This window comes from Lolium perenne, chromosome 4 (genome assembly GCF_019359855.2).
Source record: "Lolium perenne isolate Kyuss_39 chromosome 4, Kyuss_2.0, whole genome shotgun sequence".
In the NCBI taxonomy this organism is placed as follows: Eukaryota; Viridiplantae; Streptophyta; class Magnoliopsida; order Poales; family Poaceae; genus Lolium; species Lolium perenne.
The window spans coordinates 303,750,572-303,822,660 of NC_067247.2; the positions used below are offsets into that span (position 1 = coordinate 303,750,572).

The 72,089-nt window shown below is 41.2% G+C and overlaps 1 protein-coding gene and 1 long non-coding RNA gene across 9 annotated transcripts; both read left to right on the forward strand.

Annotated features, from left to right (window-relative positions):
• Nucleotides 1–30,137: 30,137 nt before the first annotated feature.
• Nucleotides 30,138–31,772, forward strand: LOC127295997 (uncharacterized). 3 transcript variants are annotated; one of them, XR_011756872.1, is made up of 4 exons: nucleotides 30,150–30,274; nucleotides 30,480–30,493; nucleotides 30,981–31,112; nucleotides 31,566–31,772. It is a non-coding gene; the product is annotated as an uncharacterized lncRNA (long non-coding RNA). The 3 variants fall into 3 exon arrangements; XR_011756874.1 differs by lacking the exon at nucleotides 30,480–30,493 and having other exon boundaries at nucleotides 30,138–30,216; XR_007848212.2 differs by lacking the exon at nucleotides 30,480–30,493.
• A 688-nt stretch (nucleotides 31,773–32,460) lies between these two features.
• LOC127295999 (uncharacterized) lies at nucleotides 32,461–35,716 on the forward strand. 6 transcript variants are annotated; one of them, XM_071819298.1, is made up of 7 exons: nucleotides 32,461–32,846; nucleotides 33,499–33,543; nucleotides 33,663–33,750; nucleotides 34,091–34,153; nucleotides 34,404–34,457; nucleotides 35,242–35,388; nucleotides 35,506–35,716. In XM_071819298.1, exons 1-3 carry the CDS (start codon nucleotides 32,586–32,588, stop codon nucleotides 33,702–33,704), a joined length of 348 nt encoding a protein of 115 aa, XP_071675399.1. In that variant the 5' UTR covers nucleotides 32,461–32,585; the 3' UTR covers nucleotides 33,705–33,750; nucleotides 34,091–34,153; nucleotides 34,404–34,457; nucleotides 35,242–35,388; nucleotides 35,506–35,716. The 6 variants fall into 6 exon arrangements, with proteins under 6 accessions (XP_071675399.1, XP_071675400.1, XP_071675402.1 ...); XM_071819299.1 differs by having other exon boundaries at nucleotides 34,408–34,457; XM_071819301.1 differs by lacking the exon at nucleotides 34,404–34,457.
• Nucleotides 35,717–72,089: the final 36,373 nt, after the last annotated feature.

The window sequence follows — 72,089 nt, forward strand, 5'->3', positions numbered from 1 at the left end:
AACACTTCTGGACATTGCATAATGCTACTGGACATTAGTGGATCAAAGAAATTCATCCAACATAGCAAAAAAGGCAATGCAAAATAAAAGGCAGAATCTGTCAAAACAGAACAGTTCGTATTGACGAATTTTAAAATGGCACCAGACTTGCTCAAATGAAAATGCTCAAATTTAATGAAAGTTGCGTACATATCTGAGGATCATGCACGTAAATTGGCTTAATTTTCTGAGCTACCTACAGGGAGGTGGACCCAGATTCGTGACAGCAAAGAAATCTGGAACTGCGCAGTAATCCAAATCTAGTACTTACTTTTCTATCAACGGCTTTACTTGGCACAACAAAACACAAAACTAAGATAAGGAGAGGTTGCTACAGTAGTAAACAACTTCCAAGACACAAAATAAAAACAAAGTACTGTAGGTAAAAACATGGGTTGTCTCCCATAAGCGCTTTTCTTTAACGCCTTTCAGCTAGGCGCAGAAAGTGTGTATCAAGTATTATCAAGAGACGAAGTGTCAACATCATAATTTGTTCTCATAATAGAATCAAAAGGTACCTTCATTCTCTTTCTAGGGAAGTGTTCCATACCTTTCTTGAGAGGAAATTGATATTTTATATTACCTTCCTTCATATCAATAATAGCACCAACAGTTCGAAGAAAAGGTCTTCCCAATATAATGGGACAAGATGCATTGCATTCAATATCCAAGACAACAAAATCAACGGGAACAAGGTTATTGTTAACGGTAATGCGAACATTATCAACTTTACCCAAAGGTTTCTTTGTAGAATGATCAACAAGATTAACATCCAAATAACAATTTTTCAGCGGTGGCAAGTCAAGCATATCATAAATTTTCTTAGGCATAACAGAAATACTTGCACCAAGATCACATAAAGCATTACAATCAAAATATTTAACCTTCATCTTAATGATGGGCTCCCAACCATCCTATAGCTTTTTAGGAATAGAGGCTTCGCGCTCTAGTTTCTCTTCTCTAGCTTTTATGAGAGCATTTGTAATATGATGCGTGAAAGCCAAATTTATAGCACTAGCATTAGGACTTTTAGCAAGTTTTTGCAAGAACTTTATAACTTCAGAGATGTGGCAATCATCAAAATTCAAACCATTATAATCTAAAGCAATGGGATCATCATCCCCAATGTTGGAAAAAATTTCAGCAGCTTTATCACAGGCAATTTCAGCAGTTTTAGCAGTTTCAGCGTTCTCGCTTTGCATTAGAAGTGGAAACATTGCTAACACCAATTCTTTTATTATTATTAGTAGGAGGTGCAGCAACATGTGTAGCATTATCATTACTAGTGGTGGTAATAGTCCAAACTTTAGCTACATTCTTCTCTTTAGCTAGTTTTTCATTTTCTTCTCTATCCCACCTAGCACGCAGTTCAGCCATTAATCTTATATTCTCATTAATTCTAACTTGAATGGCATTTGCTGTAGTAACAATTTTATTATGATGATTACCATTAGGCAAAACTTTTGATTTCAAAAGATCAACATCAGCAGCAAGACTATCGACTTTAGAAGCAAGTATATCAATTTTCCCAAGCTTTTCTTCAACAGATTTGTTAAAAGCAGTTTGTGTACTAATAAATTCTTTAAGAATGGCTTCAAGTCCAGGGGGTGAACTCCTATTATTGTTGTAAGAATTCCCATAAGAATTACCATAGCCGTTGCCATTATTATAAGGATATGGCCTATAGTTGTTACTAGAATTGTTCCGGTAAGCATTGTTGTTGAAATTATTATTTTTAATGAAGTTTACATCAACATGTTCTTCTTGTGCAACCAATGAAGCTAATGGAACATTATTAGGATCAATATTAGTCCTATCATTCACAAGCATAGACATAATAGCATCAATCTTATCACTCAAGGAAGAGGTTTCTTCGACAGAATTTACCTTCTTACCTTGTGGAGCTCTTTCCGTGTGCCATTCAGAGTAGTTGATCATCATATTATCAAGAAGCTTTGTTGCTTCACCAAGAGTGATGGACATAAAGGTACCTCCAGCAGCTGAATCCAATAAATTCCGCGAAGAAAAATTTAGTCCTGCATAGAATGTTTGGATGATCATCCAAGTAGTCAGTCCATGGGTTGGGCAATTTTTAACCAAAGATTTCATTCTTTCCCAAGCTTGAGCAACATGTTCAGTATCTAATTGTTTAAAATTCATTATGCTACTCCTCAAAGATATAATTTTAGCAGGGGGATAATATCTACCAATAAAAGCATCCTTGCATTTAGTCCATGAATCAATACTATTCTTAGGCAGAGATAGCAACCAATCTTTAGCTCTTCCTCTTAATGAGAAAGGGAACAATTTTAGTTTAATAATATCACCATCTACATCTTTATATTTTTGCATTTCACATAGTTCAATAAAATTATTAAGATGGGCAGCAGCATCATCGAACTAATACTGAAAAATTGCTCTCGCATAACAAGATTGATAAAGCAGGTTTAATTTCAAAGAATTCTGCTGTAGTAGCAGGTGGAGCAATAGGTGTGCATAAGAAATCATTATTATTTGTGGTTGTGAAGTCACACAACTTAGTATTTTCAGCGTTGGCCATTTTAGCAACAGTAAATAAAGCAAACTAGATAAAGTAAATGCAAGTAAACTAATTTTTTTGTGTTTTTGATATAGCAAACAAGATAGCAAATAAAGTAAAACTAGCAACTAATTATTTTGTATTTTGATTTAGTGCAGCAAACAAAGTAGTAAATAAAACTAAGCAAGACAAAAACAAAGTAAAGAGATTGAGAAGTGGAGACTCCCCTTGCAGCGTGTCTTGATCTCCCCGGCAACGGCGCCAGAAATTTAGCTTGATGACGCGTAAAGCACACGCTCGTTGGGAACCCCAAGTGGAAGGTGTGATGCGTACAGCAGCAAGTTTCCCTCAGTAAGAAACCAAGGTTTATCGAACTAGTAGGAGTCAAGAAGCACGTCGAAGGTTGATGGCGGCGGGATGTAGTGTGGCGCAACACCAGGGATTCCGGCGCCAACGTGGAACCTGCACAACACAACCAAAGTACTTTGCCCCAACGAAACAGTGAGGTTGTCAATCTCACCGGCTTGCTGTAACAAAGGATTAACCGTATTGTGTGGAAGATGATTGTTTGTAGAAAACAGTAGAACAAGTATTGCAGTAGATTGTATTTCAAGAAAGAGAATTGGTGGGGTCCACAGTTCACTAGAGGTGTCTCTCCCATAAGATAAACAGCATGTTGGGTGAACAAATTACAGTTGGGCAATTGACAAATAAAGAGAGCATGACCATGCACATACATATCATGATGAGTATAGTGAGATTTAATTGGGCATTACGACAAAGTACATAGACCGCCATCCAACTGCCTCTATGCCTAAAAAGTCCACCTTCGGTTATCATCCGAACCCTCCAGTATTAAGTTGCAAAGCAACAGACAATTGCATTAAGTATGGTGCGTAATGTAATCAACAACTACATCCTTAGACATAGCATCAATGTTTTATCCCTAGTGGCAACAGCACAACACAACCTTAGAACTTTCTGTCACATCGTCCTGTGTCAATGCAGGCATGAACCCACTATCGAGCATAAATACTCCCTCTTGGAGTTACAAGCATCTACTTGGCCAGAGCATCTACTAGTAACGGAGAGCATGCAAGATCATAAACAACACATAGATATAACTTTGATAATCAACATAACAAGTATTCTCTATTCATCGGATCCCAACAAACGCAACATATAGAATTACAGATAGATGATCTTGATCATGTTAGGCAGCTCACAAGATCCGACAATGATAGCACAATGGGGAGAAGACAACCATCTAGCTACTGCTATGGACCCATAGTCCAGGGGTAGACTACTCACACATCACACCGGAGGCGACCATGGCGGCGTAGAGTCCTCCGGGAGATGATTCCCCTCTCCGGCAGGGTGCCGGAGGCGATCTCCTGGATCCCCCGAGATGGGATCGGCGTTGGTGGCGTCTCTGGAAGGTTTTCCGTATCGTGGCTCTCGGTACTGGGGGTTCCGTCACGGAGGCTTTAAGTAGGCGGAAGGGCAAGTCAGGAGGGGGCACAGGGGCCCCACACCATAGGCCGGCACGGCCAGGGGGTGGGCCGCGCCGCCCTAGGGTTTGGGCACCCTGTGGCCCCACTTCGTTTCGTCTTCGGACTTCTGGAAGCTTCGTGGAAAAATAGGCCCCTGGGCGTTGATTTCGTCCAATTCCGAGAATATTTCCTTACTAGGATTTCTGAAACCAAAAACAGCAGAAAACAGCAACTGGCACTTCGGCATCTTGTTAATAGGTTAGTTCCAGAAAATGCACGAATATGACATAAAGTGTGCATAAAACATGTAGATAACATCAATAATGTGGCATGGAACATAAGAAATTATCGATACGTCGGAGACGTATCACACTCCTCCCAACCTTTTGCTTACACAAGCCATGGCTAACTGAATCCTCGGGTGCCTTCCAACATTCACATACCATGAAGGAGTGTCTATTTGGAAAATTAAGTTGCTTACTGATGAATGATACGCGTACAACACGTGACCGTTGGGAACCCCAACAGGAAGGTGTGATGCGTACAGCGGCAAGTTTTCCCTCAGTAAGAAACCAAGGTTTATCGAACCAGTAGGAGCCAAGAAGCACGTTGAAGGTTGATGGCAGCGATATGTAGTGCGGCGCAACACCAGGGATTCCGGCGCCAACGTGGAACCTGCACAACACAACCAAAGTACTTTGTCCCAACGTAACAGTGAGGTTGTCAATCTCACCGGCTTGCTGTAACAAAGGATTAGATGTATAGTGTGGATGATGATTGTTTGCAGAAAACAGTAGAACAAGTATTGCAGTAGATTGTATTCGATGTAAAGAATGGACCGGGGTCCACAGTTCACTAGAGGCGTCTCTCCCATAAGATAAATAGCATGTTGGGTGAACAAATTACAGTTGGGAAATTGACAAATAAAGAGGGCATGACCATGCACATACATGATATGATGAGTATTGTGAGATTTAATTGGGCATTACGACAAAGTACATAGAACGCTATCCAGCATGCATCTATGCCTAAAAAGTCCACCTTCAGGTTATCATCCGAACCCCTTCCAGTATTAAGTTGCAAACAACAGACAATTGCATTAAGTATGGTGCGTAATGTAATCAACAACTACATCCTTGGACATAGCATCGATGTTTTATCCCTAGTGGCAACAACACATCCACAACCTTAGAACTTTCTGTCACTGTCCCAGATTTAATGGAGGCATGAACCCACTATCGAGCATAAATACTCTCTCTTGGAGTTACTAGCAAAAACTTGGCCAGAGCCTCTACTAATAACAGAGTGCATGCAAGATCATAAACAACACATAGGTAATAGATTAATAATCAACATAGCATAGTATTCTCTATCCATCGGATCCCAACAAACACAACATATAGCATTTCAGATAGATGATCTTGATCATGTTAGGCAGCTCACAAGACCCAACAATGAAGCACAATTAGGAGAAGACGACCATCTAGCTACTGCTATGGACCCATAGTCCAGGGGTGAACTACTCACGCATCAATCCGGGGGGCCACACGAGGGCCCCACATGATAGGCCGGCGCAGCCAGGGGCCAGGCCGCGCCGCCCTGGTGTGTCACCACCTCGTGGCCCCACTTCGTGACTCCTTCGGTCTTCTGGAAGCTTCGTGTGAAAATAGGCCCCTGGGCGTTGATTTCGTCCAATTCCGAGAATATTTCCTTACTAGGATTTCTGAAACCAAAAACAGCAGAAAACAGCAACTGGCCCTTCGACATCTCGTTAATAGGTTAGTGCCGGAAAATGCATAAATATGACATAAAGTATGCATAAAACATGTAGATATCATCAATAATGTGGCATGGAACATAAGAAATTATCGATACGTCGGAGACGTATCAGCATCCCCAAGCTTAGTTCCTGCTCGTCCCGAGTAGGTAAACGATAACAAAGATAATTTCTGAAGTGACATGCCATCATAATCTTGATCAATACTATTGTAAGCACATTTAATGAATGCATCGATCAAAACAATGGTAAATGACATGAGTAAACAAATGAATCATAAAGCAAAGACTTTTCATGAATAGTACTTTCAAGACAAGCATCAATAAGTCTTGCATAAGAGTTAACTCATAAAGTAATAATTCAAAGTAAAGGTATTGAAGCAACACAAAGGAAGATTAAGTTTCAGCGGTTGCTTTCAACTTGTAACATGTATATCTCATGGATATTGTCAATGTAAAGTAATATAACAAATGCAATATGCAAGTATTCCTCCTATAAAAGCTCCAAGACTACCCTCTCAACCAGGCCATCTGAAAGGGGCAAAATGATCTGATCCGTCCATTTCAGCCGCACAGTAAATTCTGGTTCCCACTTTTACCTACAGCCGTCCGATTCAGTGATTTTTTTCTCACCCGCTGCTGCTCGTTGAGGGTGTATGACGTCTGGGTCCGCGCTTAAGTGGGACCACTTGTTTGCTACGGTGGGCATCCGGAGTCGCGTCGCTCAGAAAATGAAATGCAGTGAAAACCTAACCTACCGCGAGCCACTCCTCCCAATCCCGTGCCTCCTCTCCTCTTCCCCAATCTCGGCCTCCTCTCTTCCTTCCCAATCAGCCGCCGCCTCCTCTCGTTTCTCCTCCCCAATCCGGTGCAGAGGAGTGGAAAGGGACGGCGGCGACCCGTGCGGCCCCAGTGGTGGCGGACTCGTCGTTCCCCGCGAGCGAGGAGACGAGATCGGTGGGGCCCTCGACCTGCGCGAGTGGCGGCTGATGACCCACAAGTATAGGGGATCGCAACAGTCTTCGAGGGAAGTAAAACCCAATTTATTGATTCGACACAAGGGGAGACAAAGAACACTTGGAAGCCTTAACAGCGGAGTTGTCAATTCAGCTGCACCTGGAAACAGACTTGCTCGCAAGAGTTTATCAGTAGTAACAGTTTTATAGCAGTAGCAGTAGTGAAATAACAGTAGCAGAGTAACAGAGACAGCAGTAGTGATTTTAGTAAACAGCAGGATTAAAATACTGTAGGCACGGGGACGGATGACGGGCGTTGCATGGATGAGATAAACTCATGTAACAATCATAGCAGGGCATTTGCAGATAATAATAAAACGGTGTCCAAGTACAAAGCAATCAATAGGCATGTGTTCCATATATAGTCGTGCGTGCTCGCAATGAGAAACTTGCACAACATCTTTTGTCCTACCAGCCGGTGGCAGCCGGGCCTCAAGGGAAACTACTGGATATTAAGGTACTCCTTTTAATAGAGTACCAGAGCAAAGCATTAACACTCCGTGAACACATGTGATCCTCACATCGCTACCATTCCCTCCGGTTGTCCCAATTTCTGTCACTTCGGGGCCATTGGTTCCGGACAGCGACAGGTGTATACAACTTATAGGTAAGACCATAAACAATGATTATCTTGATGAAACAATAACATGTTCAGATCTGAGATCATGGCACTCGGGCCCTAGTGACAAGCATTAAGCATAACAAGTTGCAACAATATCATCAAAGTACCAATTACGGACACTAGGCACTATGCCCTAACAATCTTATGCTATTACATGACCAATCTCATCCAATCCCTACCATCCCCTTCGGCCTACAGCGGGGGAATTACTCACGCATGGATGGGGGAAATATGGCTGGTTGATGTAGAGGCGTTGGCGGTGATGGCGGCGATGATCTCCTCCAATTCCCCGTCCCGGCGGAGTGCCAGAACGGAGACTTCTGGCTCCCGCGACGGAGTTTCGCGATGTGGCGGCATTCTGGAGGGTTTCTGGCGACTTCCCCTTCTCCCCGTGCGTTTTTAGGTCGAGGCCGATAAATAGTCCGAAGGAGGGCGTCGGAGGCCGGCCGAGGGGGCCACACCACATGGCCGCGCGGGCCCCCCCTGGGCCGCGCCGCCCTATGGTGTGGGGCCCTCGGGCCTCCACCTGATTTGTCCTTCTGGCTCCGTCAGTTCTCTGGGAAAATAGGGCCTTCTGCATAAATTCTGAGGATTTTCCCGAAAGTTGGATTTCTACACAAAAACGAGACACCAGAGCAGTTCTGCTGAAAACAGCGTTAGTCCGTGTTAGTTGCATCCAAAATGCACAAATTAGAGGCAAAACAATAGCAAAAGTATTCGGGAAAGTAGATACGTTTTGGACGTATCAACTCCCCCCAAGCTTAGCTTATTGCTTGTCCTCAAGCAATTCAGTTAACAACTGAGCGATAAAAGAACTTTCACGAACACATTTGCTCATATGATGTATATATTCTCATGCTATGGCTAATACTTAAGCAATTCATAATGAGATACATGCAAATAAGATCATCTAACAGCTATGTCAATCATGGAGAGGTACCAACAATTAATAATAAGCATCATGAATCATGTATATAAGCAGGATTGCAATGTTCATAAGAGAGTATGATAAAGTGGTATCTCGCTTGCCTGTATTTGATTGGCAAAACATAAATGCCCGGGCACCTTTGGAGTTCATAGAAAGACTAGAAGTAGTGATTGTCAAAGATAAAAGCATCAAAGTTATACCACAATCAATCATATTTTGAGACAAGCATATTATACTAAGAATGACAGTTGTGCTCTCAAGATAGTGCTCAAAGAAATAATGGAGACATAACATAAAATTAAAAGATTGACCCTTCGCAGAGGGAAGCAGGGATTAACATGCGCTAGAGCTTTTCATTTTTATAAAGACAGGAGTAAAATTATTTTGAGAGGTGTTTGTTGTTGTCAACGAATGGTAATGGGTACACCAACTACCTCGCCAACCGGACTCCCAAGAGCAGCTCCCATGAATTATTGCATATTTATTTGGCACTCCTTCCAACCTTTCTTTCACAAACCATGGCTAACCGAATCCTCGGGTGCCTGCCAACAATCTCATACCATGAAGGAGTGCCTTTTTATTTTATTTTTATTATGATGATGACACTCCCCCCAACCTTTGCTTACACAAGCCATGGCTAACTGAATCCTTCGGGTGCCGTCCAACAATCACAAACCATGGAGGAGTGTCTATTTAAGTTAATTAATTCGGGACTGGGATTCCCATTGCCGGCTCTTTTTGCAAAATTATTGGATAAGTGGATGAAGCCACTAGTCCATATGAGAGTCCGTCAAAAGTAAATGACAAGGTTGAAAGCTAAACACCACATACTTCCTCATGAGCTATGAAACATAAACACAAATTGAGAAGCATTTTGCAGGTTTTAAAGGTAGCGCATGAGAATTTACTTGGAATGGTTTGAAATGCCATGCATAGGTATTTATAGTGGACACTCTGGAATAACTTGGTTTTCAGGTGTTTGGAAGCACGAGCAGCGTTCCCGCTCAGTACAAGTGAAGGCTAGCAATAGACTAGGGAGCGACAAATCAAGAGAGCAGTAACTGTCACAATCATGCTTGCGGCAAAATAAATTAACGGAGACATAAAAGTGATACAAGAACTCTGAAGCAATATAGATCATCGAGGCTTAATTGACTTTTTGTTCAGTCATATGCATGCGTGAGCATGTGCCAAGTCGATATAAATGAATTATTCAGAGGAGGATACCACAATGCCATACTTACTTATGAATAAAACAATGCAAGCAAACATCCATAACATGCTACTCATATTAATAAATTGGAGCTAAACATGAGAGATCATAAACTACTAGACTTTCTCAAATAACATATACCTCACATGAACCAACTAAGCATGCTCACATGGATGAGTATATGTACAAAAATGAAAACAAATAGAGTTCATACCAGCCTCTCACCACAATCCAATTGTCGTAGATCGTCATTATCGCCTTTTCACTTGTGCAGCTTGGATAATATGAAATGAAAACCATGCTCTAGCCACCGAAGACCATTGAACTCATAAAGAACTTTACAAACCAAAGAAGAACAGCAAATATTTTTGGTGTTTTCAAATTAGAAACAAGAACAAGAGGAAACAAACAAACAAAGCGAAATCTTTTTGGGTTTTCTTGTAGCAAACTAGAAATAGCAAATAAAGCGAAACAAATGCAAGAAACCAAAGCAAACAAATGGTGAAGAGAAACAACAGAAATATTTTTGGTGTTTTTGTGTTTTGGGAAATAAACAAAGCAAAAACAAGAAATAGCAAACTAAAAGAAACACAGAAAAGCGAGATGGCAGAAATCTGCCAAAACCTGACAGCAGTACAGAAATCGATTTTTACAAAAATCTTACGTTGCTCAGCTCGAAAAGTGTTAAACTAATGAAAGTTAGATAACAACCTGGGGAACCTGCCCAAAAATTGGCAGCTCAAAATAACGCTCTGGCTGTGCGCACGAATTTTTCTAGTAACAGTCCAGAATCTGTTTTCAGGCAGCACTTCCCCAAATATTATCCTCCTCTCATTAGAAAACCACTCAAACGAACAAAACAAGTATGTACAAGTATCCAGCAACCATAATATGCAAAGAATGAGTGATGCCGGTATACCTCCCCCCAAGCTTAGGCTTTTGGCCTAAGTGGAGTTCAATCCCATCGATCCCATGAGGTAATATCTCCGTAGTATGACGAAGATGGATCGTATTCCGGGTATGTGCTGGAAGAAGCACCCGGATACGTGACGGTGTGGTCGTGAGAGGCCTCGGCGTCCTCGGAGTCATGCTACTGGTGGAAGTCTTGTATCTTCATATGTTCATCCACCTCCTCCTTAGTGCACGACCATGATTGCCTGTCAATACTGAACAAACCTGGTTGGGGAAGAGGGATTTCCTTCTCATCCCCGTCAGAAAACAACATTCTATAGACCATATTATCTAAAGTAGAATCAGCGGTAACAAAATGATGACTCTTCATAGCAGCAATATCGAGTTTCCTAGGGGCCAATGGCACATCATTAGGATCAAGAGGAAGTCTTAAATATGTTAAAACGCGCAGTGCAATAGTTCCTCCAAAAATAGGCCCCCTGTTAGTCAGGCGGCGAGCAATAAGAGAACCAAGATGATAAGATGTCTGACCAGTAAGTGTAATATTCAAGAAAGCAAGATGGTAACTAGAAATATTGCTAGTGTTCTCCCTACCAAGAATGCTGGTAGCAATATAGTATGCAAAATACTTAATGGCGGGGAGTTGAATGTTCCTTATCTTGCCACGCTGAATGGTGCGACAATCATCATCGGTAATCCCTCGATAGAGCTCCAACAAGTCCCGGGGGTTGTCATCAATCCTACTTGCTGTACCTATAGGGGCAATATCCAATGCACGACAAAAATCTTCCAATCCCATAGTAACAGGATTACCATAGATTTTGAATGCAACTGTCGGCTCATATTGCTTGTTGTGGAACTTGAAGCTCTCGACAAAGATTTTGGTGAGCATGTAGTATTGCTCCCTTTCATCTCCCACATAGGTGGTTAAGCCCGCCCTGTTGACAAGGGTAGAGAAATCCTCCAATATCCCTGCATTCCTCAGAAAATCATAGCATGGAAAAGACGAAGCATTAGGAGCCCCGTTGTCCTCTTCGGGCGCGAAGCTAGGCGCGATGATATCCTCATTGTACGATCGCCTAATCCGGGTGGCGGCCCTAGAAGGCCTCCCGGTGCTGGTTGTTCCTTTCTTGAACAACTCTCCAAAGTTGAACTTCTTCATCCCTTCTCTGAAATTTTTAACAAATGATATAAAATTTGATTTGGTGACATATAATTAAGGGAAACTACCATAGGAACTTGCTAGAGTACTAATCATGCATCAAAACTAGTTTATACCACTTAGAACAAGCATGCAAGCTCACTAAACATGTTACCTACAGTAGCAAAATATTCAAGATATACTCAACCAAACAAAATTCTACTTGGATGGGTGGAGGAGTCACATACCAAGGAGCAAATGTGCCAAATTTCAGCACGAAATCTGGGCTGAGCAAAGAAATCGAGAAATCTGGAGCTCTTGAGTAAAAACGCGAGAGAGAGGAACCTGGTACGAGTTTTTTAGGGAGAGAGAAGGTGCTGGGAGAAAGAGATGGCAAAGTGGGGCAAGGAGGGGCCCACAGCACATGGTGGCGCGCCCAGTGATGGCGTGTAACTCACACGTTCGTTGGGAACCCCAAGAGGAAGGTATGATGCGCACAGCAGCAAGTTTTCCCTCAGAAAGAAACCAAGGTTTATCGAACCAGGAGGAGCCAAGAAGCACGTTGAAGGTTGATGGCGGCGGGATGTAGTGTGGCGCAACACCAGGGATTCCGGCGCCAACGTGGAACCTGCACAACACAACCAAAGTACTTTGCCCCAACGAAACAGTGAGGTTGTCAATCTCACCGGCTTGCTGTAACAAAGGATTAACTGTATTGTGTGGAAGATGATTGTTTGCAGAAAACAGTAGAACAAGTATTGCAGTAGATTGTATTTCAGTAAAGAGAATTGGACCGGGGTCCATAGTTCACTAGAGGTGTCTCTCCCATAAGATAAACAGCATGTTGGGTGAACAAATTACAGTTGGGCAATTGACAAATAAAGAGGGCATGACCATGCACATACATATTATGATGAGTATAGTGAGATTTAATTGGGCATTACGACAAAGTACATAGACCGCCATCCAACTGCATCTATGCCTAAAAAGTCCACCTTCAGGTTATCATCCGAACCCCCTCCAGTATTAAGTTGCAAAGCAACAGACAATTGCATTAAGTATGGTGCGTAATGTAATCAACAACTACATCCTTAGACATGGCATCAATGTTTTATCCCTAGTGGCAACAGCACAACACAACCTTAGAACTTTCTGTCACTGTCCCAGGTGTCAATGCAGGCATGAACCCACTATCGAGCATAAATACTCCCTCTTGGAGTTACAAGCATCTACTTGGCCAGAGCATCTACTAGTAACGGAGAGCATGCAAGATCATAAACAACACATAGATATAACTTTGATAATCAACATAACAAGTATTCTCTATTCATCGGATCCCAACAAATGCAACATATAGAATTACAGATAGATGATCTTGATCATGTTAGGCAGCTCACAAGATCCGACAATGATAGCACAATGGGGAGAAGACAACCATCTAGCTACTGCTATGGACCCATAGTCCAGGGGTAGACTACTCACACATCACTCCGGAGGCGACCATGGCGGCGTAGAGTCCTCCGGGAGATGATTCCCCTCTCCGGCAGGGTGCCGGAGGCGATCTCCTGGATCCCCCGAGATGGGATCGGCGGCGGCGGCGTCTCTGGAAGGTTTTCCGTATCGTGGCTCTCGGTACCGGGGGTTTCGCAACGGAGGCTTTAAGTAGGCGGAAGGGCAGGTCAAGAGGCGGCACGAGGGCCCCACACCACAGGGCCGCGCGGCCAAGGGGGGGCCGTGCCGCCCTAGGGTGTGGCCCCCTCGTGGCCCCTCTTCGTCTCTTCTTCGGACTTCTGGAAGCTTCGTGGCAAAATAGGACCCTGGGCGTTGATTTCGTCCAATTCCGAGAATATTTCGTTACTAGGATTTCTGAAACCAAAAACAGCAGAAAACAAAGAATCGGCACTTCGGCATCTTGTTAATAGGTTAGTTCCGAGAAAATGCACGAATATGACATAAAGTGTGCATAAAACATGTAGATAACATCAATAATGTGGCATGGAACATAAGAAATTATCGATACGTTGGAGACGTATCAGCATCCCCAAGCTTAGTTCTGCTCGTCCCGAGCAGGTAAAACGATAACACAGATAATTTCTGGAGTGACATGCCATCATAACCTTGATCATACTATTTGTAAAGCATATGTAGTGAATGCAGCGATCAAAACAATGTATATGACATGAGTAAACAAGTGAATCATATAGCAAAGACTTTTCATGAATAGCACTTCAAGACAAGCATCAATAAGTCTTGCATAAGAGTTAACTCATAAAGCAATAATTCATAGTAAAAGCATTGAAGCAACACAAAAGAAGATTAAGTTTCAGCGGTTGCTTTCAACTTGTAACATGTATATCTCATGGATATTGTCAACATAGAGTAATATAATAAGTGCAATAAGCAAATATGTAGGAATCAATGCACAGTTCACACAGGTGTTTGCTTCTTGAGGTGGAGAGAAATAGGTGAACTGACTCAACATTGAAAGTAAAAGAATGGTCCTCCATAGAGGAAAAGCATCGATTGCTATATTTGTGCTAGAGCTTTGATTTTGAAAACATGAAACAATTTTGTCAACGGTAGTAATAAAGCATATGTATCATGTAAATTATATCTTACAAGTTGCAAGCCTCATGCATAGTGTACTAATAGTGCCCGCACCTTGTCCTAATTAGCTTGGACTACCGGATCATCACAATGCACATGTTTTAACCAAGTGTCACAAAGGGGTACCTCTATGCACTTTGTACAAAGGTCTAAGGAGAAAGCTCGCATTGGATTTCTCGCTATTGATTATTCTCAACTTAGACATCCATACCGGGACAACATAGACAACAGATAATGGACTCCTCTTTTATGCATAAGCATGTAACAACAATTAATAATTTTCTCATATGAGATTGAGGATATTTGTCCAAAACTGAAACTTCCACCATGGATCATGGCTTTAGTTAGCGGCCCAATGCTCTTCTCTAACAATATGCATGCTTAACCATAAGGTGGTAGATCTCTCTTACTTCAGACAAGACGGACATGCATAGCAACTCACATGAAATTCAACAAAGAGTAGTTGATGGCGTCCCCAGTGAACATGGTTATCGCACAACAAGCAACTTAATAAGAGATAAAGTGCATAATTACATATTCAATACCACAATAGTTTTTAAGCTATTTGTCCCATGAGCTATATATTGCAAAGGTGAATGATGGAATTTTAAAGGTAGCACTCAAGCAATTTACTTTGGAATGGCGGAAAATACCATGTAGTAGGTAGGTATGGTGGACACAAATGGCATAGTGGTTGGCTCAAGTATTTTGGATGCATGAGAAGTATTCCCTCTCGATACAAGGTTTAGGCTAGCAAGGCTTATTTGAAACAAACACAAGGATGAACCGGCGCAGCAAAACTCACATAAAAGACATATTGAAAACATTATAAGACTCTACACCGTCTTCCTTGTTGTTCAAACTCTATACTAGAAATTATCTAGACCTTAGAGAAACCAAATATGCAAACCAAATTTTAGCATGCTCTATGTATTTCTTCATTAATGGGTGCAAAGCATATGATGCAAGAGCTTAAACATGAGCACAACAATTGCCAAGTATCACATTACCCAAGACATTAATAGCAATTACTACATGTATCATTTTCCAATTCCAACCATATAACAATTTAGCGAAGGAGAAACTTCGCCATGAATACTATGAGTAGAAACTAAGGACATACTTGTCCATATGCTACAGCGGAGCGTGTCTCTCTCCCATAAAGTGAATGCTAGGATCCATTTTATTCAAACAAAACAAAAAACAAAAACAAAAACAAACCGACGCTCCAAGAAAAGCACATAAGATGTGATGGAATAAAAATATAGTTTCAGGGAGGAACCTGATAATGTTGTCGATGAAGAAGGGGATGCCTTGGGCATCCCCAAGCTTAGACGCTTGAGTCTTCTTAATATATGCAGGGGTGAACCACCGGGGCATCCCCAAGCTTAGAGCTTTCACTCTCCTTGATCATGTTGCATCATACTCCTCTCTTGATCCTTGAAAACTTCCTCCACACCAAACTTAGAACAACTCATTAGAGGGTTAGCGACAATAAAAATTAACATATTCAGAGGTGACACAATCATTCTTAACACTTCTGGACATTGCATAAAGCTACTGGACATTAATGGATCAAAGAAATTCATCCAACATAGCAAAAGAGGCAATGCGAAATAAAAGGCAGAATCTGTCAAAACAGAACAGTTCGTATTGACGAATTTTATCGAGGCACCAGACTTGCTCAAATGAAATGCTCAAATTGAATGAAAGTTGCGTACATATCTGAGGATCACTCACGTAAATTGGCATAATTTTCTGAGTTACCTACAGGGGAAAACAGCCCAGATTCGTGACAGCAAAGAAATCTGTTTCTGCGCAGTAATCCAAATCTAGTATGAACTTTACTATCAACGACTTTACTTGGCACAACAAAACACTAAACTAAGATAAGGAGAGGTTGCTACAGTAGTAAACAACTTCCAAGACACAAAATAAAAACAAAATACTGTAGGTAAAAACATGGGTTGTCTCCCATAAGCGCTTTTCTTTAACGCCTTTCAGCTAGGCGCAGAAAGTGTGTATCAAGTATTATCAAAGGGTGGTGCATTCTCAGCGGGGTGTGGAGTTTTCTCAACCAGGCATAGTATATTAGATACATAAGTTTTAGCATCTCCCTTTTCATTAGTCTTAGGCGTGCTACTCTCATCAAACAAATTTTCAGGAACAAGCCAAGCATAGTTATTTTCTAGTGCATCATTCATAGCTAAGAGTTTACATGGTATTGGTGCTTTGATCTCCCCTCCATCATTAATATTATTAGTGTACTTTATTCTATCCATATCCATCTTTTCAAGGAGACTAACAAAATTGGTGTAAGAACCAAGCATATTAAATTTAGCAAAGACCTTTCTAGCCTCTCTCGCTATACCACCAAATTCTCTAAGAAGGGTTTCTAAAACAAAATCTTTCTTTTCCCCTTCTTCCATATCACCAAGTGTGAGAAACATGTGTTGGATTATAGGATTGAGATTAACAAATTTAGTTTCCAACATGCGAACTAAAGCAGCAGCAGCAATTTCATAGGTAGGGGCAAGGTCTACCAAGTGTCTATCCTCAAAATCGTCAACAATACTGACATGGTTGAAACATTCTTCTATATTATTTCTCCCAATTATAGACCCACGTCCTACCGGTATGTCTTTCGTGGTAAAATTAAAAGGAAACATGATGAATCAAGTAAAGTAAATACAAGTAACTAATTTTTTTTTGTGTTTTTGATATAGCAAACAAGATAGCAAATAAAGTAAAACTAGCAACTAATTTTTTTGTATTTTGATTTAGTGCAGCAAACAAAGTAGTAAATAAAACTAAGCAAGACAAAAACAAAGTAAAGAGATTGAGAAGTGGAGACTCCCCTTGCAGCGTGTCTTGATCTCCCCGGCAACGGCGCCAGAAAAAGAGCTGTTGACGTGGGAGTTGAAAATCTTTGTGGTGTAACTTTTCTTCGTTCCCCGGCAACGGCGCCAGAAAAAGAGCTTGATGGCGTGTAACTCACACGTTCGTTGGGAACCCCAAGAGGAAGGTATGATGCGCACAGCAGCAAGTTTTCCCTCAGAAAGAAACCAAGGTTTATCGAACCAGGAGGAGCCAAGAAGCACGTTGAAGGTTGATGGCGGCGGGATGTAGTGCGGCGCAACACCAGGGATTCCGGCGCCAACGTGGAACCTGCACAACACAACCAAAGTACTTTGCCCCAACGAAACAGTGAGGTTGTCAATCTCACCGGCTTGCTGTAACAAAGGATTAACCGTATTGTGTGGAAGATGATTGTTTGCAGAAAACAGTAGAACAAGTATTGCAGTAGATTGTATTTCAGTAAAGAGAATTGGACCGGGGTCCACAGTTCACTAGAGGTGTCTCTCCCATAAGATAAACAGCATGTTGGGTGAACAAATTACAGTTGGGCAATTGACAAATAAAGAGGGCATGACCATGCACATACATATTATGATGAGTATAGTGAGATTTAATTGGGCATTATGACAAAGTACATAGACCGCCATCCAACTGCATCTGTGCCTAAAAAGTCCACCTTCAGGTTATCATCCGAACCCCCTCCAGTATTAAGTTGCAAAGCAACAGACAATTGTATTAAGTATGGTGCATAATGTAATCAACAACTACATCCTTAGACATAGCATCAATGTTTTATCCCTAGTGGCAACAGCACAACACAACCTTAGAACTTTCTGTCATCGTCCTGTGTGTGTCAATGCAGGCATGAACCCACTATCGAGCATAAATACTCCCTCTTGGAGTTACAAGCATCTACTTGGCCAGAGCATCTACTAGTAACGGAGAGCATGCAAGATCATAAACAACACATAGATATAACTTTGATAATCAACATAACAAGTATTCTCTATTCATCGGATCCCAACAAACGCAACATATAGAATTACAGATAGATGATCTTGATCATGTTAGGCAGCTCACAAGATCTGACAATGATAGCACAATGGGGAGAAGACAACCATCTAGCTACTGCTATGGACCCATAGTCCAGGGGTAGACTACTCACACATCACTCCGGAGGCGACCATGGCGGCGTAGAGTCCTCCGGGAGATGATTCCCCTCTCCGGCAGGGTGCCGGAGGCGATCTCCTGGATCCCCCGAGATGGGATCAGCGGCGGCGGCGTCTCTGGAAGGTTTTCCGTATCGTGGCTCTCGGTACTGGGGGTTTCGCAACGGAGGCTTTAAATAGGCAGAAGGGCAGGTCAAGAGGCGGCACGAGGGCCCCACACCACAGGGCCGCGCGACCAAGGGGGGGGGCCGCGCCGCCCTAGGGTGTGGCCCCCTCGTGGCCCCTCTTCGTCTCTTCTTCGGACTTCTGGAAGCTTCGTGGCAAAATAGGACCCTGGGCATTGATTTCGTCCAATTCCGAGAATATTTCGTTACTAGGATTTCTGAAACCAAAAACAGCAGAAAACACAAGAATCGGCACTTCGGCATCTTGTTAATAGGTTAGTTCCAGAAAATGCACGAATATGACATAAAGTGTGCATAAAACATGTAGATAACATCAATAATGTGGCATGGAACATAAGAAATTATCGATACGTTGGAGACGTATCACCCACCACCTTGGCCGCGCCGGCCTGTGGTGTGGCACCCTCTGGTGCCCCACAGGTCATCCTCTGGTGCTCCCAGGTGCCTCGTCGAAAAATAGGACCAACGGTATAATTTTTGTGAATTTTTGAAAACTTTGAAAAATGCACATTTCTGGGTATTTAATTTATTATTACTGGCCAGGAAATTTTTTGAAATCTTCAATTAACTAAGGAACTTTGCAAATTAAAAGTGCTACAGCAACTAGAGCAAGTGGAGGAAGAAAGAGATGTTGTTTACCCCCTCTATGCATGTAAAAGGTATTCGTTAACAAGGTTGATCAAGTCTTGTCACCAAATAAATTTTACATAGCATAAGAAGAAATAAACCTCAAACCAATCATGTTACCTTGAATTGTATTGATATGGATCCAATCACAAGAGTTTGATATTCTTCCTTAGGCTCATATATAGGACAACCAATAGTTCCCACTTTGATAGTTCTCACATTAGAAATAGTATTAACTCCACACGCTTTCTCAATCCTCTTGGGAAAATAAACGGTATGCTCCCTATCATCAACATTGAAAGTAACCTTTCCTTTATTGCAATCAATAACAGCCCCTGCGGTGTTAAGAAAAGGTCTCCCAAGAATAATAGACATATTATCATCTTCAGGCATTTCCAACACAACAAAATCAGTTAATATCAAGCAGTTAGTAGTAACTTGAACAGGAACATCCTCACATATACCAACAGGAATAGCAGTAGATTTATCAGCCATTTGCAAAGATATATCAGTAGGTATCAACTTATCTAAGTAAAGTCTCTTATAAAGAGAAAAAGGCATAACACTAACACCGGCTCCCAAATCACATAGAGCAGTTTTAACATAATTATTCTTGATAGAACAAGGAATAGTAGGTATACCTGGGTCGCCCAACTTCTTTGGAACTTTGCCATTGAAAGAGTAATTAGCAAGCATAGTGGAAATTTCCTCATTGGGGATTTTCCTTTTGTTAGTAACAATATCTTTCATATACTTCGAATAAGGTGGCAATTTAATAGCATCAGTCAAAGGGATTTGCAAGAATAAAGGTTTCATCCAATCGCAAAATTTATTATAGTGTTCTTCTTCCTTTGATTTTAGTTTCTTAGCAGGAAAAGGCATTTGCTTTTGCACCCAAGGTTCTCTTTCATTACCATGTTTCTCAGCAATAAAGTCTTCTTTAGTGTACTTTCTATTTTTAGCATGCTTTTCAGGTTCTTCTTCAACCTCTTCTTTATCAGGAGTATCATTATTATCATTATCTTTATCATTATCATGTTCATTACCACTTTCAGTTTCAGCATCAGAAATAGAAATACTATTAGGATCATTAACAGGTTCAGAGGATTCTACAACATTTTTATGTTTCTTCTTCTTTTTCTTCCTAGAATGAGCACTAGGTTCAATGTGTTGAGAATCTTGTTCAATTCTTTTGGGATGCCCTTCAGGATATAGAGGATCCTGGGTAGAGACACCACCTCTAGTTGTTACTTCATAAGCATGTTTCTCTTTAGAATTATTCCCTAACAAGTCATTTTGCACTTTAGTGAGTTGATCAATTTGAGTTTGAATTATATGGAAATGTTTAACAAGCATCTTAACATCATTGGAGGTTCTCTCTACAATATCATGCAATTCACTAATAGCTCGAGAATTTTCCATTAAATGATTCTCTACTCTCATATTAAAATTTTCTTGCTTAACAATATAATTATCAAACTCATCTAAGCATTGTGCAGGAGGTTTTGAATACGGAATATCTTCCCTAGTAAAGCGTTGAAGGGAGTTTACCTCAATCATGGATGAAGGGGGAATTATCTCACATATATCTTCTATGGGAGGAAGATTCTTCACATCTTCAGATTTAATACCTTTCTCCTTGAGAGACTTCTTGTCTTCCCTCATATCTTCATCATTCAATTTAATTAAACCCCTCTTCTTCAATATTGGCGTTGGAGTTGGTTCAGGCGTAGTCCAATCATCATGATTCCGGCTTATTTTAGCCAATAATTCTTCAGCATCGTCTGGAGTTCTTTTCCTGAAAACACAACCAGCACAACTATCCAGGTATGCCCTAGACTCAATGGTTAGTCCGCTATAAAATATATCAAGTAAATCATGCTTTTCCAGATCATGATCAGGCCGAGCTCTAATAAGAGAGCAAAATCTCGCCCAAGCCTCAGGCAATTTCTCTTCATCTCCCTGGTCAAAATTATAAATTCTCTGCAAAGCAATATGTTGAGCACTAGCAGGAAAGTATTTACGGAAGAAAACATCAAGCAATTCTTTTGGACTTTTAATAGAATTAGGTGGCAAATTATTATACCAAGTTTTAGCGTCATCCTTTAATGAGAATGGAAAGATTTTAGCAACAAAGTAAGTACGCATCTTGACATCATCAGAAAACAAGCTACTTAGAGTAGATAACTCAGTCATGTGTTCAACAGCACTTTCTTTTTCAGTACCACAAAAGGGTGTTTTCTCAACAATAGCTATATGAGATAGATCAAGAGAAAAATTATAATCTTTATCCTTAATGTTTATGGGAGATGTGGCAAATTTAGGATCAGGAGACAATTTATATCTAACAGCATGTTCTGCAAGCAACTTTTTAATTTTTCTTGCATCAGTAGTAGCATTGCATTTTTCAATAAAATCATCATTAAGCTCCACATAATCTTCATCAGGATCATCACTAAAATAATCAAGTTCAGGTGAATTAACAGGTGTAGTAGCATTAGGAGTTTCAGTATTTTCAATTTGTCTAGACCTAGCAATTGTAGCATCTAGAAAGGATCCCAATGAACCACTATCATCAAGCACAGCAGAAATATTATCAGTATTATGAGAGTTTTCAGATTTAGCAGAAGTACCAGCATGTGAAGCATGTGGCGGTGAAACAAGTTTATCAATCACAGATGGTGAATCAAGTGTAGCGGAGGTACTCAGAATTGTACCTTTTCTTGTAGTGGATGGTAATATGGCAATTTTAGAATCGCGAGGTTTACCCATGATGGAGAATTTGCAGCGAACAATATCAATCCAAGTGAACTTCCAAATAAAGCTATGCTCCCCGGCAACGGCGCCAGAAAATAGTCTTGATGACCCACAAGTATAGGGGATCGCAACAGTCTTCGAGGGAAGTAAAACCCAATTTATTGATTCGACACAAGGGGAGACAAAGAACACTTGGAAGCCTTAACAGCGGAGTTGTCAATTCAGCTGCACCTGGAAACAGACTTGCTCGCAAGAGTTTATCGATAATAACGAGTTTTATAGCAACGATGCAGATAGTGAAATAACAAAGAGCAGTAACAGAGACAGCAGTAGTGATTTTAGTAAATAGCAGGATTAAAATACTGTAGGCACGGGGACGGATGACGGGCGTTGCATGGATGAGAGAAACTCATGTAACAATCATAGCAGGGCATTTGCAGATAATAATAAAACGGTGTCCAAGTACAAAGCAATCAATAGGCATGTGTTCCATATATAGTCGTGCGTGCTCGCAATGAGAAACTTGCACAACATCTTTTGTCCTACCAGCCGGTGGCAGCCGGGCCTCAAGGGAAACTACTGGATATTAAGGTACTCCTTTTAATAGAGTACCGGAGCAAAGCATTAACACTCCGTGAACACATGTGATCCTCACATCGCTACCATTCCCTCCGGTTGTCCCGATTTCTATCACTTCGGGGCCATTGGTTACGGACAGCGACATGTGTATACAACTTATAGGTAAGACCATAAACAATGATTATCTTGATGAAACAATAACATGTTCAGATCTGAGATCATGGCACTCGGGCCCTAGTGACAAGCATTAAGCATAACAAGTTGCAACAATATCATCAAAGTACCAATTACGGACACTAGGCACTATGCCCTAACAATCTTATGCTATTACATGACCAATCTCATCCAATCCCTACCATCCCCTTCGGCCTACAGCGGGGGAATTACTCACGCATGGATGGGGGAAACATGGCTGGTTGATGTAGAGGCGTTGGCGGTGATGGCGGCGATGATCTCCTCCAATTCCCGTCCGGCGGAGTGCCGAAACGGAGACACGGCTCCCGCGACGGAGTTTCGCGATGTGGTGGCGTTCTGGAGGGTTTCTGGCGACTTCCCCTTCTCCCCGTGCGTTTTTAGGTCGAGGCCGATAAATAGTCCGAAGGAGGGCGTCGGAGGCCGGCCGAGGGGGCCACACCACATGGCCGCACGGGCCCCCCTGGGCCGCGCCGCCCTATGGTGTGGGGCCCTCGGGCCTCCACCTGATTTGTCCTTCTGGCTCCGTCAGTTCTCTGGGAAAATAGGGCCTTCTGCATAAATTCCGAGGATTTTCCCGAAAGTTGGATTTCTGCACAAAAACGAGACACCAGAGCAGTTCTGCTGAAAACAGCGTTAGTCCGTGTTAGTTGCATCCAAAATGCACAAATTAGAGGCAAAACAATAGCAAAAGTGTTCGGGAAAGTAGATACGTTTTGGACGTATCAGCGGCGTGCGGCGTGGCGGTGTCGACTAGCGCCGGTGTCGTCCACTCGCTCGCACTCCACCTTTCCGCCATCGCTCCCACTCCCGCCGCCCGCGTGTCCTGCGCGCCGCCCACGCGGAACCAGCCTGGATGCGGCGGTGCTGGGGGACTGGGCTGCCGTGAGCGAGAGTGAAGTACGCCGATGCCGATCGGGATGGGAAGAGGTCGGGGAGGCTACTCCGCCGCTGCCGTGGCCTCTGCCGTGGCCGTCGCGTTCGCGTTGGTGGCGGTGGTGGCCGGCGCCGCTTCCGAGGGGGACTCGCTCGCGGGACTCGCCGGGGGCGCCGTGGGGATCGACGCCGCGCCAGGTACGTGCTCGCGCGCTTCTGCCCGTGATTTCTCCGTGTGATCAATCAGCGAGCTAGGGGGATCGGGTTTGCGTATCCAGAGTTCGATCGGTGAGTCGATCCACTTCCGTGCGCAGTGATGGCTTGATCTCTGATGGGGCCTCTGAGCCTGATTCCGCTGCCAGTCACGCTCCAGTTTTATTTCAGACCTCGCGTTTGTCGGCGATTACGATCGTTTGTCCTGTCGGAAACGTGCGCAGTTTTCCGCTCAGCAAGTCCCGTCGGTGTCGGTACAAACGTCGGCATCAGCCGATCGCACCGAATTAAGTCCATTCGCCCGTCCAGGATCGGAGAATCGAGCGATCTGCAGCAAGCAACATGGAAGAAACTTTGTTCCCACAGCACAAGTGCACGAGAGGAGAAGAAGAGCACCAGACTTGAGATGTTGAGCTTCAACCTAAAGTGACGCAGCATGGCAGGTTGTGAGTGAGTTTTGCTCCTTCTTTTCTGAAGTTTCTTCGTGTGATTAAATGCTTTCATTATGTGATTATTTCACAGTGCAGATCAGGTGCAAAACTGTGTCATTTAGATTTACTAGCAAAAGTGCCCGTGCGTTGCACTGGGAGAAACAAAAATTCTAACAGTCCAATAAATCACCACTCGTGTCGACACTTCTCTTTGTCACCATCGGAAATGGGGGATTTTCTCATATTCATGAGAAAGATAATTAATTCTAAGTATATTACATTGCGAGCCCCTTGCTGCGCCTTGCTTGTAGTACCACAAATTTCTAATTATGGTGGACGCCAGCCAACAGTACATTTTTTGGTTGATGGATCTTGATATTGTAATGCTAGAGAAAATTAAATGCATGCATAGTAAGTTCATGCCTCATTTGAATCAGCATAAATATTGAAGATGCCCATCTTAGTAAATTATTTGAGGATACAACCCATGCTTAGGGTTAATTTTTATTAAATATTTGTTTGTCTACCCGAAGGCAGTGGATAGTTAAAATGATTTATTGCCTATCAATTAACATGTAGTACGTACTACACGTTTCTTCACTGCTAAATTTGAAAATAAATGTTTGCTTCTCTCTTTGTTCTACTCATGATTTCCAATCAATTTTGTATTTGGAAAAGAAAATATATCACTTTCTTTTTTGATTTGTACCAACAAAGAAGAACCCAAGAAGGCACAGCCTAAGCAAGATATCTTTAGTTCTCTACGTAAATCAATTGAAATCAATGAAAGAAGTATGAAGACTCCAAAATTTTAATGAGAAATCTGAATAAGCATAGGGCTTTATTGCACACCAAAATTGGTTGTATGGTGTACACTTTAGACTGGGGATAGTTATGCAAATTAGTACTCCCTGTTCATGCGAACACGTGCACCCATCATCATAAAGCCTGTATGCAGATGAACCCACACCTGAAAATCAGATGAAATAGGAACCAGCCTTGCCGTAGTATGTACTGGGTGCACACGAAAATAATTGGCTTGTGAGCAAAAGATTCAGGTTAAGCAGTACTTTTACCTGCAGCTAATTAAGTGGTAGTTATCCACCTAGTCGACGTATATGTTGTTGCACTTGGGCACCTTTGTCAATTGCTCTGCAGCGCGACGTTCTTCAGCAGCAGGTCCTCGCGACCCCGATCGCACACGGTCGTGGCACGACATATTGCATTGTGCATAGAATATCCAGTTGCAGTATCCATCACTTTCATAACTGCGATCTTCCAAACTGCTAGATGGTTGAAGACTTGAAGTGTAAAATATAATGACACCTGAAAATCAGATGAAATAGGAACCAGCCTTGCCGTAGTATGTACTGGGTGCACACGAAAATAATTGGCTTGTGAGCAAAAGAGTCAGGTTAAGCAGTACTTTTACCTGCAGCTAATTAAGTGGTAGTTATCCACCTTGTCGACGTATATGTTGTTGCACTTGGGCACCTTTGTCAATTGCTCTGCAGCGCGACGTTCTTCAGCAGCAGGTCCTCGTGACCCCGATCGCACACGGTCGAGGCACGACATATTGCATTGTGCGTAGAATATCCAGTTGCAGTATCCATCACTTTCATAACTGCGATCTTCCAAACTGCTAGATGGTTGAAGACTTGAAGTGTAAAATATAATGATCGCATGTTATTTCTATCTAGTCGTTCAGTTCATTCCTCTGAATTTACTGATGTGGCTGGCGATTCATGCTCGTCCGGAGCTTGTACTGCATCACTCCCGTCCTGCTCACCTCCGTCGTAATCTCTTGCATATCATTTACTGCTCACTTGTACTGCAAATCTGGAGGAACCCCAACCACCAAAAAGAGGGTGAATTGCACTCCATCCACATATACTAAATCGGATCAAAGCGGATCAGGAACGGTCAGCGTAGTGCGAGACTCACTATCCCTCTTCAGCAGACAGATGTGGCCGCGCCACACAAACAATTACAGATAGCTGGCGGCGAGGGTGATGTTGTACAGATATCATCAAAGCTCTTCAGATCCTGCTCGCCGGACGTGTTGGTGTCGATGGATGACTCTGGTCTCGGTCGCGCGGCCGGAGATCAAACTGCCCTCTGGCGCAATGCCGTGGCGGCAGCCGTCCCTGATCCGTGCCGGCGGTGGAGGCCATGCGAATCACCTCAGCTGCCTTCTCTTCCGGAGAAATCTTGGAGAGCGGCGCAGCCGTGGCGGAACCCGCGTCGTCCTGTCTCTACGTCTACGGGAGACTGTGATTCATTTGATCCGAGGCATCGCGGCGGCAGAGAGGCGAGCCAGCGCGAGGATCTCGAAGTAGGAGTCGAGATAGAATTCGTTGAGCTAGAATCTCGCGTTGCCGCGAATCGCGGTCGGAGCGTGCGGCGGCGCTGGGTGGAACCCTAGAATCGTAGTCATGGGCTGAGAAGAAAGGCGTACGCCTCCTTTCAACTCTGTATTGACCGTTCTTGAACCGGCGAGTGGCAAGTGTAGTATTATGCGATTTGGTGGGAGGGCAAAACGGTCCAAAAAAAGTGTTGACGAAATTTTTTGGCAGAAACCTTAGCTCCTTTATTATTAGGTATAGATTTTCAGTGGAGTATCCTGAACCACCAAAGATTTTCTTTTTTACAGAGCATGCAACATTGAGGAATTTGATTGGAGCGCTTCACATAGTGGTCTAAGTCTCTGGTTCCTCCTATGCCAATGTCCCTTTAGTTCCGATTGTATTCACCAACTTTACACTTTCTTCCTGATTTTGTTTTGTAGTCACAATGCTACATAACTCAAGAAATGCTCCTATTCTACAAGTAACCAAATATGTTAATATTGTAGTTGTTATGCCACCTTCAGGACACATGTTAATAGTTTATTTTATATTTGAAACCTGTCTTTGTTCGTCTTTAGACAAATGAAAAGCTTGAGTGTTGCCGAGTCAAAAGAACATGCTTTTCGAGACAATCATTCCGGTTCTAATGTTTACTAAATTTTGGAAAGCTTTTAATACTACTTGATTTTAACTGTCTGGCTTCAAATAGATTTATTATACAGCAAAGTAATGTTGTGGAGATTTTGCCAATGATATTGATCTAATTGGGTATGAATTTTTTCCTCTTTGTGTACGACACATGCTAGAGAATGTAAGGAACCTTAAAAGTGTTTTCTTCTATTTTGCGGTTGACAGAAATCCATCATCTGAACAATGGGGGCATGGCATACTCTCTGCAGCTCACTACGGTAGGGAAGTACTTCACGTCATGTCCAAAAGCCGAGTGTACGTCGACACAGCGGGTGGGGTCGGTGTCACGTCCACTGACCGAGCGGTTTGTATGGACCTAGATATATAATTTCTATTTTGAGTTATTTGTGATTTTTGCTTGCTGAAACAATCTGATGTTTTTAATAGCTTCCAGATCATAACATGGTGGTAAATGGAAACTTATAAAATAAATTTGTTTGCAGGGTGTTGCTGAGCTGGGATGAACATTCATGGATTAATATATGTCTGTATTTTTACTAGAAGACGATGAAGATTTGAATGTCTGCATGTAATGCTTCACAATTTTACTCCTTGCTTTTGAAGGCTCTGCATGCTTCTCTTCCAACCAATTACTTACTAGGTACAACTTTATTCCTTTACCACATCATAATTGTTTTATTTACTCTTGGCATCCATGTTTTATATTAGTACATATCCATGTATAGGCTCAAGGTGCTAATATATGCATTGTGCTTTGTGTTGATTCACCGGTTATTTAATACCGAGTTGCGTGCGTGTTTCCTTTTTAAGAATGTTTGATTTCCATGCAAACAGTGTCATATATGCAAAATGCCAAGTTAGATTTTTGCTAAACCATAGTACATATATAGCGGCAATGCTCGTTTAGTTGAGCTGTATATATGTCTTTCTAAGTTTGTGTAGTTCAATATATTTCATTTAATTGTTGAGAAAATTAGCACCTTCCCTATATCTCCTTCCATGTGCACTCTCTGTTGTGTTTTTGGTTTGCAGTGAGTAAAGGTGCAGCTTTGTTGTTCTTCCTTGCATTGAAGCATGTCGACTAAACCTTCTGCTCCTATCATGCCGCCCAAGGATTTGTTTAGAATGTGCTAATAAATATAGGTCTATGGTGTTCTCCGCTGTTGTAGCAGCAGTAGATGAGGAGCCCTACGATATCCTATATGCCCAACCTATGGTCTAAATTTTATCTACGTCTATGTATGCCACGAACTACTGACTGAAACTAAAATTTATCTGCTTTTATGCATAGCACGATCTGATGCTCGAAATCTTTGTTTCGCCGATATTCTCTACATATGTTTTGAATCGCTGGTGCTGTCTGTATTTATGCTGCATTTGTTGCTGTCATCTGTTTCATTTTGTGGGTTAAGAAAAAATGAAAGCAGATCTATTGAAGATATCTTTTTTAAGTACATCGGCTTTCTATGGTGTGCTTTCTGAGAGGCATTTGTGTAGCATGTCTGCATTTACTTTGTTATTTTCAACGCACATGCTCACGACATGGGTAGGCACTGAATGATTGTATTGGTCTGATGGCCATCTTTTTTATTTAGCAATTTGAGTATTTCAGCTTACTCTCAGAGATCTATCACTTGCTTAGCTATGTCAGTGTTTTCTTTTCAAATATCTTAAGGAAATGGGAGCTTCTTGGCCAAAGTATTCTGTTTGAAGCACATGTTGCTTCAGGATTTGAGCTGTGTTCATGTGCAGCTATAATAAGAGTAAAACAGAACCAATGTTTCCATAGATCAAATTTGGGACAAAACACTGACGCCTGCCTTATGTTACTGCCCTATGCTATAATTTCTGTTAGATTTGAATTTTCTATGCTATGTCTATGAAGTTTTGTCTGCATTTAAGACCTGCTGCTGCTCCATGGTAATCCTAAGGTAAATCTACATGTGGTAGTTCAGATCCCAACATCAAACAATCTTAAATTTTCGGTTTGACGTAGGTTCTTAGATGGTTGACATTTGCTGTGAGGTGTGCATCCAGTCCCTCTATGTAGCAGGTCCGTGTGCTAAACTGAAGAACAAACACTTCAGATCTTGGATTTGGGGTTCTATTTGCAGACCATACAAATAGAAGACCTGTTAAAACACTACAATGTTTCATGGCCAAGAAAATATGTCGTACTTTGATAGAGCTTTGTTTTGTAGGAACTACTAACAAACTCAGACACTGCGTAATAAACTTAGCCTGAGTTCATGGGATGGTGCCTGGCGGTTCTAACACACACGAATATACCACATATACTACTGATCTTTTTGACAGCATATGTGTGATAGAGATAAACAGCCTGATAATCGTACATATGATACACATGGGTATGGGTTCCCTATGGATCGCTTAGTTCAGCATTCTTTAGTCAATCGTTCGCAAGCTGCAGATCAGCCAGATAGGCACTGTACAATCCAGCGACAGCCTGAATGTTCTGTATTTCATCTTGCACAGAGAATTGACTTGCTCTTCTTTTGGATGCTCCTGCTACCTTTTGACAATACTTCTAATGTTTTTCATTATTGTAGATGAAGTGCCTAACCAATTTATAATATTTAAAACCAATTGTTGTCTACGACCAAAATAAAAAATATTGTTACACATGGCTTGAATATTGTTACACATGGCTTGACCAGTTGTAACCGGCGACGAAGGTGCCGGAGATGACCGAATATGTCACTGAATCCGTTTTACAATTTCTCCTCTTGAGATATGACAATCATTCCCAAACCATGTATTAGCTCATGCCCAGATTTGATTCAGAAAGTAGTCTGTTTCCGAAATGTGTAGATGGATAATTGTTCAGATTTTGTTCTCAGGGTTCCTGATTTGCTTACATATAAGAGTTGCACATATATACATATATTCTCATGCCAATGCATATATTTGTCTCGTGAATGGCAGCTGCAACAACTGACAAAGATGTTCCTAAGATTGTTGTTGCTGAAGAGATGATTGCATGTGAAGAACTGCTACAGATCAGATGGCAACCTTTGATCAGGTTTTCACCTTATGATCTCTTGGAGTGATCTTACCATTCTATGGCAACCTTTGATCAGGTTTTCACCTTATGATCTCTTGGAGTGATCTTACCTTTCTAATGTGTATTCGTAAATTTCCATTTTATTTTGCTTCTTTGACTTTTTTTACATTTATGCGATTAAACCTCTCATTCTCTTTGAGTTTTTACATTTTTTTGATTTATCACAACGAAGAGATGCTTGATGAATCATATATATACTGATATATATATGTTCCTTTCAGGTTATCAACAACAGGTTTGGCATTGTTGAGGCTGCCTTTTTTATGTTAGTATTTGTGCTAAATTTTTGAAGCTGCTGCATCGTAAAGAATTGCTTTGAAGAAAATATGTATTTGGTTCTAAGATAGATGTGTTCAGTTTTTTTAATTTGTTGAATAGTATACACGCAGCGTTTATTATTGTTACTGTTTAAACTCTGAATTATTTGAGCTGAAAAATACGAGTTTGAACCTGAAAAGTTATGAGTTTCGGCAATGCATATGCCTCCGATTTAGATTCAACACACGTACAGAAGCATGCTGTCACTAAAAAGAATGACATCAGTTTGTTGATAGAATAGGACTGCTAAACTGCCTTGAGTTCGTTGATACAATGACAACATATGCTTCCGGCCATGGGTAGTGATATGGTTCATTTATTTTCTCAAGAAAAGAAAAGTGCTTTAGTTTTTTTACATCTATTTTAATTTTTGGTGCAAATGGGGTGGCATTTGATGTATGCAGTCAATGGAGATTGACCATGATGATGGCTGCATATGAGTGAAGAAGACAAATGCTCTGGATGATGCCAATATGTACAAGGATACAGGGGTGGGTCTATCAAATTCCTGCTATGCATCTCTGATACTGGTTAAGGTGAGCTGTGGCAGAGAGAGTTACATTGGTATTTCATTTTCCATATCCTTGCATTTATGCATCTTACTCAATGAATGTGTTAACAAGCTCATATTTCAAGGGATTGGTCATTCATGGTCCGTTCAAAATGGTTTCATGGTCCATATTAAAAGGGATTGGTCATTCATGGTCCATATCCAGAGAGTATTGTATACATGTTATTGCAGCATTGGTACATTCCTTTTAGGTGAAGTAGAAAATGGTTTTTTGTTTTGTATATAGTTGGTTGTAGTAGCCAGTGAATAGTAACCCTATCCCATGAATATCCCCCAAGCCATTGTTTCATTTTGCATCTCTGATTTCATAGTAGCCAGTGAATAGTAACCCTATCCCATGAATATCCCCCAAGCCATTGTTTCATTTTGCATCTCTGATTTCATATTCGGGCTGACATAGCATATTCTCCTTGTGCAGAAGCAAAGTGCCATGGTTATCATCACTGTTTTGGAGGATATAGACTCTATGCCTCTCCATCCCTTGGGCTTCTTTGAGTGCCGAAGTGTTTCATGCTGAATGGTACATATAATCTTGCGCCGTTTTTGTATTTGGAGTAAAACAGTGATATATTATGTGCAATTCAAAAACGGTACATTTTACTTTCAGTTCTTATGTATATTTATTACTAGCAGTACAAGTTTCCTTTGCTCTTCCCCTAGAAAAGAACATTTTTAAATTTTCCAGAATGGGGATAATTATTTTTGACCCTTTCTCTTATTTAGGTTGGTGTTGGCATGTGCATGGAGGGAATAATAGAGCATAATCCACTTGTTTATTATCTAAATAGCATTCTGTGGTCAAAAGATTAAAGCTGATGTATGCATTAGAAATACACATGGTCCCTGATGTGCCGTAAATTATGTTTTACTCCTCTCATGTAATCATTTTAGACAAAGCTTTTCAACTTCATAGATCAATGCATAACGTTTAAACTTGAAAGATTAAGTTATAATTAATCTGGTCTAAAGTGCTTCTGCCGAGGCTTTCTTTATGTACTTCCTGGTTTCAGTAACCCCATGAGATTTATTGATATTTTTATATCTACAAGGTCTATGTTGGTTGATGATATAGACCCACGTAGCAGATCAGGCATCAGCTTGACTTTCTTTTCACCATGCCCCAATCTCTGAACTACTCAATTCTTACATGGAGTAATTTTCTGGTTAAAAGGTACTTGGTAAATGGAGCACGGTGTTGGAGGGAACAGAGGCGGCTGGACGAGGCAGCGGCGCGATGGGTTTGGGCTGGTGCAGGGAAGGGGGGCTGCCGTGCGTACGGGAAAAGGTGGTGTTGGTCATCGCGGGAGCTCGGATAGAGATGGCGGTCGGACAACAGAGTGGCCCCTTCTCAATGGAGGATCTTCTCTTCTTTGTCCTTGACTTCCTGGCGATGCGGTTTGCCGGGTGAACAGAGGCGTCTAAACAAGGCAGCGGCGCGATGGGGCTGGGCCGGTGCGGGGAAGCGAGGTTGCCATGCGTGTGGGGAAAGGAGGTGCAGGTCATTGCAGACTCATCTCTTCCCGCCCACTTCATCTCAACCAGGCAGCATGACCAGCAGCGACGTGCCGCTGCCGCCGAAGCGGTTAGGGGTCCGAAGCTGCTCGCCGAGCCCTGCCACCGCAGGTGTTCTGCCAGAGCGCCGCAACTCCCTGCCTCGACAAGGAGGCGTAGCATTGATGGCGGGCGACGACCGGACCAGGCAAGTTCATCCCCTCTCCTATCCTCTTCCATCTCAGTATCTGTTCCTCTATGCGTTGTTGGCGTGGCAGTGTATACTCGATAGCGTGTGGCAGTGGCATCTAGGCGTACAACGCCGACATCTTGGCATGGTGAGTGCGAGGAAGCACGCTGCTGGCTGCAAAGCTAGCTTAATTTAGCAAGCTATCCAGATCGATTGGATACTTTTTTTTCTTTGGTAGCACGCTATGCACATGTCTCTGAATTCTTCTTCTCTCTCTCAGTGCTGGGAAATTGTAGAACAGATAAGCCATGGCTGAGATGTATCTCACCGAGAAAAGCTGAAGATGGAATCATCTATTTTGGGTGATTAGTCGGCTTTCAGTTTCAGCTCCTTTTTTTTGAAATGGAGCAGCCCCAGCCTCTGCATCAATTTCAGCTCATGTGTCTCCCGTCTCGTCATCCACAAAATCATGGAAGTTGGAAAGAACCTTCAGCTTATGTAGAAGTAGACATGAAAGTGTGAAGACCTCAAATAATACTATGAGAGCATATGATATACTTTTAACAACATGGCATCAGTAATGAGCAACTTTCTTCAGATTTTCAATATATCTTGTTATCTTTCTATGTTTGGGAGTCGAATAATGTCTGATTGGTTTTCCATATTTCAGCTGAAGTACTTCAACGACACCGGAGATTTAATGGACATTCAGATGGTACATCATCATATTCCTTGCTCACCTCATTCAAGTTATCCGCATGTAGTAGAATTTATGCATTTACTGCTGCCGGCTGTTCTGTACTAATTAATGTATGTTAAATTTCATTTTCCCAGAACAACGTTTGGAATCAGCTGATCCAGTTTGAGCTCCTGTGATCAAACCACAATATTTTGTCGATCTGCTCCATTTATGATCACGATAGTTGAGCATTTATTCATCTCTCAAATATTTTCTGCTAATAAGTCTTCACATAATCATATTCTCTCTTACTGCTCTTTTAATAAGAGACTTGCTCGTTGCTCCTCATAAAAAGAACAAAAATATTGATATTACGTTGTATAATTACTAATATTTCTGACCGCTCACAGAATTTGTGTTCATTTTGTTTTCTTGTCAGTATGTAACAAGGAGGCAGTATGTCATAGTGGCTGATTTGGAGGAAGGATTTATATTTTTTAGCTTCCCATTATGATTGAATAAGAACAATAGATTAATTTTCCTATTGGCAGCAGACACGTGCTGATTGACTATTCAATATTAGCTTGCAGTTCACTATCAGGGCCAAAATGAAGCTGCAATTCACTCGCATAGTCCTTCTCATGAGGTATTTCTTTTCCTTTGACATGAAATAGTAGTAATAGTGGTTCCAGGAGGCTAGGATGGTTTTCTAATTAGCTATCCCTGCCATATGATGCTCTTATGTATTATATGATTAAGGAGAATTTTCCAGGATGTAGCACAGATGATAAACTTTGGCGTCATCTGGAATATAGCGTGTGATGATTGTTTGGTTTATTTTAATCATTTCCATGCTGTCAAGCTTTTGGCTTTTGGCTGATGATAAATATTACTAGGCAGTACCTGGAGGTATTCTGACAGCTGTGAATCGAGTGCGAGGTCTTCCTTAGGTACCCGTGCATTACTACCTTCTCTTTTTTTTGAAGTAGTGCAATTACTACCTTCTCAGCTGGTGTTAGTTCATGTTTGGAAACTCTCACAGCCACTACTCGGTTTGATTGATGTGTACTTGTTACAATTTTCAGTAGCAAGTGTGTCACATATTTCCAAATACCATTATGAGTCATCTTTTCTGTTCGACTTCTTACTTCTGATTGATATATTTGATTTGTATCTTCTGCTATGACATGTCTCCGCATTTAGATTGACCATATCAGTGTTACATGTACAATTATGCCATCCTGATTCAAGTTATGCCATCCTGATTCCGCCTTCTCTTTGCTTAGTATATATATGTTTAATTCATGTTCCAGTATGTGCTGCAAAAATAGTTTTATTGTTATATGCTAAATAAATTAATATGGTGTGACTTAGCGGTGGACCAAATTAATTTATTTTCCTTTCTGAAGCCTCCATTTCTAGGTAGATATAAATCGCGACATCGAGCACGTGACGAGTTTATCTTTCTCTTGCATGAGCAAGAACAAGCCAATTGCTGCATGAAAGAGATAATTTGTTTGCCTTCTCTAAAATATTTACTTTTCTTTGTAAAGTTTTAGCCTATAAATATAACAGTTAACATGTCAGTAATCACACCAAGTAATGGCAGCCTCAGCTATATATAATAAAATAAAGTATTTGCCAGATGTTGGTTGTCATGTTTTATAGTTCTGTCCATGCTGCTTATTATGTGTTGTTCATGCTTTAACTTGTTTCTCATGCAAAATTATTCAGCCTTTTGTGCAAGCTATGGTTGATTCTGCTACAACATACATATTGGTCTTAGGACCAACACTGTTGCCAAGTCGGGTGGGACGGGTAAGAAACCAAAGCAGTAGTTGGTCTGCTATGCTATGTCTGCACATGATGTTTGTATATTAGGTACAACCTAATTACATTGTGTATACACGTTTCTGATCTTCCATACTGCTATGCAATTGTTCTGTTTCTATATCATTCCTTTAGAAATTATGATATATTCTGAATTTCTATTGGCAGGGTGGTGACGATGGTGCTGTCTTGACACACTGGCAAAAGATGAATCGGTTGCAGATTAAATGAAATTGTTTTATTATGTAGCTTCTATTTCTTGGTTCAATGCAATCTGGTATTTTTGCCGTAGAGTTTTATGTTGACATTACTGTCACTTCACTTGCAATATGGTATTGTTGCCACTTCAAAATTTGCATTATTATTTGATCAAATTCAATCTCGTGTTGTTCTGGATATTTCCTCGCTATTTCCGTGAACAATGAAATATATACTAATTATTAATACTAAAATAAGATGAAATTATGGTTCAAATTGTGACTTGATTATGCCATTTGCGCGATAGCGCAACGGGTCATCTAGTGTAGGAATCAATGCACAGTTCACACAAGTGTTTGCTTCTTGAGATGGAGAGAAATAGGTGAACTGACTCAACATAAAAGTAGAAGAAAGGGCCCTTCGCAGAGGGAAGCATTGATTGCTATATTTGTGCTAGAGCTTTGGTTTTGAAAACAAGAAACAATTTTGTCAACGGTAGTAATAAAGCATATGCATCATGTAAATTATATCCTACAAGTTGCAAGCCTCATGCATAGTATACTAATAGTGCCCGCACCTTGTCCTAATTAGCTCGGATTACCTGGATTATCACCGCAATACATATGTTTTAACCAAGTGTCACAAAGGGGTACCTCTATGCCGCCTGTACAAAGGTCTAAGGAGAAAGCTCGCATTGGATTTCTCGCTTTTGATTATTCTCAACTTAGACATCCATACCGGGACAACATAGACAACAGATAATGGACTCCTCTTTTATGCATAAGCATTCAACAACAATTAATTTTCTCATATGAGATTGAGGATATTTGTCCAAAACTGAAACTTCCACCATGGACCATGGCTTTAGTTAGCGGCTCAATGTTCTTCTCTAACAGTATGCATGCTCAAACCATTCAACTCCTGGTAAATCTCCCTTACTTCAGACAAGACGGACATGCATAGCAACTCACATGATATTCAACAAAGAGAGTTGATGGCGTCCCCAGGAACATGGTTATCGCACAACAAGCAACTTAATAAGAGATAAAATGCATAAGTACATATTCAATACCACAATAGTTTTTTAGGCTATTTGTCCCATGAGCTATATATTGCAAAGGTGAAGGATACAAATTTAAAGGTAGCACTCAAGCAATTTACTTTGGAATGGCGGAGAAATATCATGTAATAGGTAGGTATGGTGGACACAAATGGCATAGTGGTTGGCTCAAGGATTTTGGATGCATGAGAAGTATTCCCTCTCGATACAAGGTTTAGGCTAGCAAGGTTATTTGAAACAAACACAAGTATGAAGCGGTATAGCAAAACTTACATAAAGGACATATTGTAAACATTATAAGACTCTACACCGTCTTCCTTGTTGTTCAAACTCTTACTAGAAATTATCTAGACCTTAGAGAGACCAATTATGCAAACCAAATTTTAGCAAGCTTTATGTATTTCTTCATTAATAGGTGCAAAGTATATGATGCAAGAGCTTAAACATGAGCACAACAATTTCCAAGTATCACATTATCCAAGACATTTTACCAATTACTACATGTAGCATTTCCCGATTCCAACCATATAACAGTTTAACGAAGAAGATTCAACCTTCGCCATGAATATTATGAGTAAAGCCTAAGGACATATTTGTCCATATGCAACAGCGGAGCGTGTCTCTTTCCCACACAATGAATGCTAGGATCCAACTTTATTCAAACAAAACAAAAACAAAAACAAACCGACGCTCCAAGCAAAGTGCATAAGATGTGACGGAATAAAAATATAGTTTCACTAGAGGAACCTGATAATGTTGTCGATGAAGAAGGGGATGCCTTGGGCATCCCCAAGCTTATACGCTTGAGTCTTCTTGAAATATGCAGGGGTGAACCACCGGGGCATCCCCAAGCTTAGAGCTTTCACTCTCCTTGATCATATTGTATCATCCTCCTCTCTTGATCCTTGAAAACTTCCTCCACACCAAACTCAAAACAACTCATTAGAGGGTTAGTGCACAATCAAAATTCACATGTTCAGAGGTAACATAATCATTCTTAACACTTCTGGACATTGCACAAAGCTACTGAAAGTTAATGGAATAGAAAAATCCATCAAGCATAGCAAAACAGGCAATGCGAAATAAAAGGCAAAATCTATCAAAACAGAACAGTTCGTAAAGACGAATTTCTAAGAGGCACCATACTTGCTCAAATGAAAATGCTCAAATTGAATGAAAGTTGCGTACGTATCTGAGGATCACTCACGTAAATTGGCATAATTTTCTGAGTTACCTACAGAGAATTAGGCCCAGATTCGTGACAGCAAAGAAATCTGTTTCTGCGCAGTAATCCAAATCTAGTATGAACCTTAATATCAACGACTTTACTTGGCACAACAATGCACAAAACTAAGATAAGGAGAGTTTTCTACAGTAGTAACAACTTCCAAGACTCAAATATAAAATAAAAGTACAGAAGTAAAATCATGGGTTGTCTCCCATAAGCGCTTTTCTTTAACGCCTTTCAGCTAGGCGCAGAAAGTGTGTATCAAGTATTATCAAGAGATGATCCATCTACAGCAGGGTTTGGAGTTTTCTCAACCATGCATTGTATTTTGGATACATAGGTTTCAGAGGCTCCCTTTTCATTAGTCTTGGGCTTGCTACTCTCATCAAACAAATTTTGAGGGACAAGCCAAGCATAATTATCATCTAGAGCTTCATGCATAGCTAGGAGCTTGCAAGGTATTGGTGCTTTAATCTCCCCACCATCATTAACGTTATTAGTGTACTTAATTCTATCCATATCCATCTTTTCAAGTGTTCTTTTAAAATCGGTGATCATACCAAGCCTCTCATGCTTACTAAAAACTTTTCTAGCTTCTTTGGCTATATCCTCAAATTCTCGCACTAGGACTTTTAGAACAAAATCTCTCTTCTCTCCCCTCTCCATATCAGAAAGTGTAAGAACCATCTGTTGTATCATGGGGTTGAGACTAATAAATCTAGCTTCCATCATGCGTACCAAACAAACAGAGGCATCTTCATAAGTAGGGACAGCTTTTGCCAGGGGTATATCTTTAAGATCTTCATGCATACTAACATGGGTGAAAAATTCTTCTATATTATCTCTTTCAATTATAGACCCTTGTCCTACCGGTATATCTTTTATAGTAAAATTAAAAGGAAACATGATGAAATAAGTAAATGCAAGTAACTAATTTTTTTGTGTTTTTAATATAGCGAAGAAGATAGCAAGTAAAGTAAAACTAGCAACTAATTTTTTGTATTTTGATTTAGTGCAGCAAATAAAGTAGTAAATAAAATAAAGCAAGACAAAAACAAAGTAAAGAGATTGGATGTGGAGACTCCCCTTGCAGCGTGTCTTGATCTCCCCGGCAACGGCGCCAGAAAACAGTCTTGATACGCGTACAACACGCGACCGTTGGGAACCCCAAGAGGAAGGTGTGATGCGTACAACGGCAAGTTTTCCCTCAGTAAGAAACCAAGGTTTATCGAACCAGTAGGACCCAAGAAGCACGTTGAAGGTTGATGGCGGCGAGATATAGTGCGGCGCAACACCAGGGATTCCGGCGCCAACGTGGAACCTGCACAACACAACCAAAGTACTTTGTCCCAACGTAACAGTGAGGTTGTCAATCTCACCGGCTTGCTGTAACAAAGGATTAGATGTATAGTGTGGATGATGATTGTTTGCAGAAAATAGTAGAACAAGTATTGCAGTAGATTGTATTCGATGTAAAGAATGGACCGGGGTCCACAGTTCACTAGAGGTGTCTCTCCCATAAGATAAATAGCATGTTGGGTGAACAAATTACAGTTGGGCAATTGACAAATAAAGAGGGCATGACCATGCACATACATGATATGATGAGTATTGTGAGATTTAATTGGGCATTACGACAAAGTACATAGACCGCTATCCAGCATGCATCTATGCCTAAAAAGTCCACCTTCAGGTTATCATCCGAACCCCTTCCAGTATTAAGTTGCAAACAACAGACAATTGCATTAAGTATGGTGCGTAATGTAATCAACAACTACATCCTTGGACATAGCATCGATGTTTTATCCCTAGTGGCAACAACACATCCACAACCTTAGAACTTTCTGTCACTATCCCAGATTTAATGGAGGCATGAACCCACTATCGAGGATAAATACTCCCTCTTGGAGTTACTAGCAAAAACTTGGCCAGAGCCTCTACTAATAACGGAGAGCATGCAAGATCATAAACAACACATAGGTAATAGATTGATAATCAACATAGCATAGTATTCTCTATCCATCGGATCCCAACAAACACAACATATAGCATTACAGATAGATGATCTTGATCATGTTAGACAGCTCACAAGACCCGACAATGAAGCACAATTAGGAGAAGACGACCATCTAGCTACTGCTATGGACCCATAGTCCAGGGGTGAACTACTCACTCATCACTCCGGAGGCGACCATGGCGGTGAAGAGTCCTCCGGGAGATGATTCCCCTCTCCGGCAGGGTGCCGGAGGCGATCTCCTGAATCCCCCGAGATGGGATTGGCGGCGGCAGCGTCTCTGGAAGGTTTTCCGTATCGTGGCTCTCGGTACTGGGGGTTTCGCGACGAAGGCTTTTAGTAGGCAGAGGAGATAGGTCAGGGGGCCACACGAGGGCCCCACACGACAGGCCGGCGCGGCCAGGGGCCAGGCCGCGCCGCCCTGGTGTGTCACCACCTCGTGGCCCCACTTCGTGACTCCTTCGGTCTTCTGGAAGCTTCGTGTGAAAATAGGCCCCTGGGCGTTGATTGCGTCCAATTCCGAGAATACTTCCTTACTAGGATTTCTGAAACCAAAAACAGCAGAAAACAGCAACTGGCTCTTCGGCATCTCGTTAATAGGTTAGTGCCGGAAAATGCATAAATATGACATAAAGTATGCATAAAACATGTAGATATCATCAATAATGTGGCATGGAACATAAGAAATTATCGATACGTTGGAGACGTATCAATGAATCAGGGCAAAACATGTGAACATAATTATTAATGAACGTTAATTAATTGGGGCTGGGAACCCCGTTGCTAGCTCTTTTTGCAAAATTATTGGATAAGAGGATGAAGCCACTAGTCCATTGATACGTCTCAAACGTATCTATAATTTCTTATGTTCCATGCTACTTTTATGATGATACTCACATGTTTTATACACACTTTATGTCATATTTATGCATTTTCCGGCACTAACCTATTGACAACACTACAAGAAAAGTTGCCATGGCCGACGAAGTTGAAGTCGCGCCGTGGTTGCTGGTGTACCATGGCCGACGATTTTGGGTCTGTCCGTTGTGCATGTCAAAACGTTTTTTTTCTCGTTTTTGAGGCCACCTAGCCCGACGAAACCGGCCAAAACGTTGCGTATGGTGGCCCGGGACGTGGTGCATCTCGAATTCTCGGGTTCGCCGGCCGAGTCAACGCAAATCCGCACCGCCGAGGGATGTAGGGCCCAGATGGCAGCCTCTCTGGCATTGTTTTTTTTCTCGATCGCGCCATCTCGTTCAACGCTCTCCGATCGAGCCGTTTACGATGCAGGATCATGGGTCCCGCATGTCATCCTCTATGAACCAAAATTCTTTCTATTCTTGGATTTTTTTTGACACCCTGATTTCTGGCTACTTCCTTTTTCTTTTGATCCCTTGCCGCCTTGGAAACGTTGACACCGCTGCTGCTAATTGGGACCCGCATGTCATCCTCTATGAGCAATCAACTTTCTTTTCTTGGAGTTTTTTTTGGCACCTCAAATTTGGTCACTTGCCTTTTTCTTTCGATCCCCTGCCGCCTCTCAAACGGTGATACCGCTGCTGCTAAATGGGACCCGCATGTCATCCTCTATGTACTATAAAACTTTCTTTTCTTGGATTTTTTTTGGCACCTCATATTTGGTCACTTACCTTTTTCTTTCGATCCCCTGCCGCCTCTCAAACGGTGAGACCGCTGCTGCTAAATGAGACCCGCATGTCATCCTCTATGTACTATAAAACTTTCTTTTCTAGGATTTTTTTTGGAACCTCATATTTGGTCACTTGCCTTTTTCTTTTGATCCCGTGCAGCCTCTCAAACGGTGAGACCGCTGCTGCTAAATGGGACCCGCATGTCATCCTCTATGTACTATAAAACTTTCTTTTCTAGGATTTTTTTTGGAACCTCATATTTGGTGACTTGCCTTTTTCTTTCGATCCCGTGCAGCCTCTCAAACGGTGATACCGCTGCTGCTAAATGGGACCCGCATGTCATCCTCTATGTACAATCAAGTTTCTTTTCTTGAATTATTTTTGGCTCCTGATATTTGGTCACTTGCATTTTTCTTTCGATCTCATGCCACGTTGAGGACCCTGCAGGCTCATGGGACCCGCATGTCATCCTCTATGTACTATAAAACTTCTTTTCTTGAATTATTTTTGGCTCCTGATATTTGGTCACTTGCATTTTTCTTTCGATCCCGTGCCACGTTTGAAACGTTGAGGACCCTGCTGGCTCATGGGACCCGCATGTCATCCTCTATGTGCTATAAAAGTTTATTTTCTTGGGTTTTTTCACCCTCTGATTTTTGGCTATTTCCTTTTCCTTTTGATCCCCTGCCGCCTTGGAAACGTTGAGTAAGCTGCTGACTCATGGGACCCGCATGTCATCCTCTATGTGCTATAAAAGTTTATTTTCTTGGGTTTTTTTTCACCCTCTGATTTTTGGCTATTTCCTTTTCCTTTTAATCCCCTGCCGCCTTGGAAACGTTGAGTAAGCTGCTGACTCATGGGACCCGCATGTCATCCTCTATGTACAATCAACTTCCTTTTTCTTTTGATCTCAAGCCGCATTTGAAACGTTGAGACCGCTGCTGCTAATTGGGACCCGCATGTCATCCTCTATGTATAATAAAGTTTTTTTTCTTGGATTATCTTTGGCTCCTGATATTTTGTCACTTGCCTTTTTCTTTTGATCTCATGCCGCCTTTGAAATGTTGAGTAAGCTGCTGGCTCATGGGTCCTGCATGTCATCCTCTACGAACAATAAAAGTTTCCTTTCTTGGAGTTATTTTTGACCCCTAATTTCTTGCTATTTGCCTTTTTCTTTTGATCTCCTGCCCCCTTTGAAACGATGAGGACGCTGTTGGCAGGTCGGTCCCACATGTCATCCTCTGTGAACAATAAAAGTTTCCTTTGATGGATTTATTTTGAACCCCTAATTAATTTCGGGATATTTCCTTTTTTTTCCTTTGATCCCCTGCCGCCTTGGAATCGTTGAGGATGCTGCTGCCTCATGGGTCCCGCATGTCATCCTCTCAGAACGGTAAATGTTTTTTTCTTGGATTTTGTTTACCAAATGATTTTTGGCTAATTTTTCTTTCGATCTCCTGCCGCCTTTAAAGCGTTGAGGACGCTGCTAGCTCACGGGTCCCACATGTCAGCCTCTATGAACAATAAACGCTGAGGATGCTGCTGCCTCATGGGTCCTGCATGTCATCCTCTTAGAACGAAAATGTTTCTTTTCTTGGATTTTGTACCAACATATTTTTGGTTTATTTTTTCTTTCCATCCCCTGCCGCCTTTAAAACATTGACGACGCTGCTGGCTCATGGGTCCCCAATGTCAGCCTCCCCGTAAAAGAAACATATGATATCTTGATTATTTTGCAGACAATAAACAGTGTATTGCGCTCTGAGCTATTTCAAACGGAAAATTAAATCTTTATTTTTACATAAAAAAAACTTGTATGTTGAATCTCCTTGTTTTTTTGTCTTTGCGAAGCATAGGACTTTCCTGTTTTTTTTAGAAAATTCGGAACTTTCCTGTTTTGGAGTGGGCTGAAATTGTACGAGTCAAAAGGCCAAGCAGGATAGTTCGAAGGCCCAGATGTCCAGATGCAGCCCAATTGAAATCTTTCTTCTTGGATTTTTTTCACCCCCTGATTTCTGGCTACTTCATTTTTCTTTTGGTTCTGTGCCGCCTTGGAAACGTTGAGACCGCTGCTGCAAAATGGGACCCGCATGTCATCCTCTACGTACAATAAAATTTCTTTTCTTGGATTTTTTTTTTGGCTCCTGATATTTGGTCACTTGCCTTTTTCTTTCGATCCCGTGCAGCCTCTCAAACGGTGATACCGCTGCTGCTAAATGGGACCCGCATGTCATCCTCTATGTACAATCAAGTTTCTTTTCTTGAATTATTTTTGGGTCCTGATATTTGGTCACTTGCCTTTTTCTTTCGATCTCATGCCACGTTTGAAACGTTGAGGAACCTGCAGGATCATGTGGGACCCGCATGTCATCCTCTATGTACTATAAAACTTTCTTTTCTTGAATTATTTTTGGCTCCTCATATTTGGTCACTTGCCTTTTTCTTTCGATCTCATGCCACGTTTGAAACGTTGAGGAACCTGCTGGCTCATGGGACCCGCATGTCATCCTCTATGTACTATAAAAGTTCATTTTCTTTGTTTTTTTTTCACCCTCTGATTTTTGGCTATTTCCTTTTTCTTTTGATCCCCTGCCGCATTGGAAACGTTGAGTAAGCTGCTAGCTCATGGGACCCGCATGTCATCCTCTATGTCCATCAACTTTATTTTCTTGGATTTTTTTTGACCCCCTAATTTCTGGCTACTTTCTTTTTCTTTTGATCTCAAGCCGCATTTGAAACGTTGGGACCGCTGCTGCAAAATGGGACACGCATGTCATCCTCTATGTAAATAAAGTTTCTTTTCTTGGATTATCTTTGGCTCCTGATATTTTGTCACTTTCCTTTTTCTTTCGATCTCATGCCGCCTTTGAAACTTTAAGTAAGCTGCTGGCTCATGGGTCCCGCATGTCATCCTCTACGAACAATAAAAGTTTCCTTTCTTGGAGTTATTTTTTACCCCTAATTTCTGGCTACTTGCCTTTTTCTTTTGATCTCATGCCCCCTTTGAAACGATGAGAACGCTGTTGGCAGGTCGGTCCCACATGCCATCCTCTATGAACAATAAAACTTTCCTTTGATGGATTTATTTTGAACCCCTAATTAATTTCTGGATATTTCCTTTTTTTCTTTTGATCCCCTGCAGCATTGGAATCGTTGAGGATGCTGCTGCCTCATGGGTCCCGCATGTCATTCTCTCAGAACGGTAAATGTTTATTTTCTTGGATTTTGAATATCAAATGATTTTTGGCTTATTTTTTCTTTCGATCTCCTGCCGCCTTTAAAACGTTGAGGACGCTGCTGGCTCACAGGTCCCACATGTCAGCCTCTAACATTAAACGCTGAGGATGCTGCTGCCTCATGGGTCCCGCATGTTATCCTCTCAGAACGAAAATGTTTTTTTCTTGGATTTTGTACCAACAGATTTTTGGTTTATTTTTTCTTTCCATCCCTGCCGCCTTTACGTTGACGACGCTGCTGGCGCATGGGTCCCCGATGTCAGCCTCCCCGTATAAGAAACATGTGATATCTTGATTATTTTGCAGACAATAAACAGTGTATTTTGCTCTGAGCTATTGCAAAGGGATACATTAAATCTTTATTTTTACATAAACAAACTTATATGTTGAATCTCCTTGTTTTTTTTTGTTTTTGCGAGGCATAGGACTTTCCTATTTTGGAATGGGCTGAAATTGTACGAATCAAAAGGCGTCCAGCGGGATAGTTTGAAGGCCCAGATGGCCGGAAGCAGCCCAATTGAAATATTCCTTTTCTTGGATTTTTTGACACCCTTATTTCTGGCTACTTCCTTTTTCTTTTGGTCATGTGCCGCCTTGAAAACATTGAGACCGCGGCTGCAAAATGGGACCCGCATGTCATCCTCTATGTACAATAGAATTTTCTTTTCTTGGATTATTTTTGGCTCCTGATATTTGGCACTTGTCTTTTTCTTTCGATCTAATGCCGACTTTGAAACCTTCAGACCGGTGCTGCAAAATGGGACCCGCATGTCATTCTCTATGCACAATAAAGTTTCTTTCCTTAGATTATTTTTGGCTCCTGATATTTGGTCACTTTCCTTTTCATTTCGATCTCATGCCGCCTTAGAAACGTTGAGGAAGCTACTGGCTCATGGGTCCCGCATGTCATACTCTATGAACAATAAAAGTGTCCTAAATTGGATTTATTTTTTACCCCTAATTTCTGGCTATTTGTCGTTTTCTTTTGATCCCCTACCCCCTTTGAAACGATGAGGACGCTACTGGCTGGTCGGTCCCACATCCTCTATGAACAATAAAAGTTTCCTATGATGGATTTATTTTTGACCCCTTTTGATCCCCTGCCGCCTTGGAATCGTTGAGGATGCTGTTGCCTCATGGTTCCCGCATGTCAGCCTCTCAGAACGGTAAATGTTTCTTTTCTTGGATTTTTTTACCAACTGATTTTTGGCCTTTGTCTTTCGATCTCCTGCCGCCTTTAACACGTTGGGGACGCTGCCGGCTCATGGGTCCCGCATGTCAGCCTCTATGAACGATAAACAATTCTTTTCTTGGAGTTATTTTGACCCCTAATTTCTGGCTATTTTGCCCTTTTTTGGATCCCGTGCCACCTTGGAAACGTTGAGGATACTGCTGCCACATGGGTCCCGCATATCAATCCCCTCAGAACGATAAATGTTTCTTTTCTTCGATTTTTTTACCAACTGATTTTTGATTTATTTTTTCTTTCGATCCCCTGCCGCCTTTAAAACTTTGACGACGCTGCTGGCTCATGGATCCCGATGTCAGCCTCCCCGTACAAGAAACATGTGATATCTTGTTTATTTTGCAGACAATAAAAAGTGTATTTCGCTCTGAGCTATTGCAAACGGATAAATTATATCTTTATTTTTACGTAAACAAACTAATATGTTGAATCTCCTTGTTTTTGTTTTGTTTTTGCGAAGCATAGGACTTTCCTGTTTTTGGAGTGGGCTGAAATTGTACGAGTCAAAAGCGTCCAGCAGGTTAGAAAGCCCAGATGGCCATGCAGCCCCAGCAGGGATACATTCTTTTTCTTTTGGTCCTGTGCCACCTTGGAAACGTTGAGGACGCTGCTGCCTCGTGGGACCCGCATGTCATCCTCTATGAACTATAAAAGTTTCTTTTCTAGGATTTTTTTCACCCTCTGATTTTTGGCTATTTCCTTTTTCTTTTGTTCCCTTGCCGCCTTGGAAACGTTGAGTAAGCTGCTGCCTTGGGACCCGCATGTCATCCTCTATGTACAATAAACTTTCTTTTCTTGGAGTTTTTTCCCCCTAATTTCTGGCTACTTTATTTTTGACCCCTAATTTCTGGCTATTTGCCTTTTTTCGATCGCCTGCCGCCTTAGAAACGTTGAGGACGCTGCTGGCTCATGGGTCCCACATGTCAGCCTCTTTGTACGATAAAAGTTTCTTTTGCTGGATTTATTTTTGACCCCTAATTTCTGGCTATTTGCCTTTTTCTTTCGAGCTCCACCGCCTTTGAAACGTTGATGACGCTGCTGCAAATTGGGTCCAATATGTCAACATCTATGTGCGATAAACCTTTCCTTTCTTGGATTTTTTGGACACCTGATTTCGAGCTACTTGCCTTTTTCTTTCGATCTCCTGCCCCCTTTGAGAAACGTCGAGAACGATGCTAGTTCGTGGGTCCCACATGTCATCCTCTCTGAATGATAAATGTTGTGGCCGCGGCTGCAAGATAGGTCCCACATGTCAGCTTGACTGTTGAATAAACGTTTCCTTTCTCGAATTTATATTTGACCCCTGATTTCGGGCTACTTTGCCGTTTCTTTCGATCCCCTGCCGCCTTGTCAACGTTGAGGACACTGCTGCAAAATAGGTCCCACATGTCATCCTCTATGTAGAATAAATGTTTCCTTTCTTGGATTTTTTTTTTCGATCTCTGGCCGCATTTCAATGATGAGGATGCAGGTATTGGGCCGTTATCTCCTGAGCTAGTAGGCCCACGTAAATTACCATGTAGATTGCCCTACAGTACGAGTACTTTTTTTCTATCCTGAAATCTAACCGGCGGGCACGTGCCAGACGTACGTCCCGGGCACAACTGATGCGTAAGCTATCTGATATCAGGTGCCATTTTCTGAAAAAATGTAACTTTTAAACCGTGCGGCGGAATTACAATCCGTTTTCACTTCTACAATCCCCACGACGAGAGCTTCGAAACTAGACCACATTTTCATATGTTTCGACGAATTTTTTAAACAAGCAACTTTGATGCGCGACAAAGCAATTTTGTTATGCAGCAAAATAACTTTGGTATGTGACAAAGCAACTTTGATATGCAACTAACATATGCACTTTTGGGTACACGAAGTCACAACTTTGATGCCCGATAACAATTTTGGTGTCAATCGGAGCATTTTCAATGTGTGACGAAGGAACTTAAGTGCCCTGCATAGCAACTTTGGCGCCCGACGACGTAATTTTTTAACCTTGCAGAGCAACTTTGGCGTCCGACCGAGCAAATTTAGTGTCCTGCAGAGCAACTTTGGTACTCGAGAGAGCAAATTTGGTTTGTGATGGTCTAATTTTGGCGTCCATCAAAGCAACTTTGGTGTCCACCGAATAAATTTTGATGTATGGATGAGCAACTGTGGCATCCAGTGATGCAACTTTCATTGTGAATATAGATTTACGCTGTGCAGCAAAGTTGCTTCGTCCCGCACTAAAGTTGCATCGTCTTGCATTATAATTGCTTTGTCGCACGTAGAAGTTGCTTTAGAAAAAACTTTATCAAAATACATAGAAATGAGATCTAGTTTTGAAGAGCTCACCGCAAGAAATTCAAAAGTGAAAGCGGATCTTAATTTCGACATCTTGTGCAAAATTATACGATTTTGAACATTTATAAAGGAAAATTAATCTAAATTATTTCACGCCTTTCCTTCTAGTACACTTACCACCGTGTACATAATCTTTTCTTTTATATCTTTTGGAGGATGGGGCATGAATTTTCCTTATTTAAGGGTGTGCCAAGATTAACCAACGAGCACGCGCGTGCTCGCTAGACGTGCCTTTTTCTATTGGTAAGGTTTTTTTTTGAGAACTTTTTATTGGTAAGGTGGTACATAGGGGTACCCTTACAAAATATGTGGTACATGGAGCAGCGCTGGAACCCTGATCGTTACTGAAGTCATTTGCGCCTAATAGCGCGAGCTTAGCTAATTTTTGAAGAAAAAAAAGATGTCCGGTGTGGTATTCAAAACAATGATCTTCATGTCTGCTACTCCACCAAAAATAGACCAGCATGTATTCATCACAATACGGGTAGCTAATTTAGGAAAAATGTGTTCATCACGGGATTCAAACGAACAGCGTGTGTTCATGACGTTAACTTCATGAACACTATGGTTTCTCTATAAAATAAGGTCACCATCCATTCCTTTACTGAAGGCATTTGCGAAAAGTGTCTTTGGCTCATGGGCACCAGTGCTCCTGCTGTTTAAAAAAAATCAAAGATCATACATATTTGTTTCAAAAAAATCTGGAAATAAATGCAGACATAATAAATAAAGTAACCTACAAGCGTGTAAAATTTTAATATGAAATTCTTTATATTGTAGACTACACAAAAAAGACAAAATCTGTTGAAATTTGGAGATCTGAAATATGCATACCCAGATCCATACGTTTGTTATTTTTGTGTAGCCCAGAATTTTTTGTATTTGAAACTGAAATTTTGCACGCTTATGGGACAATTCATTAGCTACACCATGATTTTTTTTCTAATTTTTTTTAAACACATAAATATGTTTTTTATTTTTTCTAAAATAGCAGGAGCACTGGTGCCCAAGAGCACCAAATCTCTTAGGCATTTGCGCCTAATAGCGCGAGCTTAGCTAATTTTTGAAGAAAAAAAGATATCCATTGTGGTATTCAGGACAAAGATCTTCATGTCTGCTACTCCACCAAACAACAGACCAGCATGTATTCATCACAATACGGGTAGCTAATTTGTGAAAAATATGTTCAGCACGGGATTCAAACAAAGATCTTCATCTCTGCAAAATTTTGATTTCACCAAAAACCGAACAGCGAATGTTCATGAGGTTAAGCTCACGAACACTATGTTTTCTCTATAAAATAAGGTCACCATCCGTCTCTTATTTCTCAAGGAAAAACATGTGGAAGTGTTGGGACGAACCACATGGGTGCTTCAGCTCTATGTTCAATCTTCTCTTTTTTGTACTGCAATCTTGAGCCTATGGCAGGACCTCCATTGACGTGCATTCTGCACCAATTTGGCCTTGGACGTATCCATGTATCACGGGCGCGATTGTGGGTAGCAAAGACACAGTCAGGTTTGAACAATTGGAAATCTGGTTCTGCAGCCTCTGCATCGATTGGCGGGGGTAGCATGAAAATTGGGTGATTGAGTCCAAGAAATAAAGAATGCCCCTTCAAATTGTTCAATCTTTCCCACCTTGCCTCTTCTACAGTGTCCAAGGTATGGGAAGATCTCAAGAAAACGTAGCACCGTACCAAAGGATAGGACCTCAGCTTGTTACCCATATGTAATATTGGAGGACCGAGGATGGGCCGATAACCCTTAACCTGAATCCACGCGAGATCAGATTCACCAGTAATGGACTCTGCTCTCATTGGTGCCAGGAACCAAGTGCGCTGGTCAGAAAATCCAAGAAATACATCTTCATCTTCATCATTATGATTATCACCATCATTATCTAATTCTTCATCATCTAATTCTTCTTCATCTAATTCGTCTTCTTCTAATTCTTCTTCTTCTAATTCTTCTTCTTCTAATTCTTCTACATCAGCATCATTATCTTCATCGGCACCTCCATCGCCTTGAGCCACATTTTCTTCATCATCTTCCATGACAGCATCTCCCTCGATTTGAGCCAAAATTGCAGCCGCTTCTGCTTCTTCATCTTCAATGACAGGGGCGTCAATGAGACGCGGGGCTGCATGTGTCCCTGCAATGCACAAAGATCAACCACAATGCAGCAAGTAGGAACTACACTGTAAATTATCTCTTCTCTTCTATCTTCTATCTTCTATCTTCTACTACTATAAGGCACCAGTTTTGAACAAGACATGTAGCAGCAATTCCAACTGTTGGTGTCCAAAATCTAACGGTTGGGATTAGAGGTATTCGCGTGAAAAAAATACCACACTAGTGTCCACGTGTTTCTAGAACCGTCATGTTTCCATTATGAAGAAAAATCAGAGCAGTCTCACACCGATATCACACGTCCCACTTGATAGTGATTAAGAAAGGTTCCAATTTTTTGTTCATATTTCTAAACTGTATGCTCACACTTATTTTGATGGTATAACCAAATTACTAGTTGTATTGAAAGTTTGAACAACATTTAGAACGCAACTTACATCAGTATTGTGAATCGTAATTGGTCCAACATGTGCAGCATGCCATTTACTAGTTAAGACATAAAACAAAGACTCACCCCAGGTATATGGTTCCCAAACAGAACATCTCCATACGGATATGCAGGTGTGAACTTGTACCATATCCAGGAATGCCCATGGCATCGACATAGCTGGTTCCTTCAAAGAATTTGGGGTTTCCCAGGATCTTCCACTCCTTTTCTAGGGGCGCTTGTAGGATAGCGATCAAGTAGTCAAATACAACGATTACCTCATAATGCCATGGCCCTGCTAGATCATCTTTGTACGGCCTCTTGACGATCCGTACTTTGAGCAGTTCCAAACTTTTATCTATTTTGTATTTGAAGAGGAATGGTGGGCTAGCATTCCACCATTCACGAGTAGGGCCCAAAGAAATTTCTGCATCTTGCAGAGATGGAAGAGGTATAATAGTATCTGATATGTATATGTTGCGGATCGTCAAGTGCCTGTCCTGCTGGACAAATGCCACCCAGTCGCCGTTACAACCCACCCAGTGCATGGGTCCATGTCCATCCAGTTCCTCCTTGGTATGGATAAATGCTGGAACTGTCGGCTTGTCTAATGGCATCAGCAACGCGTGAATGCCCTGCAAATAGGATTTGTTTTAAAATTGTCTATGCATGCAAGGTATTCGACAGAATGAAGAGCGGATTGTGCAGAACTGACGCACAGATGCAATGGATAAATAAAGCAATTCCGAAGAGTACATGTGCATAGTGAAGGCAACAAACCTTACAGTACTCCCAAATTAGGTGATGATGTTGAGTCTAAATATATGCATGATGTTTGGCAGTAAGAAAAATTGATTGAAAAAACACAAGCTGAAACAAGATGAGTAAATAAATAAATACTCTTACAGTATTGTCGCGGTCGTCTGGCCATGTCTCGGGGTCGCAGTGGAGCAGGCTCGGTACACCGAACGGAACCTTATGCGCTCCGCGGATGGCATGCCGCATGCCGATTGACAAGGTATCAACTTGTCAATGCCTATAGATTGTAGGCTAGGGTTTAGTTGGAAGTAGAGGGTAAGTAGATCTCGAAGGTTTCAGCCGGAAAGTACTCGACGAATATGAAAACTAGGGTTTGCAGACAATGATTCGATTGATTCTTCGTCCCTCGACTCCCCCTTTATATAGGAGGTGGAGCCGAGGGATTCGTGCTATACAAGTTTACAGAGTCCGGGACGGTTTCTAACTCATCCCGCCAGATTACAAACAACACTTCCTATTACAACTCTTATCTTTCCTTAGTAAATCTTGGGTTCCCGAATCTTCTTATTCTTCGGGTATTAGGCCTCCAGTAAACCCCGGGTACCATCTTCGGCAGGCCCATTTGGGATGCCTATGTCACCGATCATGCCTCGAGCGAGGCGACCAGTGCTGAGGATATCCGCCCGCTCGGCTATGTTCTCCACCAGTGGGTAGTGGAGGTTGCCCCACCCCATGGACTGGTGGTAGCAATCAGGAATCTCCTCAACCTTACGCTTCTGCTTCATTGGAGTCGGTAATCTAATGCAAAGGGAGAGAGGGGTGAATGGGAGAAAGAGACAGAAGAGGGTTTTTTGGAGAAGATGCAGTAGTACTACGATACTAGGAGGTGGAGATGCGGGGCATATGTTTCCGGGGGAGAGGAACCACTATTTCCCTTCTACGGAGTAAAAAAAATAACCGCACTTGCTCATTAGAACTTGGGGCGGGGATATAGTGGTAATAGATTCCGAGGTATTGACCAACTTTCCCTCACCTTGACCCCACGTGGTTGTGACCCGAGATAATTTTCTTTTTGATGAACCCGATATACTTATTATAGTACTAAAATAGTACAAGTATATACCTTGTATATACCAATATTATTATTTTAAGGACTTTTGTTCCATGAGCAACAACTTCCCCCACTCCGCTCATCCGAAATCCTAGCCCCTCCAACTTCAAGGACCAATCGACATAGCTATGGCCTTCTAATTTGGCTCAAGTCGCCGCACACATAGCCCTCCCTCCGACAAGGAATAGGAGCATCAGCCCTTTCGTCGCTTGTTGCTATACATAATCATATGCAGTACCATATATATTTCAAATTGCCATATCAAAAAATAGTTCAAATCTGACTTTTAACATCTCAAGCTAAACCCTCGCTTGGTCTTAAACATAAGCATACCATAGTTCTACTTTTGTCTTCACCAAACAACAGAACACAATGTGTTCATCACAACATAGCCAACCGGAGTACCTAGTAGTGTAACTAGAGAAGTTGATCAAGCCTTCAACTTTATTGGAAGTCTCTGGGTCCTTCAGGATCCTTCGGTTGTCCCTCTCACACAAAAAAAAAACAAATCTCTCTCATTCTCGGCCTCGCTTGACTCGCTCGCTCGCTCGCTCGCACCTCGTCCTGCTCACTGACAAACCCTGCACAATAGTCAACATCGTCACCCGAAAAAGGGGAGACACCATAATGCTCTCCCTTCTTCTGTCCTTCCGAGTGATCCCTCTTCCTCCGAGTTTCACTAGCTAGACAGGCAAACACACATGTGCTGCATAGTAATAATAAAAAGGTAGAAAAATCGATATACGAATCTATAATTAAATAGGTTAAACTAGGGTTTTGCCCAGTACTACAGATCAAGGTTCAAAAAAATCCAACTACGGGGTTCGAACAACACGATTCTAATCCAAGAATTTTTTCTACCTCATCCAAATGGCCTCAAACTATAGGGTTAGCATCTATCTAGTGCAGTATGTGTGAAAATGTATGCACTATGTGTGCTATAACTTGTATGTCTTTCAAATTTGAACCAAATTTGAATAAGTTTGAAGTATTTGAAAAAGGGGCTTTTGGCTTAAACGTTTGAAACCCAAAACGACTTCTCTTCATGCTAGACTTCACAAGACCGAGTTTAGGGTTAGGGGGTAGATACATGATTTGTCTGGTTTGAATATGTCTAAACTTTGTTCATCAACTTTAATGCTAACTATATGACATAAGAAGACTATGTGCTTTGGTTTTTCATTTTTTTTGTTTTTTTTTTGAATTTTATGCCCATATATTAGAATCTTGGTCAAATCCTAGGTTTGACAAAGATTTAAACACGTTTAAAACATGGAAACGAAAAGGGAAGCTTGTATCCCTCTTAATTAGTCACTCTAATATGAAGTTTTTGGGAGGTTTTTGAAATTTCCATGTTTGAAACCCAAAACCACTTCTCTTCAAGCTTGACTTCATAAGACAGAGCTTACGGTTAGGGGGTAGATACATGATTTGTATGGTTTGAATATGTCCAAACCTTGTTAATGCATCAACTTGAATGCTTACTATATGACATAAGAAGACTATGTACTTTGGTTTTTCATTTTTCTGCTTTTTTGAATTTTGTGCCCATCTGAATCTTTTGGTCAAATCCTAGGTTTGACAAAGATTTAAACAAGTTTAAATCATGAAAATGAAAAGGTAAGCATGGATCCTTCTTAGTCACTCTGAAATAAAGCTTTTGGGAGGTTCTTGAAATTTCCATGTTTGAAACCCAAAACCACTTCTCTTCATGATTGACTTCATAAGACAAAGTTTAGGGTTAGGGGTAGATATATACATGAGTTGTCTGGTTTGAATATGTTTAGACCTTGTTTATCAACTTTAATGCTTACTATATATATGACATAAGAATGCTATGTGCATTGGTTTTTGATTTTTTTTTCTAAATTTGTATGCCCATTTGAATCTTGGTCAAATCCTAGGCAGTTTGACCAAGATTTAAACAAGTTTAAAACATGAAAATGAAAAGGGAAGTTTGTATCCTTATTAGTCACTCTAAAATGAAGCTTTTGGGATGTTCTTGAAATTTCCATGTTTGAAACCCAAAACGACTTCTCTTCATGCTAGACTTCATAAGATCGACCGAGTTTATGCATGGTTAGGGGATAGATACATGATTTGTCTGGTTTGAACACATGTATAAACCTTCTTACTCACTCTAAAATTAAGCTTTCGGGAGGTTTTTGAAATTTCCATGTTTGAAACCCAAAACCACTTCTCTTCATGCTTGACTTCGTAAGACAGAGTTTAGGGTTAGGGGTAGATACATGCTTTTTCTGGTTTGAATATGTATAGACCTTGTTTATCAACTTGAATGGTTACTATATGACATAAGAGGGCTATATATGTGCTTTGGCTTTTCATTTTTTGATTTTTTTCGAATTTTTTATGCCCATTAAAATCTTGGTCAAATCCTATGTTTGACCAAGATTTAAACAAGTTTAGAACATGAAAATGAAAAGGTAATCATGGATCTTTCTTAGTCACAGTACTCTAGAATGAAGCTTTTGGGAGGTTTTTGAAATTTCCATGTTTGAAACCCAAAACCACTTCTTTTCATGCTTGACTTCATAAGACCGAGAGTTTAGGGTTAGGGGTATAGATACATGATTTTTTTTGGTTTGAATATGTCTAGACCTTGTTTATCAACTAATGCTTACTATATTACATAAGAAGGCTATGTTATTTGGTTTTTCATTTTTTCTGTTTATTTCTAATTGTTTATGCCCATTTGAATCCTATGTTTGACCAATATTTAAACAAGCTTAAAACATGAAAATGAAAAGGTAAGCTTGGATCCTTCTTAGTCCCTCTAAAATTAAGCTTTTGGGAAGTTTTTGAAATTTCCATGTCTGAAACCCAAAACCACTTCTCTTCATGCTTGACTTCATAATTAAGACAGAGTTAAGCGTTAGGGGGTAGATACATGCTTTTTATGTTATGAATATGTCTAGACCGGCCATGTTCATCAAGTTGAATGCTGCTTACTATATATGACATTAGAAGGCTATGTGCTTTGGTTTTTCTTTTTTTTGATTTTTTTGAATTTTTAGGCCCATTTGAGTCTTGGTCAAATCCTAGGTTTGACCAAGATTTAAACAAGTTTCAAACATGTAAATGAAAAGATAAGCCTCGATCCTTCTTAGTCACTCTAAAATGAAGATTTGCGAGGGGTGTTCTTGAAATTAAGCTTGGGTCCTTCTTAGTCACTCTAAAATTAAGCTTTTGGGATGTTTTTGAAATTTCCATGTTTGAAACCCAAAACCATTTCTCTTCATGCTTGACTTCATAAGACATAGTTAAGGGTTAGGGGTAGATACATGTTTTTATGTTTTGAATATGTCTAGACCTTGTTCATCAACTTGAATGCTTACTGTATATATATATATATGACATAAGAAGCTAGGCTATGTGCTTTGGTTTTCATTTTTTGATTTTTTTGAATGTTTATGCCCATTTGAATCTTGGTCAAATCCTAGGTTTGACCAAGATTTAAGCAAGTTTAAAACACATGAAAATGAAAAGGTAAGCATGGATCCTTCTTAGTCACTCTAAAATAAAGCTTTTGGGAGGTTCTTGAAATTTCCATGTTTGAAACCCAAAACCACTTCTCTTCATGATTGACTTCATAAGACAGAGTTTAGGGTTAGGGGTAGATATATACACGAGTTGTCTGGTTTGAATATATGTCTAGACCTTGTTTATCAACTTTAATGCTTACTATATATATGACATAAGAAGACTATATGTACTTTGGTTTTTCATTTTTCTGATTTTTTTATTTTTCTACCCATTTGAATCTTGGTCAAATCCTAGGGTTGACCATGATTTAAACAAGTTTATAACATGAATTGAAAAGGTAAGCATAGATCCTTCTTAGTCACTCTAAAATGAAGCTTTTGGGATGTGTGTCCTTGAAATTTCCATGTTTGAAACCCAAAACGACTTCTCTTCATGCTAGACTTCATAAGATCGACCGTGTTTAGGGTTAGGGGTAGATACATAATTTGTATGGCTTCAATATATCCAAACCTTATTAATTTATCAACATGAATGCTTGTTATATGACATACGAAGACTATATGCTTTGGTTTTTCATTTTTATGATTTTTTATGAATTTTATGCCCATTTGAAACTTTTGGTCAATCCTAGGTTTGACAAAGATTTAAACAAGTTCAAAATATGAAAATGAAAAGGTAAGCATGGATCCTTCTTAGTCACTCTAAAATACAGCTTTTGGGAGGTTCTTGAAATTTCCACATGTTTGAAACCCAAAACCACTTTTCTTCATGATTGACTTCATAAGACAGAGTTTAGGGTTAGGGGTAGATATATACATGAGTTGTCTGGTTTGAATATGTCTAGACCTTGTTTATCAACTTTAATGCTTACTATATATATGACATAAGAATTCTATGTGCATTGGTTTTTGATTTTTTTCTGAATTTGTATGCCCATTTGAATCTTGGTCAAATCCTAGGCGGTTTGACCAAGATTTAAACAAGTTTAAAACATGAAAATGAAAATGGAAGTTTGTATCCTTATTAGTCACTCTAAAATGAAGCTTTTGGGATGTTTTTGAAATTTCCATGTTTGAAACCCAAAACGACTTCTCTTCATGCTAGACTTCATAAGACAGAGTTTAGGGTTAGGGGTAGATACATGATTTGTATGGTTTGAATATGTCCAAACCTTGTTAATTCATCAACTTGAATGCTTACTATATGACATAATAAGACTATATGTTTTTGTTTTTCATTTTTCTGTTTTTTTTTTTGAATTTTATGCCCATTTGAATCTTTTGGTCAAATCCTAGGTTTGACCAAGATTTAGACAAGTTTAACACGTGAAAACGAATAAGTAAGCATGGATCCTTCTTAGCACTCCAAAATGTACCAATTGATAGATGTGTTAACTTTGCTTGATGGAAAAAATAATGTCATGTAAATGACTTAACTTGGATTTCCTAGCCTTGAATCCATAGGAAACTTTGTTCTAATCTTTACTATTATATTGCAGTTGGTACGTCATCAAAAATGTTTGATGTCAAATATTCAGAGAATCTAGACCGTCTAATCCTACCTTGATATCTCCCTTGAGCTATCACACACCGCTCGATAGTTTTTTTTCCGTTTTGCCCCCGCTTGTTAGAGATAAGGATCGATGGAATCAAAGCGTTTATTTACTTTCCGTTAGCACACTACCAAATCAGATTTTTTTTGCTTGTTATCTCTCCCTACCAAATCAATACTTTATTGCCTTGTTATCTCTGCCTTGTCAACAACGCTGCATCTATGGGCATGGATTACGGTGCATCCATGGGCGAGGGTGGCGCAGCGGTATTTTCTCCAATCTCTCCTCTCTTTGTACACCTTTCGTCCGTTAGGTTCTCCCCATCTCCAATTGTATTGGCGGATGAACGAAGCCGCTGATGCGTGTGGGCTCCCATCCCCAACCCATGGTCTTCGTATCTTCCATGCGATTGTCATGTTCTGCTGATCCCAGTCTAAAGCATTTCAGTTTTAGTCATATACTAGCAAAAGTGCCCGTGCTTTGCATCGGGATAATAAATATTCAAATGCCTTATGTAAACTATTTGTGTTAACACTTGTCCTCTTGGTCATCATCGTGGCACATTGCGTATGCTTTTCTCGGTATAAGAGCATCCCCGGCCGCGTCCTCCAAAGCGTTTACTAAACAGAAATTGAGATTTTTAAAATTTAATAAAAACAGTCAAATTCATTCAAACTTGCTATATATTACATAGATTTGAACGAAATTCGATGAAATTTAAACCTAAACCCTAATATACCCGTGCGTTGCAACGGAACCAAAAAAAAGCTAAGTCAGAAAAGCAGAGTTCTCGTTTGCTTGAACACCGTGTTACATGATACTTGTTGCAATGGTACTGTGAATTTATCTCACTCTAACTTCGTGGTTCATAAGAGTGTTGTGTAGTGTATCATCACGAGGAGATTAATATGAAGAGACCAAAAGTTTCTTCTCCCCAAATCCAAATCACACTTTAGGGAGGAAATATGTCGTGCAACTACTGATTTTGATTACACAATGTAACAAAAATTATTTAGTACACTTGGTAGATTAGAAAATGCAAAACACATCTTTTGTGTTCAATTAGGTGGACCATCCAAATGAGCATAAATTAAATCACGAGTCATAAGAAAAACTGGTAGAGATGAGAGGCCATTTTAATAAATGGAAAATGGCGGCAAAAAATTGGACGCAAGTAGTCTACATATGTGCAGGTACGAAAAACTCAGTAGTGGAAAAACATGAGAGCAATCTTCCATTTATATGAAACTTGATACACCACCTTCATATATAGTAGAAGAAATGAGGATGTAATGTTTGTAAGAAAAAAGACCAGGCAGAACATAAAAACAGCAAAAAGTCCAAACACACGACACATGGAAATGTCCTCTAAAAGTCAATGTCGGAACCATTCATTTTACAAATGCATTTGACCTTGACATTAACCTTGAATAGCAAGATATTCTCGATAGATTTGTCATGTGTCAGCAGGTAAAACAGGTGAAAGATAAAGAGAAGTGAATTAGCGCCATATTAACATTGTCAAAGAAAGCACCAAGTTGGGCCGAAAATCACAGGTAAATAGGTAATAAATACCTTTTTATGGGGAATTGTCAATGTTTAAAATAGCCGGCTACAGGATATAGCCGCGGCCTTCTAAAACAGCTATAGCCTGGCTATAGCCGGCTATTTAAGGACTTTGACACCTTTTAGCGGGCTAATGCAGTTAGCCGCACCATGCGGGAAAGGCTATAGCAGGCTATAGCCCGGCTATAGCCGACTATTTTAAACTATGGGAATTGTTAAACACCTAAACACTTGGCCCTCAAAAAAAAGCCTCATGTTGCAGCGTGGTATCCTAATGATAGTTGTCTATCTTTTGCTCGTGTCAATTGTTTTGCAACAGCCATAAGCAGTCATCTTTACATGCCACGGGAATTAGTGCCGAGTTGCCGACCAAAACAATCAAGATGGTTCAGAGAGATTCAGGTAAAATTTCTTGAGGCTATCACCTGTACTCGCATGCCCAGTGCTGTGCCTTCGTATTCCTGCGCTAGCGCGCCCGATAGGTGAAGCCGCGCTCGCGCGCTTGTCTATCTAATTGCTCGGAATTTTCTCGGCCGCTTGCTTGCCGTTCGCCTGCCCGAGAGCTGAAGCCACGGGCACGGGTATTAGACATCGGTGATACCGGCCGTTCCAGAGCGCGTCCTTGTAACAGCTCATCTCAGCTCGCTCCCGGACCTGCGGCTGGCATGTCGTGCGTTGATGGCGTCCTCCCTATCATTACCAACCACAGAGGAAGCCCTCACGCACGATCGTACGTGATGATGACAGCGAGAACCAAGAGGAGGATGGCGACCACCGGGTGCTCCTGTGCCTGCCCGTGAAATCCAACCTCCTCTCCAGCGCCGTGTGTCGCCGCTCGCAGCCGCTGCTCTCTTCCGAGGAGTTCTGATCGGCGTCGACAAAGATTGGCGAGTCGACGACAGCGGAGCACGAAGTTCAGCTGATTTTTTCCCCTTGCTGCCGCGGTGCCGCCGCGGAAGAGTGATCGTGTCATCCATGCTCGCCGGGGACGAGCTGCTCACGACGATCTTGGACAAGTTGGCGCAATTGTTCGCGGATGGTTCTCTCGGGCTCGTCAAAAGAAGCACACCGATTTGACAGGGAAACTTGCACTGCCACGCAGCCTGGGCCGACGCGCGTGTGTCTCTCCTCCGGATGGATGTCGCCGTCGCCTTGGCTGGCCCTGGGAACGTGCTCTGTTGACGGCGCGCTGCTCCCGCCGCGATTGTCATCACCGGCGGCACCGCGGTAACGGAGGAAGGAGATGTCGAGCATGGTGGACACGGCGCGGAGGCGGTCGAGGGCGAGGATCTCAAAGTCACAGTCTCGCGGTGGCGGAGGTAGGATCGATCGAATCGATTTGATCTTCTCCGTCTAACACAGCCGCAGCCTCGACAGAACATGCTGATGCGCTCCGATTGTCAAACCTGGGCGCAGCAGACGACCCGCATGCCCCGCATGATGTCGGGGAAGAGAGAGGGTTTCCCTTTCGGTCCCCGGGCGTGCCCTTGGATTCTGCGAGCCCCAAGTGTGCCGAGCGCGAAGGCCTCGTAGGCGGCTGCGGAGACAAGACTGCGCAGGTTGGGCGGAGGGCCGAACGGATAGAGAAAAAACAAAACAAACAGGTACAACTTATTGGTGGCATGGTGGGTAATTTGTACCAATTTTGAGGGTAATTTTAGGTTGGTTAACGACCGAGGAAGAAACCCTTTTACTTTTATTATTAGGTATAGACTAGCACAATACCCGTGCCTTGCTACGGTAGACAAAGTATTTAGCCAACATATTTAGCAAACTAATTAGGTTTTGTTATCGTTGAATGCAGATGATCAACAGAAACACGTCTTTCTTATACTTCCAATTTAAACCATGTTTATTTCAAACTACTTCGTTGAGTTGTATTACGCCATGTCTTATTTGCTTTCTATCTTCTAGAATGTTTTCAATTAATTGCTTGCTCTTCCATAGTTGTATTAGAACTTGGTACCACCAATATCTAGATACCTGATGTTGTATTATGTTTCATGCAAATTAACGTTGGCGCGTTGAACGAAAGGCACCACTCATATTTTTTCGATTGGGATGCTTCGCCATGTATATCGTTCTTCATTTTTTCTAAAATTAGATTTTTTTTATGGAGAACTTGACTGGATAAATCCATCGTTCTTTGCCCTTGACGCCGTATGTGGTAGCGCAAGAGAATGTCCTGCCGAGTCAAAAAATATATATGGCTAATACACATTACATTTTTTAACGGTGCAACATAGCCCTGCTCCCACGTAGCTAGCTAGTACCGATTCATGTTGTCCAATCTTTTTATCGCTTAGAATGTTTTAATTTTATTAAAATACAGTTAAAAAACTTTATTAAAATATGTATGTATTAATTTTATTAAAATATGTATGTAGCTAGGAATATGTTTTATTATGTAGATACATGAGAATCAGACAAAGTGGAGACATCTTTTATGTATGCAGGAAATGCTAAACTTGCTTCTGCTAGCAGGAGAACATGATATATTTGCCGCGCGTAATGAATTGTTTTCTGATTAAGTACTGTGTTGTCGTTTTTTTAGGAGTTCATGAAAGTAGTGAATGTGCATAAGTACTTTCCTTGTGTTTTAATTTTAGAAATGTTAAAATGCTCCACAAATGCTACTTTTAATGCAAAAATGAATAACACACCGAGAAAAATATATATTAACAGCTACATAGTACAAGGCGCACAAACCCTTCCACGTTTTTTTTTTCCTATGAGGGTGTCCGTTTTGTTCTGGACTGATATCTATACCTGTACACGCTGGTCTTGTGTTGCTCCGCAGTCCACACATTGCACGCGCAGGCGACCACTGTCAATCCCCTTTCTCTTTGTAATTTGTTCGCATCGAGTGAAAGCAGCTGGCGCCGCCTACTCAAATTCAGCCGTCTCCGTCAAGAATCGACCCAAGTGAGCACACCTATATGTTTGCCTCGGTCTGCACTTCTTCTCAGGTCGCTCAATCTCCTTCCAGTTCGCTGCGGAGCAAACACCAATTGCCATGAGCCTGAGGATAATGGAGCAAATTGAACCAAACCGATGATTGTATGAGGTATATTTGATGGTTTTTGCATGACATCTCATTTGGTCCGCGAGGTATTGCTGGTCGGAGGCGCCTCCAGCCCTTGGCTGGCGCGACCTTCAAAGTTTGGCGGCGGGGGAGAGCTTTGGTGCCCGAGAAAGCCATCCCCGGCGGCAGATGAGCTCAGGGGAGAGAGATGATTAAGGCGGCGTCAGCCTGTCGATTTGACCACCGCGGCCATCGATCTGCCCCCCAAAGCCGGGTGGCAACGCGGACGAGGCCGAGGAGAGCCAGCGCGGCGTCCTCACAAGCCTCTGCGGCCTCCACGCGGTTCCCCTCACTGGCCAGGGCGTGCGGATGCGGGTCAACTTGCTGCGTCCCGGCACGAACCGTTTTGTCACTTTGGGATGGCAATGGTGGGTAATTTCTCACGAAATTTAGGGGTAAATTGGTAAAATTTAGAACGATCGAGGGAGAAACCCTTTTGCTTTTATTATTAGGTATAGACTAGGAAATGTGCCCGTGCGTTGCACCGGGTTGATTTTTATTGAATGTTTAGTTAGATCATATGGAACAAGTATATTGGAGAAAAAATCCTGGTATTTGCGATAATTTGATTTCTATTTTGCCATTGTCAAAAATGAACTTTTGACAATTTTATAGGAGCTTTGTATCACATCTTCAAAAACCATATTGCATAGTAGAATAGAAATTTAATAGACTTCTGTCACATGACGCACAATTACTTCGCGTTCTAGGTTTGGTCAAGGTTAATGTTTCTAAACTTTGGCAAATTTAACTAAAAAATATAATATTCTACAAAATAAAATTAGTGTATTTGAATTGGCATAAACATAATTTTGTATTATATGTATTTAGTATTATGATTGATATATTTTTCTCATATTTTTAGTCAAACTTTGTAAAGATTGAGTTTGAATACACTCAAAACGCAAAGTAAATAAAAATAAAAAGATTAAATTTATAGGGAATAAACAAAGATTAAAAAGCAGGTAGGCGTCTTCCATATTATTATTATGGAATGTAAGGTTTAGCCAATCGGCAGACTTTGGCGATATGGAAATCTGGGGGAATGTTCGATCAGCAGGCGTCCCATCCTTTAATCTCAAATCCTTCACGAGCTTTGGATAGCTATGGCAATTGTTGGTACTTCCTCCTTCAATTATGCACCACGTAGATCAGGCAAAGCTCGTCTAATACCCTGTTTAATTACCGCCCATAAGCCCTTCTTTACTCATGCAGGATGAGTAGCCCAGAATCTGTTTCGTCAGAGTAGCTCACACCTTATTTGGGCAACCATATGTTCAAACCATACATTGATGTTTCTGCTTGTTTATTCTCGAGCTGGCTTGCTGGTGCTTCAACGGACATTCAACCGTATATGAATCGGTGCCGTTCCATGTAATTAATCGAGGTGGGACTAAACATGAATATATTGGATGTGACGGTCGATGCAACCCAGGCTCTTGTTATTGTTGGTATATCACGTAAGCCTTGACGTACATATGACCCAGCCCATGATACAATAGCATTAATGGATCATGGGGTATTCTTGACTCCTAATTACTTTTTTCTTTAATTAGCAGAAATTAATTGCATACATGTATGTAGAGGTAATCCCGATCATGTAGTCAATTCAGAGGAGCAAATCAGAGGAGCAGTAGCAGCATAAATAAACGGCTCCAATCGCGTCATAGTTTCAGAAGTACTGGTTGGGCCTTTTGTACAAAAAAAAATTAGAGCAACTAACAACAATCAGCGAAGCATCATGTTGATCTGCACCAATTCTCTCACATAATCAAGCTAGAAATCACCGTCCGTAGCAAGCACACATCAAAGCAAAACATCTCCTCCCTGCTCAGCCTCTCGCTGCAACAGCAAAGTAGCAGTAGCTAGCAATCTCTTTTTTGGACGCGTTGCAAAACATCGAATCAGCAAAGCAAAGCAGCAGCCGGCAACCACGATCTATCCCCATCGCCTCCCTTCCTTTCAACCCAGCCGAACCACATGCCCCCCTCCCTGTTGGCCTTCTCCCCGTTAATCTATACCTAATAATAAAGGAGCTAAGGTTTCTGCCAAAATTTTCGTCCAACTTTTTATTGGACGGTTTTGCCCTCCCACAAAATCGCATATTACAACAAAATGTCACCGTGGTACCGGTTCGTTTGATTCTTTTCTTTTCCTCCTCCACCGTTCTCCACTCGCCTGCGAGCTGCTCGGGAAGGCGCGGGGAAGGCAGGGGAGCCGCTGCTTAGGAAGGGCGCAGAAGGGAATCACCGTCACCCCATGATCTGCTTGGTGCCGGTTCCGGACGCGACCTCCACCGCCGCCGCAGTCCCAAGTGCCGCCGGAACGGGAAGCGCGGCCGGAACGGCCCCCTCGAGTTGAAGATGGAGTCCTCGCGGCGCCGCACGCCGATGTCCGACCACACGGCCACGTCCTCTGCACCACGCCGTTGTCTTCTCTGATCTACACACATGAGCTCCGGGATGAACCTCCGTTCCTGTCGCCGGCGCAGATTCCGACGAATCTCCGGCTACCAGATCTCCATCCCAAAATCCCCTGCGCACCCAGGTTGAGGAGGCAGAGGAGGTTAACGCTGGGTTGGGGAGATGAGTCAGGATTAACGGGGAGAAGGCCAACAGGGAGGGGGGCATGTGGTTCGGCTGGGTTGAAAGGAAGGGAGGCGATGGGGATAGATCGTGGTTGCCGGCTGCTGCTTTGCTTTGCTGATTCGATGTTTTGCAACGCGTCCAAAAAAGAGATTGCTAGCTACTGCTACTTTGCTGTTGCAGCGAGAGGCTGAGCAGGGAGGAGATGTTTTGCTTTGATGTGTGCTTGCTACGGACGGTGATTTCTAGCTTGATTATGTGAGAGAATTGGTGCAGATCAACATGATGCTTCGCTGATTGTTGTTAGTTGCTCTAATTTTTTTTGTACAAAAGGCCCAACCAGTACTTCTGAAACTATGACGCGATTGGAGCCGTTTATTTATGCTGCTACTGCTCCTCTGATTTGCTCCTCTGAATTGACTACATGATCGGGATTACCTCTACATACATGTATGCAATTAATTTCTGCTAATTAAAGAAAAAAGTAATTAGGAGTCAAGAATACCCCATGATCCATTAATGCTATTGTATCATGGGCTGGGTCATATGTACGTCAAGGCTTACGTGATATACCAACAATAACAAGAGCCTGGGTTGCATCGACCGTCACATCCAATATATTCATGTTTAGTCCCACCTCGATTAATTACATGGAACGGCACCGATTCATATACGGTTGAATGTCCGTTGAAGCACCAGCAAGCCAGCTCGAGAATAAACAAGCAGAAACATCAATGTATGGTTTGAACATATGGTTGCCCAAATAAGGTGTGAGCTACTCTGACGAAACAGATTCTGGGCTACTCATCCTGCATGAGTAAAGAAGGGCTTATGGGCGGTAATTAAACAGGGTATTAGACGAGCTTTGCCTGATCTACGTGGTGCATAATTGAAGGAGGAAGTACCAACAATTGCCATAGCTATCCAAAGCTCGTGAAGGATTTGAGATTAAAGGATGGGACGCCTGCTGATCGAACATTCCCCCAGATTTCCATATCGCCAAAGTCTGCTGATTGGCTAAACCTTACATTCCATAATAATAATATGGAAGACGCCTACCTGCTTTTTAATCTTTGTTTATTCCCTATAAATTTAATCTTTTTATTTTTATTTACTTTGCGTTTTGAGTGTATTCAAACTCAATCTTTACAAAGTTTGACTAAAAATATGAGAAAAATATATCAATCATAATACTAAATACATATAATACAAAATTATGTTTATGCCAATTCAAATACACTAATTTTATTTTGTAGAATATTATATTTTTTAGTTAAATTTGCCAAAGTTTAGAAACATTAACCTTGACCAAACCTAGAACGCGAAGTAATTGTGCGTCATGTGACAGAAGTCTATTAAATTTCTATTCTACTATGCAATATGGTTTTTGAAGATGTGATACAAAGCTCCTATAAAATTGTCAAAAGTTCATTTTTGACAATGGCAAAATAGAAATCAAATTATCGCAAATACCAGGATTTTTTCTCCAATATACTTGTTCCATATGATCTAACTAAACATTCAATAAAAATCAACCCGGTGCAACGCACGGGCACATTTCCTAGTCCTGACTCATCTCCCCAACCCAGCGTTAACCTCCTCTGCCTCCTCAACCTGGGTGCGCAGGGGATTTTGGGATGGAGATCTGGTAGCCGGAGATTCGTCGGAATCTGCGCCGGCGACAGGAACGGAGGTTCATCCCGGAGCTCATGTGTGTAGATCAGAGAAGACAACGGCGTGGTGCAGAGGACGTGGCCGTGTGGTCGGACATCGGCGTGCGGCGCCGCGAGGACTCCATCTTCAACTCGAGGGGGCCGTTCCGGCCGCGCTTCCCGTTCCGGCGGCACTTGGGACTGCGGCGGCGGTGGAGGTCGCGTCCGGAACCGGCACCAAGCAGATCATGGGGTGACGGTGATTCCCTTCTGCGCCCTTCCTAAGCAGCGGCTCCCCTGCCTTCCCCGCGCCTTCCCGAGCAGCTCGCAGGCGAGTGGAGAACGGTGGAGGAGGAAAAGAAAAGAATCAAACGAACCGGTACCACGGTGACATTTTGTTGTAATATGCGATTTTGTGGGAGGGCAAAACCGTCCAATAAAAAGTTGGACGAAAATTTTGGCAGAAACCTTAGCTCCTTTATTATTAGGTATAGATTTGGGTCATGTTCGTCTGCCTCTTTGGGGTCAATAACGTCTGCTCCTCCTGCTCTCTCAGATCGCTTTGCTGAACAATTTATCACTTCAGGTTTGAGCTGCAAGATTTTCCAAATATGTTACTTAGTACTAGAGATGCGGTTGTGGAGCAGCTCTGTCTCATCCGCCATGAACAGGATACTATGATCGATGCTCCAACTTAGTATGTGCTGCTATGTATGCATCTCGCTATGTGATTCTCCAAATAATTAGGACTCTGCAGTTTAATGTAAATTGGGAATCTGTACATCGCCTATACAATGGATGAAGATTCTTGTCACCATTGATTTAAACTTTTTTTTTCATTCGCGAAAGAATTCCTTTTTCTTTCTGGAGGAGCACGCCCATTTGAGGCTCAGATGAAACCAGGAAGAAGAGTCTGCCAACCGACGAGGCGACGACAACTTAACTCGCTCAGGTATATTGTTAACTATGTTTAATTCTTATGTATGTTGGAGCAATGTTCGTGATGCGGGTAGCTGAGAGGATCGGATTGAGTTGGAGAGATAACTGACACTGGTTGTTCGTTCACCTCACGAGCAAGGGGTTTCCAGGAGGGAGGTCACGATGTACATAGGTAAACAGCAGTGGCTTATCCTTATCTAATCTGGGACGTCTGGTTTTCAATGCTTCAGTTTTGGTTTAATATGCCAGCAAGCCACTCTAGAGACTTGTATATTAGTTTCATTTTAGTGAACCATGCTTTCCATATGTTGGACAAGTAATTTTATCATATCATTGAGTTGGCATTCCGAATTTATTATTTCGTAAAATCACTGAGATCTTGGAGTCCAACTTTGTTCTTGATGAGGCTCTCTTATATGGAGTTCTAGATTTCATTTGGCACAACCACTACTGTCAGTAAATTAATGGCGCATATGTGTCAGCAAGGAAGTTCATGCCTAATTTCCAACTGGGCAAAAGAGAACTGATTTTCACCTTAATTCTTGTACAAAAGAGATCATTATTGTTGCTCACGAGGAAGAGATATCACAATATCGGTTGATTTAAGCTACATCCGCACTTTTGATTGCAATGCATGAACCTTATTATCTTGCAACTACGTACTATTTCTCCGAGATGACAAATTAAGCAATTTTTGAAATTTTGTAGTTAGTAGTAATATGATCTTCACGACAATCAAGGTGCTACCGCCCAGTCTGCAATGACGGCAGTGCGCTCCTGGCGTAATACGGCGAGCAAACTCCCGATTCCGAGGGATTTTTGTGCCGACCACCTGGTATGTCACCTGAACAATGAGAAGTATATCGAGTGATATTTGTATGGTTGCTTGGTACTTGGATCAAGCTAAGCAATACAAATACGCGAACTCTCATGAATAAATGTATACATTGTTTGACGATTGTCGTCTATGCTGATTCATGGATATTTCTTATAGTGTTCCCAAACGGTAGTACTTTCATCTAAGTAACCATTTTTGTTGTTGTATTCAGGGTGGAGAATACTGTTACGATGAGATTGGGAGAGCCCATGAAAGTTGTGCTTCTCAAATCTGACTTTGTTTGGATTGATGGCACGCTGAACAAATTATGACATGTTTGTTCCATTTTCTTCTATCCAACCTGGTTAAGTCCTCACGAACGCATATTTGGGTTATTATTAAAAAAAAAAATCGATGCAAGGGTTTCTCCTACTGCATTACTTTTAAGAAAAGGTTTGTTCTTTGTTTTCACGTGGTCTTTACTGTGTTGCTAGAGGATATACTCAGTTGTTTTTTGTGCCCTAATACTTAAAACTGTGAGATGCTCTTTATGTATAAATAAATATTGTGAATGTTTATTTAAGATTTTTTTTGATCATTTGCATAATCATGCAATCATCTCTTGGAGATTAGTATTGTGACTAGGTATACTCAACAAATGAAACATTTCTTGACTTGTATAAACCAACCTGATGCCTTTTATTTGTAGGCTTATTTTTTGTTGGTTGCTAATGGTTGATATGTAGCTGTCTGCACCTATGTGAAACCCCGTTTGGATGTGGATATTCATGCTTGGAATTTGGTATTTGATCAAAGAAATTTTAAAGCATACTAGATTGGAGTAGCAAATTAGCAAAGTTCTTAAATGAAAAGCATGCAATTTATTCTCGAATATTCTTGAATTTTCTGGCTAAGTTTGTATGCCTAAATTTTTCATTATTCATGCACATAGTTTGTGACAGGTTTTATCTATGAACAAATTATTTGATCAATGCATTAAGTAACTGAAAAATGCAGCTCTCTAAGGTTATTACTGTATTATTCTTAAAATTTGTTTTGACACAATAGTATTCTTGAATTAAATGTAAGAATATACTAAGTAGAAGTGATAATTTTCAATCCATTTCTAAAGCCTTCATCTATTTTGCATGTTCTGTAAGATGATGATATCCTGTCGATCTTGGGGCTCAGCAGGTTCCACTGAGTTTTTCTATTTTTATCCATGTAAAATGCTATGCCAGGTATGTATTTGGCTTTTATCCATCGAGATACATGATGATTGAGCAATAAATGAGCTTTGTCCATCCATTAAGGTAGTAGTGAAGTGAGAGGTTGTGACTTTTTTTTTGGTGCTCGGAGTGTAACCTACTTTTAGAAATAAGTAATATACAAATTTAGGCAAATGGATTCATTTAGCCTCAAACATAATATTTCTATGCCAAATGCTACCCACCAACTATATTTGAATAAGAAAGTAAACTACACATTTCGTATGCTATTTCTGAACCTAACATTCTGTTATTACTTATGTACATCAATTGACGCCCACACATGTGCACTCTTTCATGTTTAGACAGACGGTCTCTTTTCTGCTAAAAACATGCATGTCTTATCTGGTAGTATAGAGATTATCGCCAAAAAATCTTGACTCTTGTGTAGTGTTCGGTTCGTGCTCTAATACACTCAGGTGTGTGCTTGACACTTGAAAAGTTGTATGTGAAGTTAGTTGATAGGAGAATACATTATAAAGATATTGTAAAGTGCACGCTAGGCAAAAGTTAATGAAAATGAGAAACTAGATTGCTCTTTCCCGTGTTGGATAGTGTTCTTGTTGAAGTTTCAGAATATTTACGTGTTGTTTATGTATGTGCAATGGGGAAAAGAGTTAAAGATCCGTGGCAATGCACGGGCATTCAACTAGTGCACTATAATAATCAACCGAGTTTTTACACCAACAGGTCTGTCACTTACGTGTGGTGCCCACGCGTGAGGTCCCACACATCTGTGAGCACAAGTCACGTGCAATAATAGGTACGCAAACTTCCAGCCATCTTCTTTGTTAAGAGAAGACGCATCAGGATGCGTATTGGAAGTCTCTGGATCCTTCAGGATCCTTCGGTTGTCCCTCTCACACAAAAAAAAACAAATCTCTCTCATTCTCGGCCTCGCTCGCTCGCTCGCACCTCCTCCTGCTCACTGACAAACCCTGCACAATAGTCAACATCGTCACCCGAAAAAGGGGAGACACCATAATGCTCTCCCTTCTTCTGTCCTTCTGAGTGATCCCTCTTCCTCCGAGTTTCACTAGCTAGACGGGCAAACACACATGTGCTGCATAGTAATAATAAAAAGGTAGAAAAATCGATATACGAATCTATAATTAAATAGGTTAAACTAGGGTTTTGCCCAGTACTACAGATCAAGGTTCAAAAAAATCCAACTACGGGGTTCGAACAACACGATTCTAATCCAAGAATTTTTTCTACCTCATCCAAATGGCTTCAAACTATAGGGTTAGCATCTAACTAGTGCAGTATGTGTGAAAATGTATGCACTATGTGTGCTATAACTTGTATGTCTTTCAAATTTGAACCAAATTTGAATAAGTTTGAAGTATTTGAAAAAGGGGCTTTTGGCTTAAACGTTTGAAACCCAAAACGACTTCTCTTCATGCTAGACTTCACAAGACCGAGTTTAGGGTTAGGGGGTAGATACATGATTTGTCTGGTTTGAATATGTCTAAACTTTGTTCATCAACTTTAATGCTAACTATATGACATAAGAAGACTATGTGCTTTGGTTTTTCATTTTTTTTGTTTTGTTTTGAATTGTATGCCCATATATTAGAATCTTGGTCAAATCCTAGGTTTGAGAAAGATTTAAACACGTTTAAAACATGAAAACGAAAAGGGAAGCTTGTATCCCTCTTAATTAGTCACTCTAATATGAAGTTTTTGGGAGGTTTTTGAAATTTCCATGTTTGAAACCCAAAACCACTTCTCTTCAAGTTTGACTTCATAAGACAGAGCTTACGGTTAGGGGGTAGATACATGATTTGTATGGTTTGAATATGTCCAAACCTTGTTAATGCATCAACTTGAATGCTTACTATATGACATAAGAAGACTATGTACTTTGGTTTTTCATTTTTCTGCTTTTTTGAATTTTGTGCCCATTTGAATCTTTTGGTCAAATCCTAGGTTTGAGAAAGATTTAAACAAGTTTAAAACACATGAAAATGAAAAGGTAAGCATGGATCCTTCTTAGTCACTCTAAAATAAAGCTTTTGGGAGGTTCTTGAAATTTCCATGTTTGAAACCCAAAACCACTTCTCTTCATGATTGACTTCATAAGACAAAGTTTAGGGTTAGGGGTAGATATATACATGAGTTGTCTGGTTTGAATATGTTTATACCTTGTTTATCAACTTTAATGCTTACTATATATATGACATAAGAATGCTATGTGCATTGGTTTTTGATTTTTTTTTCTGAATTTGTATGCCCATTTGAATCTTGGTCAAATCCTAGGCGGTTTGACCAAGATTTAAACAAGTTTAAAACATGAAAATGAAAAGGGAAGTTTGTATCCTTATTAGTCACTCTAAAATGAAGCTTTTGGGATGTTCTTGAAATTTCCATGTTTGAAA

Excerpts from the sequence above, each read along its gene's own strand:
- LOC127295999 (XM_071819298.1), top strand. The coding sequence starts at position 32,586 with ATGGGGCTGGGCCGGTGCGGGGAAGCGAGGTTGCCATGCGTGTGGGGA. Across the intron at positions 32,847-33,498 it reads GCGGGCGACGACCGGACCAG|CTGAAGTACTTCAACGACAC; the intron begins GCAAGTTCATCC and ends TCCATATTTCAG. Across the intron at positions 33,544-33,662 it reads ATTTAATGGACATTCAGATG|AACAACGTTTGGAATCAGCT; the intron begins GTACATCATCAT and ends TCATTTTCCCAG.